Genomic DNA, 71,813 nt, shown 5'->3' with positions numbered 1-71,813 from the left:
AAATCTCACATTTGATGATGGACCACAGGTTCTCAATGGGGTTCAGATCAGGTGAACAAGGTGGCCATGTCATTAGTTTTTCTTCTTTTATACCCTTTCTTGCCAGCCACGCTGTGGAGTACTTGGACGCGTGTGATGGAGCATTGTCCTGCATGAAAATCATGTTTTTCTTGAAGGATGCAGACTTCTTCCTGTACCACTGCTTGAAGATGGTGTCTTCCAGAAACTGGCAGTAGGACTGGGAGTTGAGCTTGACTCCATCCTCAACCTGAAAAGGCCCCACAAGCTCATCTTTGATGATACCAGCCCAAACCAGTACTCCACCTCCACCTTGCTGGCGTCTGAGTCGGACTGGAGCTCTCTGCCCTTTACCAATCCAGCCACGGGCCCATCCATCTGGCCCATCAAGATTCACTCTCATTTCATCAGTCCATAAAACCTTAGAAAAATCCGTCTTGAGATATTTCTTGGCCCAGTCTTGATGTTTCAGCTTGTGTGTCTTGTTCAGTGGTGGTCGTCTTTCAGCCTTTCTTACCTTGGCCATGTCTCTGAGTATTGCACACCTTGTGCTTTTGGGCACTCCAGTGATGTTGCAGCTCTGAAATATGGCCAAACTGGTGGCAAGTGGCATCTTGGCAGCTGCACGCTTGACTTTTCTCAGTTCATGGGCAGTTATTTTGCGCCTTGGTTTTTCCACACGCTTCTTGCGACCCTGTTGACTATTTTGAATGAAACGCTTGATTGTTCGATGATCACGCTTCAGAAGCTTTGCAATTTTGAGACTGCTGCATCCCTCTGCAAGATATCTCACTATTTTTGACTTTTCTGAGCCTGTCAAGTCCTTCTTTTGACCCATTTTGCCAAGGGAAAGGACGTTGCCTAATAATTATGCACACCTGATATAGGGTGTTGATGTCATTAGACCACACCCCTTCTCATTACAGAGATGCACATCACCTAATATGCTTAATTGGTAGTAGGCTTTCGAGCCTATACAGCTTGGAGTAAGACAACATGCATGAAGAGTATGATGTGGACAAAATACTCATTTGCCTAATAATTCTGCACTCCCTGTACAACATGACTGCACATGCACAAACGTAAAGGGGCCTACAGCAGCCGGGCTATGACCCTGTTTTAAATTACTTCTTTGTGATGCAATTACCTCTCTTGCTGGAAACTAATGTTGGCTTTTTGTCTCACCATCTTTTGTTTTGTCAGTGTATCCTCTGGGGACCATCTTCACAAACACTCTGTGACCTTGCCTCCTATTTAGACACCAATACCCAGCCACGCAAAAAAATAAATGTGCTACTCTTAGAGACGTTCGGGATGATGACAACTGTCAAAGGACTCTCAGTGGAAACATGGGGGATAGGATAGGAATAGGAAATGGGATGCTCAATGGTGTGTGGAAAGTGTGTGTGTGTGTGTGTGTGTGTGTGTGTGTGTGTGTGTGTGTGTGTGTGTGTGTGTGTGTGTGTGTGTGTGTGTGTGTGTGTGTGTGTGGTGTGTGTGCCACTGTGTATGTGCATTGATGTGGCAACAATAAACTACAAAAGGAGATGAAGGAAAGCACTGAAGGTTTATCATCTTTAAGTTGTTGTCTCCTGTTTCCTGTGCTGTGTGGTCAATGCAACAATACCAGGTAAGAGAAGAACTGCTGTCTTCAGCACTTGTTCAAGTTACCAAAATAAAATGCAAAACTTTTGTTTACCTCACAACCACTCTCTCAGTGCGTACTCTTTGCCTGCCACTTCACAGGGGCAGAAAAACTTCCACGACTGGAACTTTCTGTTTCCACTTTTGAAGCCTGCAAAACAAGAATACACAAATCATAATTGTGAACTGATCTTTACGAATAATATAAAATGCAATGTGCCAAATGGTTGTCATTTATGAAATTGCATGTGAAGTCACTACCTATTTTTAGCATAAAATCAAAACAGAATTGATGCCAGCATTACTTACAATGTGTTCAATTATCTGCTTTTCGGTGTCATTCATTCCAGTGTGGGCTGTTTGGACCATAAAAATCAATGTGGGCAGATGGCTGAGCAGTAAATTACATATAAAAGTCAGTTAATGCAGAAACCCACAGACAGAAAACAGATAAATGGAGCAAATGCATAAAGTACTGATAGTCATAATCTGAATTAAATACCATGCCGCCACCCTCCCCAGTCAGTGTCCTTACTTCACCCACTCTGTGCATGCAATGTCTCCTGCCTACTAATAATACAATCTAGGTGTGAAATCAACACGGAGCTGTAGCATCTGTTTGCAAACTGAAGTTACTCCAGTAACAATTGAATTTCTTGTCTGGAAGAAAATGCTTTAACTCTGGTGAAATGCTGCCTTTGCACACAGACTTGACTAAATTTACCAAATACAGATCACTGGCTTGTCTACTAATTTGGAGGAAAAATCCAATCCAGCAATATCCTTGTTATAAACCATATTACACATGCCAGCTTAAGTAAATATGATACAAAAAATACATTCTGACAGAGTAACTATGATTTCAGAACTGCTGTTAACTTGTCTTAAGTTAAGAAATATTCAATATGGACTAAGACCACCGGACTAAGACCACCAGGTACCGGAACAGCTTCTTCCCCACAGCTGTCAGACTCCTGAACTCTGCCTCCTGACATCTGACCCACGTTAAACTCATGGACTGAACATACACACACCCACAATGGACAACTGTACCCTCAAACACAATAATAACATGGACTGAACCACCACTCACAACCACTAGCACTTTATATAGCCTCTGTAGAAACTATCTACACCCTCACTTATCTTAACTGCACTACTGTATAGCTCTGTGTAAATAATCATTCTGTACATTCGATAATTTTTAATCCTACAACTGTTTACAACTTGCATAGTTCCCATTTCTGTATAGCTGTATATCTCAGATTTCTGTAAAGTTATTTATTTCATATTCTGTATAGTTTTTCATATTTATATCCTGTTCATATCCTGTACATAGCTTGTACTCACTACAGCCTGTACATACTTATAGTTATAGAATATTCACAACATACTTCATACCGTGTACATTATAACATACCATAATAGACCCATTTCTGTAATATACTCACATATCTATATTATTGCTAATATATATTGTAATATATCTATATCACTAAAGCACTTCTGGATGGATGCAAACTGCATTTCGTTGCCCTGTACCTGTGCATGTGCAATGACAATAAAGTTGAATTCTATTCTATTCTATTCTAATATGATTCTTTGTATAGAAATACTAAACTTTCCTTCCCATTCCCACATATTCCTGCTTCATGAAGTTTACCATCCTTCATTCAAGGCTTAGCAGCTCAAGAACAATGTCATACTACTTAAAGCCACATCTCTGATGAAGAAAAGTCATAACTCACTGATGATATGACAGCCACTGGAGGTCCCTCAATCTTGGGTTGCCAGAAATCTGGACATAAGAGCAATAAAAGGTTGAGGCCTACAAAATTGTGAAGTGATGCAATATATTCTTGAGGTAAAAAACAAAAATGCAGCCTTGTGTTTGTGTGTTAAAAGATCTACAGATTTCAATTAACAGTTCACAACCCAATTTTGAGTTTCTATTGAGCAGTAATATTTTTACCAGACCTTTAAAGAACATTTTTGGTGTCGTGCTGCATTTCTTACCGAGTTTGTTGTATGGGAGTGCAATTTTCTCATTTCCAGCAACTATAATGGAATTTCTATACCATCGGTTAATGTTAGCCATTGCTGTCAGTCACTCTGAATCAAAGAGCCATGGACTTATTCCTAATCTCACAATTCTGCACCAAGATTCAATAATCAAAGAGGGAGAAATCCATCATGGAAGGCGCACAGAGACTAATTTCTCTACCAGCAGTATCCCCAAGAGGCTGATGCAATACAGCCATGTTTCGTGCTGAGAGTAAAAGAAAGACTAACACAATGTCTAAATCTGCTTCAGAAGTCTAGTCATGTTAATTTAACAAAATTGGAGTGTATTTTTACAGTTAATGAATTCTTAGTAATATGGCAGAATGTGATTGGAAAGTAAAGCAAACACTCAACTCTGGAATTATATTACTGCCACAATACAATACTATAGCATTTTGTCATTTACTTAGATATTGCTCAAGCTTTCAGCAGCAAGTGAACCTTGAGTTTTGCTCTATCACAGTAATATAGTGGGGTTTAAAGGATCAGTTCTTCCAATATTGAATGAAGCCTGTGCATTATTAAGAGAAACTAAGTAACAGTTTTTGGAAAGGCATGTTATTGTGGAGATTTTTGTTTCTTGAAATTATTTTTGATTAAGGAAGCTTTTTGATTTGTAGTCTCGAAGCAGGTAAAGGCTTCTAGCAGGTAAAAACGTCCGCGTGGATAGCATTCATCAAATCTCAAAACCATCGACCAGTGTCTGATGATGATGATTTACCCTTCTTACTGTTTTTATGAGTGGGTGGGAAAAGAAAAATTGGCCCGGACAGCTACTACTGTAGCTGCCTTTAGAATGGGTTTCCAGTCTCATTTTGGTAAGTCTTGCTGATAGATACATTAGAACCTGAGCAAAGATTCCCTTCATACTGTGTTACTAGTCGTGTTTTGAACGTCATACAAATGTGTGTGAGATTTTGTGCGTATGCATTGTAAAGTGCACACCTGGACATATATGTATCCCTCAGCGTGTGCATTGTGTAGATACTGTATGTGACCTTTCAAAGTGTGCATGAACCACTTATGTGTTTATGTGGGTGCATAAGGCGGGTGGAATCGGTACACCAAACCACGTTAGAGCTGTCACAAGCAGAGCTGAAATTGGATTAGTGTCACCCGTGATAAGGAGAAGGGGCGGAAGAGGGAAGAAGAGAAAATTGGAAGAAAGGAAGCGGCTATTTCACCACCAATACTTCCCTCTCTACCTCCACCTCCACAATAATTTCATTTCAAATTCTAGGCTCTGAATACAAAACCGCAGAGCCATACCGTTATGGAGCCAGCTGAAGTTAATAGAATATTTATATGCAGACTGCGGAACCCTGAATTCTCTTTCTTTCCGAATAGCACCCCCCCTACGCACTTCCCTTTCTCCTATCTCTAGTTTTAGAATTGCCTTTGTTAGGATTTGACACTATTTTTACACCTCCAAGAGCACTGTATTTCCATTGGTTGCAGTTGAAAGGGCCTGTAGAGAGACTGAGTGAATATGAGCAGCGTTTGGTCAGGTGCTGTTACCTTCACCTCGCAATGGCACACAGAAATAGGCGTAAAAACATCCTCACACCACATGCTTTTAAATGTCAAAGGAAGATTCAGTTAAATTAATGCAGAGTAACGCAGACGGGGGGTTACTAGATATGTTAAACCAAGAAAACACTTAAATAGAGTCTGTCTGATAAATTAAAGTTGGTTAAATGATTTCCAAAAGCAACACATCATACCACAATCTAAAGAAGCAACTGAGAGACAAAGTCATTAACCTCCTTCTAGGTTGGAAGCAGTTAAAAAGCCATTTCTAAGGTTCTGGGACTCCAGCAATCTGCGGTTAGAGCCATTATCGACAAGTGCAGAACAACTGGAACATTGATGAAACTTCCCAGGAATGGCCAGCCTACCAAAATTACTTCAAGAGAGCGTCAACAATTTATCAGTGAAGTCAGAAAAGAACCCAGAATGACATCTAAAGAACTTCAGGCCTCACTTGCATCAATTAAAGTCAGTGTTCATGATTATACAATAAGAAAGAGACTGAGGAAAAATGGCATCAATGAGAGATTTCAAAGGAAAAAACCACTGCTGATCAAAAACAGCGCGAAACCCCAAAACATCCTGATAACCTGAAGACATTTGAGAGAATATTCTATGGATTGACAAGACAATCTGTTAACTTTTTAGAGTTCCGTTAGACCTGGCATAAAAGCAACATAACATTTCATAAAAAGATCATCATACCAACAGTCAAACATGGTGGTGTTAGAGTGATATTCTTAGGCTGCTTTAGGGACCAAAACAAATCCGCAATTCCGCTCTCTAAAAGAAAACCATGAAGGACCCAAGTGTGCTGAAGTTCAAGCACACTTGGGTTATGTAGTAGGACAAACATCTGAAACACACTAGCAAGTCCACCTCTGAATGGCTAAGAAAAACACAAAATAAAGCTTCTGGGGTTACCTAATCAAAGTCTGGACTTAAATCGGACCTTTCATGCTTGAAAACCCTCAAATGTGGTTGAATTAAAATAATTCTGCAGAGAAGACTGGGACAAAAATCACTCACAGTTATATGGAAAAAAAAAAACATTGCCAGTAAAAGCAAATTCTTGATTGTAGTTCTTTGTGCCAAGGGTGAAACAGGTTTGGTGATCTTTTTTTCCTTTAATAAATGAAATCATCTCTTATGAAAGGAAAAAAAGCTACACTTTCCAACCCAACTACATTTCGGATTTCCTTTGGTTATTTTTGTCTAATATTAACATTTGTATGATGATCTGTGTGTGACAAATGTGCAAAAAACTAAGGAATCAAGGAGATGGAAAACACGTTTTCACGGCTCCTTATTTGATGAATCATAGCAATAATCTGGAAACGCTGCCTTAAATGATGGTGGAAAGCTGGAGACAGCTGGTGTTGGAAGAGACTGAGAGTTGGTCTTTGTAGAAATAGTAAAAAAAGAGAGAGAGAGGGAAAAGTATCAGGTGAAGTAAAGAGTACGGGGAAAGATAGAGATGCTGACAGGTGAAACTGAAAAGAGAGGGAGGGAAGACAGGGGGAAGAACTCACAGAGGAGCTATAAATACAGCAAAAGTGAGGACCTTGGTTGCTGCATAAAGTCACAATAAGATGCTTCGACATTGTTAGCATTCAGCTAGCGTCGCTTTATGGAGCAGCTCCTGCTGTGTCTACAGTAAAACCAATAAGAGTGTGGTATCATGGGATTGTGCAGGATAAATATGGAATATTCGTTTGCAGTGGGAGGTGTGTGTGCACGCGCATGTGTGTGTGTGCATGCGGGGGAGAAAGGGGTAGGTGTGGGGGGCATGGTTCAGTGGATTGAGAGATAGGACGGCTGGGATACAGATAGACTCCCATTAAGTATTCCACCACAGGGTCACAGCAGTTACAGCTCCTCCACAGAGGCAGAGATTTCCATTTTGTCACATCGCAGAATTCATACCTGCAGCTTTAGTGCAGTCACAGCCCTGCTACAGCAAAGGGATGTGTAATTTTATCTTGAAGGGCTGCTGGTTATAAAATATAAGCAGCAGTTTATGGTGCGAGTTTGTCACCCGATAACTCCATCGCCCGAGTCTGCTGAAATGCTCCAATAACCTGATTGTGCTTTGTGCTGATGCTTTAATCAATGTCTCTTATTTGAATGGTGAAGTTGTTTCGTGCTTCGATGATATAAAACTTATATAAACCGCTATCTTTTTGCCGTAGCTGAATAAGCCCAACTATGCATGGCTTCCTCCAGTGACCCCGATTCTCTCCAAAGATTGGATCCCCGCTCTGTTAGGGGAGTTATCAGCGTCAGCCAGCCCAGATAACCAGCAAGGACAGAAAAGAAACATATATGAGTAAGAGTGAAAAAGATACGGCCAGTGCATGCGGTGGAGTAATAGGAAAAACAGGGCTGGGTGCCCATTTGTGTAAGTGTGTTGCTGTGTGTGTTTCTGTTGTTCACATCAAACAATAGGAGGGAGGTGTTCCTTGGCTCCCTGTTAGCGTTTGAAAAATGGTATGAATGGACACCTTTTGAAACAGCGGCACTTCTGTCTTTATGAGAACGGAAGGAAGGCGGGGTGTAATATTGGTGAAGCAAAAGAAGATGAGTCATGTCATCTTTAATGAAAGCTCTCGCAGCATCTGTGTGGAGTTGTGGTTGGCACCATCAGCACATTGTTATCTCCCTCTGTTCCCAGGCTAAGAGGCAGCAGCAGACCTCCCAGACCAGAGTGTGGTAAAAGCTGCACTAGAGGCCATTAAAGACAGAAGGCAGCATGTAGAATATGGGGGACAGCTTGGAAGAAAGAGGCAGGGAACGGGGCAGGAAGCCATACAATAAATGGAACAGAGAGTGCCTCATTATCGCTCAGAGCAGGTATTACAGGTTAGCTGTCATCACCCTTTTGGTTGCCTGGTGGAGAGTAGGTGCGGTGGAAAGCGGTGGCTAGATGGCTCAAAGTGTTTTCTTAATTAGACCTCCACATGATAGGAGTAAGTCTCTCAACCTTCCAGGTCAAGATTTAAATATTAAAAAAGTTAAAGTAAAAAACGTATTTCTCTTTGTTCATGACTAAAACCAGTCTTTTCATGGAGTAAAAGGATATTTTGAACTAGGTCTGTATATTTTGCAACAGGCCAAATATAAAAGGCCACAAATGTCAGAAAATGACAGAATGCTTGATCTTCGCTGTCTGGCCTTACCAAAAGGCCACAGCCACACATTTTTTAGTTTTTAATTTCTGCCAGTGGAAGCAGAAGAAGAGCCAGTAATAAATAAAAGATGTTGTAACAGTGCCCCCTTGTGGATATGTTTAAATATTTACCTCATCTTAGAAACTGAGTAAGCCCCAATAGCTGACAGGTTTTTTTTGTTTTCTTTTGTTTTTGTTATTTTAAATAAAGCTTCACTTATCATATGTGCCTGTTCCAGTATGACAAAATACTCTTTTCAAATGCAAAAGTACTTTCTGGTGGTCAAAACAGTCATGATATGAGTCAAAACACAAATGTTTGTCAAATTTTAACCTTCACTGATCAAGGGGTAGATAATAGTAGCCTTAACAGGAGGCCCGAATGTTTTGAATGGATCCATTTAGCTACACTTCACAAAGCAACAAAACCTTTCAAATGCTAATCTCAACACAATGCCTGTCAGTTTAATGTGCACCTGACTGTAATTATGCAAATTTAAAGTAATTAGTCAAACAACCTGTAGCCCTAATGAGTTTTTGCAAAAGAGTACAAGCTAATTTCGGATAATGAGCCTGACACTGTGAACTAACATGGAAACTGAGCTTCTTTTTAAGGGATTCCCATAACCAGTCACAACCAGCCACAGACCTCTTTCTTAACAAATGCCTCACAAATTAAACTTTCTTATTTTTTTATTACCTGCCACAAACATGCCTTGGTGTTACTATGTTGGATGAGGTCATCTATTGACCTGGCATCCAAGAGTCAGGGGAGAGCACACGTCAGCTGCAGGTGGAAACTCTCAGCACTGGGTAATGCTGGCAGGCACAGTCGGAGAGCCTTGGGTAATACAGCACTAAGTGAATGTAGGTAAGGGGCCTTGTCTTTGCACTTTTTCATGCTTTGCAGAGTTTTTTGTCTTCATTTTATGGATTTTATTGTCGATAACTGATGGGTTACAAGCATTACACACTGGTTGATTACCTAGCGATGCATCTTCAGTGCCTTGTATTTTCCATAACAATAAAATTTTACAGTATGTGTAAAACAAAGCAGCAGTGGGTGTGCACAGCTATAGCAGTTTTTTGTTTAATACTTTCCCTGACATTCTTTCCTAGATGTAGCTGGGGTCTGGAGAAGCTGCCCGAGTTTCCATGACTGTTGTGTGTGTCACAGGTAAAAAGGATATTATCTTGTTCTAATCAATGAATACATGTGGACTCAATATGAACTGTATGCCCTGTTTTTTTTATTTTATGGAGACTGAGAGCTGACCCAATCTCAAGTTTCTGAGACATCAGATGTATAAGTCTGTTTTTGTTTTTCATGCCACAGTATATTGTGATGATTGCTTGGTTTAGGAACAATCTTCACAATATCTTGGATTTCTGTACTTAAACAGAAATAATCAAATTCTGAACAGAAACTAATGATGCTGCACAAAAGAGAGAATACCCTTTTTTGGGTATTCTCTCTTTTATACAGTGACAACTTGTTCCTGCAAGGTAATATAGGGGGGGGAAACCTGTATATAAGTACCTTATATAGCAATAGTGGGGTTGAATTGTGATCTTCAACCCCAATGAGGAGTGTGTAGAAACAGCACAGAGTAGGAACAGATTACAAACTACTAAGTTTTGTGGCAACATGAAAAAAAAACCTTTACATTAAATGTTATTTAAATTATACAAACAACATTTTGTTTTACTGCTTATGAATAACCGTGGGACCATTTTTTTAGGTTTTGGGGAGAAATGTGCATGATTTCATCAATAAGTTTGGCAACTTGCTTCCCCAAGCTGCAGCCACCAAGTTTCTGTGTGGAGGAGGACTGTGAGACGAGCCTCATGCTGCACTACCGCAGCACCCGCAAGGGCTTCACCCTGTTTGTCAAAGGTAACAAGAAACATGATGGGGTAAACAGCGGGTGTGCAAAATGGTTTACCAGAGCAACAGGAAATTGGTTTGATCCCAAACCCTAGACCTATCTGTAATGCAATGCTTACATCTCTCCTGTGTTTGTGTGACTTTCTTTTTTATTGCATGCTGGGAAAGGGTCTAGTCTAACAGGTCTAAGTGTGATCAAGTAAGAAAAAGTTCTTTAACAATAAAAGTTGCTTTGAAGTATTTTGGCCAATTTGTGCCAAAAACACAAAATGAGTGTTTTTTAACACTCTACACTAGCTATAGTATACATACAAAGTGTGTACATGTGTATGTACTGTATACTATAGCTGCTGTAGTATATTAACAAAGCTCTGCTTTTAATCTGGCCAAACTACTTCAAAGAGTATATGTATATGTATATGTATATGTATTTTAAGGAAATGGAGAGAAAAACCTTTTGTCAACAAATGAATGAGCACAGTTGTTGAAACGGAAAGGTTTAACCTATTCAGTCCTTCATTTAAAATAAAACTAAATATAAACCTACTACAGACAGCTCATAAATTAAGGTTACGCAAGCCGATTGTAACTTAATTTCCTGTGCACGAAGTTGACCTCTACACATTCATGAGCAGCATGCGCTTGTCTGATTGCAGCAGGGTAGCTCTCCTAAGTGGGACGACAATTCTACAACACAGATATTGAAGTAGAAATCCTATCTTAGGAGGAAACTGAGAAAATGACATATGTGGTAGGTACTCAGACTTTGAACTATCAGTCCAGCTACTGTATGCCTGATCTTGACCCTATGTCAGTTTGTTGAGCATGCAAAAGATATCATCCTCTTCAGTGAGGCACCAGGCAGCGTTTGTGTTTTCACTTGGAGAGCAAGTGGTTACTGCATCTAGATAAGTGTTTATTGGGATGGGACTCTGGGTAAAGACAGGATTCACAACGGAACAAATATGAATTATGCAACCTAGTGAAACCTGCATGATTCTGTCAGTATTGTCTGCAGTTACTTGTACACATTTCTTTTCTTCCATATTTACTTGTGATTTCAGATTGGCTTACATGAAATGGGACTCGCTCTGGTATTTACATGCACAGATGCAATTAAATTGAAACAATGTAACAAGTTTTGAATATGTCATGCATGTTTCTTCCAGAGCGAATAGCTTATTTCATGTGTTTGATTAGCTTCCTGAAGATAAATATCTATCTCCTAGATCTTGTTATTATGTTGCTCTTAATTCGTTAAGAGTCTTAACTCTCTGCAGAGGATCATTTCCTTCTTTTCTTCCCTTTTGGATCACTTTGACACCACACTTAGAATTGGAGTGAGTCAAAGGAACTGGCAGTCTACAGATATTCTTAAACAATACATGAGTGATTTGGTCTTTGCGATGCTTGGCGCTCATATCAACATCACCCCACTCTCAGGGATTACACCTTTTCACCAGTACACCACTCACTGTCTCACTTACACTAGTTTTTAGTTAGCAGTGTCATTTTGAGGGATATCACAGACACTCAGATTCATCCTATCACTATCAACAATCATGCACCGATATCTATCTCTCTGACAGAGAAAAGAGTCACACCACCAATAATGAGCTGGAGATTTAATACATCATTATTGGAAGAACAAGATTTCATTAATTTATTTCAAAAAGGAATGGGCAATGCATTTAAATAATAATGACCTGCCAGGAATATCACCGTGTGTTTTATGGGGAGCAGGAAAAGTAGTAATGGCAGGCAAAATATTATCTTACTGTTCATATAAGAAAAAGAAGGGGAAAAATGCTGGTATTAGAACTAGAACAAAAAATTTAATCACTAGAATCTGCCTATGCTGCCTCACCACAAGAACATGTAATTAATAACCTGAGAAAACTAAAAGTAGTATTAAATGAAATAATTAACAGAAGAACAAACCTTCTGATGCACAGTTTGCTTTGGGAGAACTTTGGAGATGGTAGTAGGTAGTTGGAAAACATTACTCATGATCCACAACAAAGAAACAAATCTTTTAAAGAATTTTATGATGCTTTATACTCATCACAGATTAATCCCTCCAACGCTGATGTCGCAGAATTTCTTAACAATATAAATCTAGCAAAACTAAATGACAAACAGATTGTGGCTCTGGATTCACCTCTTTCAATCTCTGAAATCCATGAAACCCTACAGTATCTCCCAAACAATGAAGCCCCAGATCCAGGTGTTTTTTCAGCAGAGTTTTACAAAGATTTATGGCCTATTAGTCTACTTCTTAAACCAAGCAAGAATCCTGCTTCCCCATCCAGCCCAGTATCTCTTATAAACATAGACCTTAAAATATTTTGCAAAGTCCTTGAGAGAAAATTAGAAAAACAATCACTCCATTCATAACACAACCTGATCAAACAGGTTTGATTAAAGGCAGACACTCATCGAATAATACACAGACTAATATATATAATAGGCTATTGTTCCATCAAGAAATCTGAAACCACAGTTGTCTCCCCAGATGCAGAGGAAGCATTTGACTGGGTAAACTGGAAAACATACATTTGGATTTAGTTCATTCTTCATATACAGGATTAAAACACTGTACAGCACTCCAAATGCTTGTGTTAGAACAAATGATCTTACTTCACAAAGCTTCAACCTACAGAGGGGCACCAGACACTTTCACCTCCCTCTTTGTTATTTTTATCAAACCATTAGCAGCAGTAATCTAAGAAAGTGTAGATATCAAAGAACTGAAAATACCGACCATAAGATAAGCCTATATGCTGATGATGTATTACATTTACTCGGGAACTCACAAACCTCGCTTATAAAGACAATCACTACTCGATCAACTGGAGTAAGTCAATAGTTTTACCTTTGAATTGTAATTTTCAAAACACCACCACTTCACTACAGTCAGGTAACATTAGATATCTAGGTATTAACTTTTCCACCAAGGTCTCAGACCTGGTACAGTTAAATCATATTCCTTTATTAAAAACAGTGGAGGATGATCTCACACGTTGGAGAACTTTACCTATATCACTCATGGGAAGAGCTGAGACCATGAAAATGATGATTCTGCTGAAAATAAACTACTTATTTTCACTGATCCTTAATAAACCCTCTCTTATTTGGTTTAGATCACTAGATTCAAACATTTGGAACTTTTTATGGAAAATCAAACCATCACAGATAAGCCTAAAACCAAAACACAATGGTGGTGTAGAACTACCAAATTTTTATCACCACTTCCTATCCAATAGATTGCTATATCTTTCAAAGTGTTTTAAACCAAGCGTATTCGACAGCTCTTGGCTGGGCCTAGAACAAGCATTCTGTGGAAATGTAAAACTGCCTTTCATTAGCCCCACTATTAAACATTTCTCTGACAGCCTGGTGGGAATTCTAAAAAAATAAATAAATATGTATCACTTATCCATGTAAACTAACACCCATTTGGAACAATCTAGATATTTATCAGAAGAAGAATATAATAAGTTTTTCATTGTGGCAAGAGAAAAGGTTAAAAAAAATCTGGAACATGTTGTACAAGATGGAAAGTTTATGTCATTTGAAGAATTTGTATCAAAATCTAGAATCAGCAAAGGTAAATTTCTTGAATTTCGGCAACTGAAATCCATACTGGGAAAAATAAATCCCTATTATTGCGGCTTCCCACCCTCATTACTCATTACAAGTACATTTGTGACAAAGACACATACACAGGCACTCTGCCTCTCTCACACACACAAACACTCACACTACAAGAAGACTGTTAATTTACATATGAGTGCATTTTCAAATTTTTGTGTTCCAGGTATTGTATGTTTGTTTTTTCGTGAAGGTGAAGCAGTTGGTGATACATTATGCATTCTCCCTAAATCCCCACCCCCTCTTCCTTTTACCCCCCTGCCTTTTCTGCTTTGGACATTGTCATACTATAACATATAATAAATGAAATTACCCAAATAGAAATTACAAAATAAACAGATAAATGATTCACATGAACAAGAGGAGGCTATAAAGATTTTATATAGCTGTTCTTGGAAAAGAAAAATGTGTTTGGCACCACAGTGCATTCAGATCACAACTCTGATTGCAAAAGCTGCCAGACAGAACAGGATTTTTTTTAAACTCTCTGCAGAGGATCATTTCAGTCTAAAGGCCAGCATTTTTGGAAAGAGCAAAAATGGACCCACACATTTACAGCAAAGATGGATGGTTGAATCATTGGCATTATAAATTTTTTTTCCACTGATCAATTTCCAGAAATATTTAACTGGGGCCCCTGAAACTAACTGAAATGTCAATCCATTTGAGGCCATTAATCCTGACAAGGACTTTTTTTGAGAATGTTTATTCTGTTTTAGCTTTTACAACCATAGAACATATAACATGTGAATTGGGATATTATGTTATTTTTATAGCACTGTTCATGATAAATATGACAAAGTGCTTTATAACAAAACATTATCTGAAACCATAAAGATAAAAACTAACCATAAGCAAGTTTAATAAAATGAGTTTTTAGCTGCTTTAAAAAAAAACAACTGATTACCAAGTCCACAGATTTCAGTCTCAGTAGGAGAGCGTTCCAGATTATGGGGGCCACTGTTGCACAAACTCTGTCTCCTTTAGTTCTCAGGCCTGTATACTGCACACCCAGCAGGCCCTGATCACATGACCTTGGGGACCCGCTGGGGATGAATGGATGTAAAAGTTTACTGATGTACACTGGTGTTTGCCCATGCAGAGCTCTAAAAGTCAAAACCAGAATCTTACAGCGGACTCTGAAGTTAATGGTCAGCCACCACAACAATAGTGCAATGCAACAGTGTGAAATGTGAGTAGTTAGAGGCCTCGCAGCAGACGTTCCAACACAAGCGAACACTGAATTACAATAATCCAGATGTGGTGAAATAAAGGCATGAATAATAATTTTGTATTCAGACCGTGACACAGTAGAGCTTAACCTGGCAACATTTCTTGAGTGACAACAAAGAGCAAACCACAGATTTCATGTGAGTATCCAAAGTGAAGGCTGAGTCAAAAGTCCCAGGTTCCTGATAGAAGATTTAGCAACAGTGACAAAGGAATATAAAGTTTCCATTACCTTAGGCACAAATCTGTCAGGGCCACAAACAAGGACTCCTGTTTTCTCAGTTGAAGAAAATTGTCCACCAACTTTTAATAGAGTCTAAGTGCCTATGCAATATCCATTTAGACACATCTTGGGAGTTAAAAGAGGTATATAAGTGAATGTCATATTAGGCTTCACATGGACATTGTCATCCTTATTATTCTAGAACTGTTCCTCGAGCTAATGTTTCTGAAACAGTAAACCAGCACTTTATCCAAATTATTTGCTCACTACTTGGTGTACTGGGAAGAAACAAAATCTTAATATGACCAACATGTACTGGCTTCAAAGAGATCTTCGCCAACCCCCAAGGCAAGAAAGTCAATGAAGAGTTCACTCTGGTCAGACCAATGTGGAGTTCAGCTGGAATAATGTGAGTTTGGCAGGAGTTATTTGTCATAATTCAAATTTAGTTTAAAGTCCCACCTTCCTGTTTTATCGTCACTATTGAATATACTTAACAAAAATGTATCTTCTTACTTGTTTCTACTTGTTGATCTACGCCCATTTGAACAGTGTGTTTGAGCTTTTGTCGAAATCTGTGGTGGAAAGCAAGCAGAAGATAAATATCCTGAAACTCAGTACGGAGGAAGACGAGGAAAGGAAGGAGTTTGACGAAGCAAAAAGAGGAGAAGAAAGGGGTACTGGTCTTGCCATGTCATTTTTTATTTGTTTTTTGCTTGTCGTTTCAATGTCAAATTCATGGTGTATTAAAAACATTTTTAATACGGTAAATGGGATCACAACTTGATGGAAATAAAAGTCCCCATCAAGTTTAAAAATGTAGAAAGAAATAGATAAACTTTCAGTACATAAGAGACCCTTATGCAAACCTTGTAGACCCAGTACAGACTGAGTAATATGTCTCAAATATTCATCACTAGAATAAAAGGGGATTAGAGGAAATGAAATAAGGAAATTAATCTGAAGCACAATACTGTGTATAATTATTTCGAGAGGATATCCCCTTTATTTTATCCTCTTGCCGGCCAGCGTTATTCGGCTATTGCCCAACTGTGTGATTTGGATTTGCATCTTGACACATTGTTAATTTTGCATAGTTAACTTTTCCTGGTTCATTCGGCCACCTATCCTCTCACAATTTCCATTTCTCACCCTCCATCAGAGCCAAAGGCAGTGGAGGAAATGAAGGGTAGAAGAGTACAGCAGTTTTCTCACTCAGTAGAACAGCTCTGCCAACTCCGTAGGCGAGGACATCAAATTGTTGGCATTCCACACTGTAACTGGTCAGAACATTTTACCCTTTTCAAACAGCCTTTGTCTTGAAAAGACAAAAACACAGCATATCTTACTTTCCCTGTGCTTATCAGTAGGATTGTAAATAAATAGCTGTTTTAGGAAAACCAATCTATCACTGTCCCTCCTTAATTATCTTAATGAAAATATTTTTAATTAATTTTATTAAAAAAAAAAAAAACCTCTGTAATTAAAATGCAATTTAAAAAAACTCTCTTAAATGATATTCAGGCAAATGTAGCGAGACCATCTCTGAAGACATGTGGGAGCCTCCTAAGAAGCCTCTACACCTGAAGAGCCAGATTAAGTCCCCTAGTGGGATTCTCATCTTCCTAGGAACACCCATGTAAGACCAAGGCATACTGTGACAATAGTGACTGATGATACTGATTCAGGACTAGACATCTAGGCACATCCTTAATAATAGAGACCTAACACAAGCTGCAAGAAAGACTGGGTATATTCAGTCTAATCATGTCTGACTGGCCATATAGAGGGTCAATCAGACAGTCGTGTTAGTCTGTAGCTTATTGCGCCTAACACCAATATGGATCCACCTACATCATGTTTAATCATTATAGTCGATTTTTTTGTCTTCTAAGTATTAAAAACACATAAATTGAGGCTCTCTTTACCTGAAGGATCACACAGCATCATCAACAAATCAAGACCAGAAATAGAAGATTAGAATGTAGACTTCATACTATGAGATATCCCCGAGTGCTCGAAGAGACTTATCAAAGTGAGGGCGAGTACAAAGTATATTAGCCCTGCTCACAACCACTCCACAAATTAAGGCACAACATAGCAGAGCAACCTCAACAGGACAAGACTCTACTGTACACCTGCACTTCAAAGAGAAAGGATACTCTTTTGAAGAACCCAGCGTTCACATTTTTGACTATCTTACAGATCTTTCACATCTTGGCATCTTGGTGATAGGCCCAAGCAGACTCTCAGTCAGTTTTAGATCCTATGAAGTCTCTTAGATAAGAGGTCAAATGTCTTTTCAAGCTCTCTTAATATCAAATTTACATTCTGATTTCCTCCTATTTGTGGTCTTAATTTGCTGTTGACACTGTTTAACTGTTTAAGATAATTCAAGACAGCATATTCCTTTGATTTCCTTACAGTGAAATGGTTTTATTAATATCAGCTTATTAGAAAAAAGTAATAACATCCAGAACAGAACAGAAAATGGGCTATTTCTGTTGTGCAACAGTGGAAAAAACAGAACTTCCACATTTTAGCCTAATGTGCTGACATTTGATACTAAATTGTGTGCTTCCCAATCACTGCCTCATTTTCTTTCTTTATTCTTGTAGTATAGACTGCGGAGGACATGCTGAAAATGGGTGTTTATGTGAACGATCTGAACCTGCATGATTCTAGCACAGCTGATTTTGGCCTGAACACAGCAATCAGCAGAGCTGCAGCTGGCCCTGGATCAGGTGAAGAAAATACCCAGAATGCCCATTCCTTCGAGAGAGGGAGAGAGAGCACATTATGCCAACAGAGCTGACTTTTCTTCAACAGTGAGAACCGAACAATGCTGCATTTTAAAGGGAGTTTGAGGTAGCTCACATAACCTTATAAAAAGTAAAAGGCTTGTATGGCTTAAAGCATCAGTGATTTTGTAGAATGATACACTAAGTGCACAAAATAATGCCAGCTCTCCATAAAGCAACCTGACCAAGTGAACCCAGGTGAAAAGCTTTGCTACCCTATTGATTTCACCCATTAAATCCACTTCAGTCATGCAGGAAAGATGTGGATTAATAGGATTAGAAAATGCAAAGAGGGATTTTTGAGCTTTAAAAGAGGTGAGACTGTAACTATAGACTCTTGTGTCCCATTTCTCATCCTGTAAAAGCAACAAAAATTTACTCAGCTTTAGGAAATTCTCAAGGAGCTGGACAAAGAGAAGAAGAGACGCGATTTTGGGCTGTACCGTAAAGTCGTTGCTGACCGCCTCAGAAAGGGAATCACTGCTCTGGAGACATGCCAGGTAGAAAAAAATGCTTGGTCTGAACTACATATAAAAACATTATGCTATTTAAAAAATGGTCAAGAGGGAAATTGAGGTCATAGACTTTTCTTGTTATTTGAAAGTCCTGCTGTTCTAGTTATTAAGAAATGATCACCAAAGCACCCAAGTCATGCACAGGGAAAGCACATCTTGCATCTAAAGTAACTTTTATTCATTCACAAAAGAACTCAGGTGTCAGAAGAACACTTTATGAATTAAATGCACTTTTTCCTGGCAAGTGCAACAGTGCAGGTTTGTCATCATTTGAAATACACGTCTTGTGTCCCGGGTCTTCCAAGATGTGATTGTCCTGTCCATGGACAAAGTTAAGTTTAGCGAGATCTGTATCCCCATTACACCCATACAGGTGGTAGACATGTTAATGAGATCTACATTGTCTTTGACATTTTAAACACAATGTCTACAAAGTCAGTCCAAGAAAGTAACACAAACAATTGTATTTGTATATTACTCTGAACCAAATTATCTGACATATGCAGTTTTTAGGGTCTGTCTGAAGCCTATTTTCATATTTCAGAATATGACAAATATATTTTAGCACATTTACTTGATAAGAAAAACAAATAGGAAAGGGAGGGAAACACATCTCAGGTTGCAAACAGAGAAATATATTTATTTGCAGAACATATAAATATTTATTGCGAGTTGAACAGTGTGTAGGAGTCTGGTTGTTATTTCTGGAAAATAAAAGAAAAACTGATGATTGTTACATTTGGCCTTTTCCCTGTTCAGCATGCAATTCTGTGGAAACAGATCCATCCATGTATGCCTATCCCAGCTGACATGGGGCAAAGGTCCAAACACTTCATTTGATAAAGGAAAAGGAAAATATCACTTATGTGAATAAATACATGATTTAAAAAATGATACATTTCTGAGTTATTAAATGAAATTAATATTTAATGAATTAGAAATACTTTAAAATACCTACTGACTTTATTTATACACTGAGTTTTGTTTGTTTGTTTGTTTGTTTGTTTGTTTGTTTGTTTTATTCTGTCTTTCCTCCCCACTGCTGTCAGACTCCATAATAAAGACTTTAACTGATCAAGCACACACATCCATACATATGCAATAATACTAAGTGCAATAATCCTTTCTGTCATCGTTGTATTTTTACTCAGTTGTATATAGTATTTGTATTCTATTTTTATCTTATTGTATATTTATTTTATTCTACTGTATATAGTATTTTATTTTATTCTATTCTGTACAGTTGTGTACTGTATTTATTCTTATTGTATTCTAATTTTTGCCTCATAACTTTTGCACTGTCCACTTCCTGCTGTGACAAAACAAATTTCCCACGTGTGGGACTAATAAAGGTTATCTTATCTTATCTTATCTTATATTTTAGTTTTAAAATAAAGCATAAAACACATTCTGGCATTTGTTGGCCAAGAGAAAGAATTATATTTTCACTTTGAATTTCCACTTTCTGTCCAGGTGGAAACAATAATGATGCTTACATGGTGGTTGCAGGTGCGCCTAACAAGAGCACCTTCCATGCTCACCATATCTGTGATATGGTGAGCATGGAGCTACATCGCATAAATGGAGCTACATTGACCATATTAAAGATCATTCCGCCGGGAATAACATCCAAATCAGAGTTGGTGAAACAGTAAAACTGTCTGGAACTTTGGTGGCTTCAAAGTCATAAGGCACCAAGATTATTTGGATGTTTGTGGTTTAAATATTGCTGTTCATATGTTGGTGATGGTATACAATTAACTATACTTCTTGAAAGGATTCAGCGGATTGATCCTTGCACTTCAAACAGTCTTGGTTTTGGCATTTTATCTACTCAGCTATTCAGCAATGTTCAAGCAACCGTTCAAAAACAGAAATTTTGAGAGACAGAAGTTTAACAGATGCATCTTTTTTCAAATACACAGATCACAAAGGGTCTCTATTTTGATTTTGTCCCTGACATCATTAGAGCAAACGGGGGAAATCTAAATGCTTCGATTTAAAGGAACATTAAACAATGCATGACTAATGTACTATACTACGCAACAGAACAGCTGTTTTATGTGTTTTCCTACCATCTGTAACAAAATGAAAAGTCGTAATGTTGCACTGGGGTGTGACATATACACAAAGCTAAGTTAAAATATCACTGTACTAAACTGTACATCTACTCTGTAAACAGCTTATTCTGATCAGCTTCTCGTGAAGCCTATCCTAGCATGTACTGAGATAGATTATTGTAGATCATTATTGGCTCAATTTTAATATTCTAGATTTTAAACATCTGAAGGAAGCACTGCTATACAGAAAACTTTGTTTTTCAACTGGCAGAAAATTTGCAGGTTGGAGACACTTATTAATTGTGATTAAACATGTATCATGGCTATGTTAACAATAGCAAACATTTAAAATTACTGCACCTTCAAAGAAAGAATGGGTGAGTTTTTTATTAATGTGAATTAGTTCTGAATTAATTGCTTAAACTATGGGTGGAAGCTAGAGAAATAAATGTAAACCTCTTCTCATATGTCAGCAATAACTACACTAAAGGTATTCATTCGAGTATGGGGGTGGCTGGCGTTGCGGGTCTGAAGAAGCCTTGCTACTGTCTGCGTGGTGACACTGTTAACGCAGCCTCAAGGATGAAAAGCAGTGGAGTGGTGACAACAATAACTTTGTTAATAACCAACTGTCCTGCAAAATGTTCCAAATAAGCAACAGCAAAAATATAAAAAAAACGGTAATAATATTCATGACTTCATGCAGTCAAATTTCATATAGTTTAGAATAGAAAACCATTTTCCGTGTAATGATGCCACTATGCGTGTTACTCTTTGGTTGATGCAACATGCTATTCACTTCATTTCCTTTCAATTACTTACAATAATAGAAGTTGATGTCATGTTGTGTATGAAATCTGCTCTTGATGAAAAGAAAAGGAAAAAAAGGAAGCCGCTTGTGCAGACATAATTTCCTCGCTATACATTCCCACAAGGCAAGTAAAAGAACTGTCATTTACGAGTTCAGTAAACTGCACAAAAAAAGATATTTCAGAACAAATAGGCCTTATATCTCAATAGCCAGCTTTAGCTTAGTTTTGTGTTTGTGTGACTGAGCAGGGCATGCAGATCCACATACATTAGACCACCAAAGACCACTTGGAGCATGAGCCCTATATAACTGAGGCCAAGGGCAAAATTGTTGTAAAAGCGAGTAGAAGCCAAGCATACATATCTTTTTGCTGTCGGTCATGCTTCGGACAAAAAAAGCATTCTTATCCTCCCAGAAAGCATCGAGATGAACATTTTGATTACAACTTTACACACTTTCTGTTGTTGTTGTAACTGCAGTTGTAAGCAATTTAATTTACGATGAGATGCAAAATTCAGGGGAACATTGCTGTTATGTATTCCTAAAAAATGCCCCCTATCTTAAGCCACTCTCTGAGATATTGCATGAAATATTCATTCCAAAATGTACACAAGAATTTCTTTTTTTAATCAAATAATATATCTTCCACATTTTTCCAGGGTAAACATGAAAAACTACTGGCTTAAAGGAAAGAAAGATCTATCATTCAAGCCCCCAGCAGAGCTGCACTACAGCAGTGAACAGAAAGACTCTGATGAGCTCTAATGGGTGAGTAGAGAAAAGCAGAGCAGTCAGCACCAAAGAATCACTTATCTTTTTCACACAGTGTGGACTCAGGATGCCCCCTGTTGATTTAGTCAGAGTTGTGCTCATTGCCCCCTGCAGTATGAGACAGAAAGCAAACTGGAAGGCACTTAAGGTGCGTTTGTCTATTGGAAGGAGCAATACTGCCTACGAAGAACACAGCTTAGCCTCACATTGGGCCTGAAACAATGAAAAAAGAAGGGGAAAGATTCATTAACTTTAGCAACATAACTGCACTTTTTACTCAGTGATGTTTCCCTTATTTCCCGAGGTTTATCTTAAAAATAAGCAACAATTTGTTGAAAGAGTGGATTAGAAATGCACACATTTTATTTTTGAGGGAAAATATTCCATTTAATGGAATAGTATTACTTGAAGGAGAGATGCTGTAAGAAAATAAGACTTTTTTTCCCAAACTATTGCCCGTGTGATCAGATGTACCAAAGCCTGCTTTAAGCCGTAGAATTTCTGAACATTTTCTATGTTGTATCTGTGAATTCAACTAATGTATAACTGCACTAGCACCAATCCTAAGCACATGTCCTGTAGTCTGCACATTAATGGCAATGAGGCATATTCAGAAGGTAAACCAAGCCCAAGTGACCTTCCCTGCAACACCTTGCCTACACGAAAAGCTGCTAATGAGCCCCCCACCACTTCAGCAAAACTTCAAGCGAAGGAGGAAGCCAAAAAGGCGAAGAACAAGTGACGAAAGCTCAATAATGTCAGAATCCTCTTCCCTTGCTGATAGGCTGGAGAACCCTGGTCCTTTACTCAATAACAAGAGAAACAGCTTCAAACAGGACTACGCCAAACTGCCCGCCAACCCACTTCTGTTCAGTTTTGCCTGCTGCATCCTATAAGCAGTGTTGTAGTGCGATTAAAACAAATAAAAAAATTATATCTTTTCACGTCAATTAGGGACAAGATAAAAAATTCTTACTAATGAACAGAATTGTAATGACATTGTCTTGTTTTATAGGTTTGTTACTATTCTAAATAATGAGACTGTGCAGGTTTTACAACATGCCTACCTTATGGGTTGGTTTTTTGTTTTGTTTTTTTTTCTCAAAAAAGAGGAAGTCCAATTTCCTCTACATGCGAGAACAGCAGGCATATACAGAAGCAGAGAACCTAAAACTTGTACTACAGGTAGTGACCAGCATGGGAATTGTTCGTGTGCTATTTGCTGCATTTTATATCAGTAAAACATTTATGAAGTCACTGCAAATAGTACAGTGATATTACTTTCCACTTTTCTTAAAAGAGGTGCGGGATTATACAGAAATGGAAGCCTGATTAATCAAGAATAGATACAATCAGAAGTCAACTTGTTTATCCTGTTTTGTCCAAGTATATGAAAAATCTATGATAGACTTTCTTCTTCCTGTTTGTGATTACAATTTTCTTTTGCTGACTGTGTTGTTTTTTTAAACAACTGCATTTACAACCTCAAATAATTCTGTTTTGGAAACGACAGTGACACGGCAGTGACACCTAAGTGATGATTTGATAAAATACTGACCTACAGAAATACACATCTAATGTGTTCTTGACTTGGAATGTTTGTGAACTCTCAATCCTGATTTCTAAGTATGATAATGAGGTGACCTCAATTTACACAGGCATAAATTCCTAAAAATTAGGCAATTTCTTATATCACTTGATAACATTTATATAAAAAAAGAAGAATTTCATTGAAATAAGCAAATATTCATTTATGAATGTTTCATTATAACTATAATGGTCAATCTCTATTAGACAAAGTCTATACTGTGGACAACTAAAAGTTTATCTGAATTACAAAAATACAGCTTAAGTGGTGATAATAAGCTGCTGTTGTAGTTTCCCAAAACTTAGGAGATTCTTGAAATTGTAAGGACATTAAAAAGGTGTGTCTAAAAAAGCACGAGATTGCAAAAGGATGATGATAAACAACTACTGTTCAGGTGTTATCTGTAAACAGATGGCATTAATTTTAACAACCACTAGGAGGTGATGCACTAGACACACAGCAACAAATAAATGAATTAGAGACCATGACCTAGTTATTTTTTGGATCATTGAGGTTCTTCACAGCTAAAAAAAAAAAGCTGAGCTGTAAGGGTTTAAAAACTGATTCTCTGTTACCTTCAGAAAGACCATATCACGCCTCTAGCCTCACCTGAAACAGCATTTGTTCACCGTATAACACAAAGCCAGCATGAGTGCAGAAAGCACCTAAGCTCACCAAATCCTCCATCCAATTCAGACTCCAAATCTTCAGGTCCAATTTTCTGACCTCAGTGGTTATTCTTGTCTTAGTCATCTGGTGATAACACACTGCCATTATGTGAGTGCCTGGATGTGTGTGTGTGTGCAAAGTTGGAGGCTTTGAAGGTTCCTGTGATCTTTTAATGAAACATAACAGGCATAATTTAAGATGCTCACATTATCTCATGACCAAAAGAGGAGCATGCGTCAGATGTGTACAGTATGAAGGTGAGAGAGTTAAGAACTCAATTTCACCGCGTGCACGTTCCTTCACAAAAACACACTCGCTCATATGCACAAACATAGGCAAGGGTGTAAACTCTCACTCACAGATATACAGCTGAGTACTCCCTGCTGATGTTTCCTTGTGAGATGTCATTACATGATAAAGAGGAAGCCATCAGGAAACCGCTTAAGCACTACTTCCTGTCTGTTGCCAAGGCGACAGACCTCATTCTGCAATTGCAGAAAAGTTTACCACGACTTTACTCATGTTAATTTCTTGCAGAAGGGCAGGGTAGGTGGCAAAACAAAGAGGCAGGTGTGCTCGATCGGATACTGGTGGGCTGTATCCTGTCCAGGCACTCCTCTTAGTCCAGCTGGGTCTCAGTGCGACTTGTAACCTCAACATCTGACAACAATTACCTTTTGCAAATGCTTAGTGGATATGTCTTTTTGAATGGCACAGGCCTCGGCCAAAAGTCTTTCAGCACAGCTGGTTGTCATTCAGAAAAAAAAAAAAAAAGATAAACACACAGCTCAAGAGGCAGGGGACACTTCCTGATTCTAAATGAATCGTTGAATCGCAGACATTTGCTGTAACTGCTGAGACTTATTGAGACCTTTATGTGTATTTGCATGCCTCCGATTCAGATAAGACTTTATGAGTTTTATGGCCACTGATTGAACAATAGTTCATTCAGGGGAGCAACACTTTTGGACTTTAGTTTTTATTGTAATCTGATAACAACAGAAACATTTCAGCGACAATGCGCTAAGTTAGCTTGTAATTAAAATGTTAGTGTAAAGATTTAAAAAAAATTTAAAATGGACAACTTACTACAACATTATTAAACAACTAAAGAAAAGAACTAATATAAAGCTTTAACTTTGTTAATTATCACATTGGTGCTGTGTTTCTACACAATCTTTAAACATAAAAAAAAAGCTGTAGAACAGTTAGTGATCTCTGACTGTTTGTGTACGTCAGACACACTCCTGGCTACTCATTGTTTTGATTCTACCTTCAAAAAGAGACATGCGGGGAGGGACATGGCGCGCAGCAGAACTGACAGGAGCCACATTCCAGCGAAGGTGAACAGCAGTAAAAAAAAGAGTTAAGCCTCTCCCCTTTCAATGGGCTGCATCACTGGATTATTCGTAAATTCTTTCTGGGTTTTTCACTAGTCAGAACAAGCAGAGGCACAGCGTCAGCAATACAGAGAAGAGCAGGGAAAGAGACAAGCCGATTCAGAGTGCCAAATTGTGAAGAGCGAGGCTAAGAGAGAAATACAGTGGTTTGGAAGAGTTTGAATTTGAATTTCAGAGGGAAACACATGATAGCGTATAGAGAGAGAAAAGGCAAGAGAGAGAGAGGAAGAGAGAGCGAGGGAGAGAGAGACATACACACACACTAAGGGGTGTGTCACAGCAATTTAGTTCCTCAAGGAAGTACAACTCAACATTATCTTAAGAAAAGGGTGGCAAGCACTGACAGAAGCGCTGCAGGAGGGCTCTTTTTAGGTTTTGGTTCTGTTCGTAGTTAAGATGAAGGGATCCCGTTAAATTGACCAGCCTGTGCTGTCAACTTGATACACAGAGCAGAGGCAGACATCTGACACAGACAAGGAGGGAGGGGGACTCAGCACGCACACACAGGTAAGAAACTTCTGCTGTGTTCATATGCCAGTAAAAAAAACAACCTCTGGGACTAGATATCTGTGGTCTCTCCATTTCTTTAATCTCCTAAAAATTAAGAGTATTAATTAAGGGTTTCCAACAGAGGTTAGCTAAGAAGAGGGATGACTGGAAACTGTGTGACTTTGCTTCACTTCCCCATCTTGAACACGAGTTGGAAGATATGCATGTATGCTCACAGTCATGCTGGGACAAGTACAGTGACAGGCACAGATGTAGAGCTCTCATTTTTTTGTTTGCACAGGCTGAGAGTTGCTCAACTCAAATCTCAAGGCAGTGAACTTTAGTTCTTCTTTGGCCTACTTTGATTTGAAGCATGTTAAGCCCAAGCCAAAGACAGTGAAAGCTTGCAACATAGCTCTCATGGCCGCACACATTCAAGGGACAAATACAACGCTGAGGGCCTTTGGTAATGACTCCTCGCCAGTGCGCCAACGGCTCTGTTTCGCTTCCCTTTTGAGGCAGTACAGATGTGTGGCAGGCTTGAACAACTCTGCTAAGTTGTGCAATGTTGAAAGAGAAACTGCAATATCTGCTTTAAGAGGATTTCAAAACGCTTCCTCGTTTAACCTAAACCTATAAAGCAGTCATCTTTACTGAAACAAAAGTATTACTTGGTTAATAACAATAACATAAAGCAAAATTAATTCTTAGAAACCTGTATAAAACACTTTATATACTTATATATTTATATAATTGAAAAACAGGATCACAAACTACAACAATTACCCACAGTTCAAAACATACAACGGAAGTGACATTTTATTCAGCAAGATACTGATCTATTACAAAAACCTGCTGAGTAAGGACACAGAAACTTCTCCTATTTTTTATGCTGTTATTGTCTCAGGTTGTCCAGAATATCATCAGGTACTAATGCAACTACCGCCAATCAATGATGACCTTTCTAAAAAATGGCATGACAGACTCGTGTCTCTGAGCTGTTCCCAGAATATTCTCAGTGTTCAGTATGAAAAAAGGCAACTAAAGGGAACATACATTCCTTTAGGTCCCAGAAGCTACAATCCAGTATAGAAATCTCAGGGCTGGTATGAGAAACAGTGAGGATTTCATAGATAATGCTCAGCTGCACTCTAGGAACATTACAAAGAATATTTAGATTGGCTCAGTCAAAGGGGGCGTGCGAGCAGATCTATTTTCATAACACAAAAACAGTAGAATAAACAAAGATGCAAGCACGTAAGTACACACGAAACATCAAACAAATCTTTTATTGCTAAAAAGTTGCAGACAAAAACTGCAGGAAAATGACTTTTGCTTGGCCATACACTCTGTCATCCTTGCAACTAAAAACATGTAGAAACACGAACAAACACAAAAACACTCAGGCTTAATGCTTGAGTCATCTGAGGAATGCTAAATATTTACCTCTCCTGCCTGCCTGGATGACTCCACCAATAAGGACAACTCTCTTTGACTGTCCATTAACCTACCATTTAAAGATTCTGCACTGCCTGGATGTTACAGCAGCTCTGAAACTGATTAAGGCCATCTCTGCTCTGATAGTTCTACTTCTGCATTTTTGTGCTTTTCCTTCCAGCATTAGATTTCACACAGCATGCAGTTTCAGGCATTTGGGAGGGAAACAAACACTTGAACATATAATGGAGTCACTCCCTGTGGATGTCAACAACAAACTGATAAATGCTCAAAGGCCCTCTTCTATCCATTTGTACCAGAAAATTGCTGCTCAACATTGAGCGCATCCTCGACATGATCGACTGAATGATGTCCATTACAAAACACTGGTTTTATGGCAATATGCTGCTGTAGCATCGAAATGTTCCAGTGTTACCCAAACAGCCTCAACCCCCTGACAGCGCTGCATAAAATAAACAATGCTGATGCACAAAAGGCCAAACAGCGACCTGTCTCGTGCTGTGGGAGTTTCACTGTGTGGAATACTGGCTGATGACTGCGCACAGTGCACATCCTTCCGATCCCAGTAGTCTTTTTAGCAAATAAATGAGACTGAAGTATGAAACTGAAATAGCTGTCACACTGCTCTACTTTCATTATCACTGTTAAGGGAAATTAATCTTATGAATGTTTTTGAATTCCCCACAGGGACCCCAAAGCTTTTGTAACAAAGGGAGCTATTAGAAATGTGACACTTGTTTGAAATTAATGGTTGTGCATGTAAAATAAACCCTACTAGAGATATGCTATAAAAGTGACTGTTTGCTTATAATGAATTTTGGAGCTGGGAGTGGGATGCATAACAGTGATGGGGAGAATCACAGCGAGTGCTACTTATTTGCATGATATGATCGTTAATGTGACTCGATCACTTTTTCATTCATGAGTGAATGGTGGAGTCATTTGCTCACACTGCTGACTGTGCATTGCTGGCACTGGGCGACTTGAACATCATATTTTAAATGATGTTGCTAATAACAATAAACAGGGAGGAAAGAAATGCATCACAGGAGTTACAGTTGTTGATAGCTGACAGCTTACAGAAAATATGCGCTTAATAAATAGTGTTTACATCCTGTTTCGACGTTCCACTCAAAGGTAGACCCAGTTAGAAAAATTGAGGTAGCGTGTGGATTCAGGGTGCTCACTTCCTGTTCTTGTTCTAGCACTGATGCAATGTGAAAAAAGCAGGCGCGGACATGCTTGAGCTATGCAGCCTCCCTGCACCCCTCATATACTTGTCCATACAGGCCACAAGTCAGGTTTAGTGCAGAAAATGACTCAGAAAGAGGTTCAGAAACAGTCTTATTAACTGGAGACCTGTTTAGACTTTGAGATTCTGCACATGTGACAATACTAAGTGACACAGGAAGTAGGAGAGAATGCACAGCTGCCTCGGTGGCACTGATGTTTGCTAAAGATACTGCATATCTGTTGATTCTGTGTTACTCATAAAACATGGATTAATATGAAGCAGAAGCTAAGCATTTAGGCTCATGCTTAAGCTGCCGTGTTTCTGGAACTGGAGATATAAGGCTAGCGCTTATCTACTTAGCATTAATATTCTACAAACACACTTGTTTGCTTCATCCATTGTAAGAGTCTTATTGCTGTGATACTTTCAATCTTTGTTCTTTTGGTGATGTGGGAATTAAATCTTATTTTGCTTGCCCACTCTTTGCAACACTCTAACAAGAACATCAGAGAAATCAAATTCAAATGTAGTTTTCCTCTGAGAGTGATCCACTTCATATCTGCTTGCTTCCATGTTAGAGATTAGAGGGAAATTAGATGGAATTAAAAAAGAATTAATTCAAACTGTGTTGACAATCAAAGATAAAACTGTGGATTTTGTAGTTCTGTCATAGTGTGCTGTATGCATGCTGATGACTTCCCGAGGGGGGGGTTCTGTGATGGATGTTAGGTGTGGTTAGAATCCCAGGAGTGAAAATTAAGTGCCTCTGTGGAGGCTCCTCCATGGTAGTTTTCCCTTTTGGCAATGTAAGTACATGTCAGATATCAAAACAAACACTGTAACTAACATAAGATGAAGGCATTGCTTCAGAATTTAACACACTACATGTTCAGTGTTTGTGTCGATGTATGTTTCTAATTTAAAGATGACAAATAAAAGGCTTGAACTGTTACTAATATTGACACTAAGATGGAGTTTTATGATGTGTAAGAAGGGTCAGTGGATGATAATCTGAAAGTTAAAAAGTAATGAGGGAAGACTCGCCACTTTGCTGTAAAACATGTTTCTCCTCCCTTTCCAACAGTTAAACCTTGTAGTCAGCAATCGTTCTCCAACTACTCAACTGGAACTGCTGTTTTAAATCGAGGGCAGAAAGAAAAACTGTTTTCTTTTAAGAGTGTACTTGTGTGTCTTCTCCTTTCAGGTTTAAACAGGACCTCTTTAGCACTTCCATGCTAATTCATTCAGCCAAAAAAAGTTGTGCAATCTAGTCTTTACTTGCCTACCAACAGGATTTGCTGTCGATTTACTGTGATGGGTATGGGTAGTGACAGGAAATCTGCCTGAAGAGACAAATTCAAACTTTCAAACTGAAAATGGTTACCAATCAGTTTAATCACAGGAAGCTGAAACTGTAAATGTTGAACATTCTGCCTCTATAGCTGAGAGAACTACACACTGTGTAATGATATCCTGTTGGGCTATTTATGAGCATAAAGTATGAATATTTTATTTCTTTTCACTGCTTTCTTTCTGCAGGTATAATTATGAAATTTTTTTGTCTATACACAAATTTAATTGCGCTCAAACTGAGCTGTAAAATGTTTATGTGGATATTAAAACAGTTGAATAGTTGTATAATAACTTTATCAGGACAGACATTAAAATGAAATATTAAATTAATTGTCTTCATAATTCAGGCAACAATGGATGCGTTCAATGCCAAGGACATGGCCATGAAGGCACAGAAGAAAATCCTCAGCAGCATGGCCACAAAAAGCTCTGTACAAATGTTCATTGATGACACCACCAGTGAGATCCTAGATGAACTGTACCGGGTCTCCAGAGACTACTTGGGAAATAAATCAGAGGCTCAGAAAGTCATCAAAGACCTCATCAAGATTGCAGTCAAGATTGGCGTCCTTTTCAGGAACAACCGCTTCAGCACAGAAGAGCTGGCAGTGGCCCAAGACTTTAAGAAGAAGCTCCACCAGGGAGCAATGACAGCTATCAGTTTCTATGAGGTACACTTCCCAACTTTAATTTTTTAATCCATGATGTATGAGTAAGCATACATCACCTGAAAGAAATTTGTGCCAATGCACTTGTTTTCTAGCTCCAATTGCAAAAGAATGCCAATTACTCTCAAATGGGGAAAATGTTTTGTGCGCAGCATGAACTTCAAGGCTGGAAAATCAGGCAACTTCAAGAGGTTTCTGACCTTAGTTTTTCCACAATAAATGCAATTTGCAGTTGTGTTAATATTTCCAATTAAAACAGATAAATAAATATATTAATCACATGGCATCAAAACGTCCAGGTTAATTCACTGTTGAATAGGATTCTCTTATGCATCAACGCGTGGCTCAGACCTTGCTTTAAAGGGTCGCTTGTTTTATTTCAGTTCCACATAATCAAGTGCTTGTTTCTCTGCTTTGGTAATGTGAGAGAACAATACGTTGATATTGAAACTTCTGTATTGGGATTAAAACTGAATATGCAGGAAGATTAATGATGCAAAATAACAAAAATATGCAATCTCTAAGAAGTCTTTAAACCTGGTAGAATATTCATACATCATATCCTGCTACTTCACATTAAGATATTATACAATTTGACTTGTATGAAATACGTAACATGAATGCATGTCTTGTCTGACGCAGGTGGACTTTACCTTTGAAAAAACAGTGATGGCAGACATCCTGACCAGCTGCAGGGATCTGCTGCTGAAACTGGTCAACACCCACCTCACCACTAAATCTCATGGTCGCATCAACCATGTCTTCAACCATTACTCCGACCCACAGCTCCTGACCCAACTGTACAACCCTGATGGGCCCTTCAGACCCAACCTCACCAAGATCTGTAAAGGACTGAATAAACTAGTGGAGGATGGGACAATATGACATCAGAACTAAATTTCAAACAGACACTGGGAGATCAACAGACAGACTCAACTAGGACTCCGAACTGCTTGTTTTTCTGTTACTGAGGACTGGCAACATAAAACAAGTCATTTGAGAACCAACCTGCTTTCCCATAGTTCTCAAAGAACATGAGGGATACAAAAAAAGCTTTGTGGAGTCATTCAAGTTTTTGATATTTTGGGTCCATAAATATATATTATGTAAGTGATGCTAATCTTCTATTCAGACAGTGTCCAGAGAAAACAAACTTGAAATTAAACAGATATATTCTGCATTGATTATTTTACTAGGACACAAAGTATCATCTAATATTTGTGACTTTGAACTGTATTATTCAGAACTACTGATATTATGCATTATAATCACTGATATGAATCAGGTGGACCGATGCATAAGCAAGTTAGGCCTGGGAACAATACCACTATAGTACAGCACTGCCATCTGGTGGTTAAGATGATGCTTCTGCAGCAACAAACTGTATTTACTGAGGTGTCCAGACAACAATCAAGCCAAAAATAAAGATAATGACCCCAGAGTGCACAATTACTGCGACCATGACTGTATTTTAAAAACATGTTTAGCTCAACAAAAAGACAGACTCTTTACTCATGACTGCTTGGACATCCAATCTATAATTCATGATTTTTGGATCGCAGTAGGGCTTAAAAAATGTTTAAATTCATTGGCCTACTGACTATTCGTTGGTCTTATATGGCAGTTAAAACAGATAAAAATCAACTCCAATTGGACATTAAATCTCCCAAAACAGCTAAATCTACATGTTATACTAAAAGAAATATTTGTTAGCAGTAATGTGAACAAATGTCATTTAACATGGGATAAAAATATGTATTTTAAAACAAACAATACAAAATTGAAAAGACATTAGAAATATAACCTTAACAATACAATCATTGCTATCAAATATTCTAAAGCCTACAACATTTTTTCTTGCATTTTCAGCATTAATAGAAAAACCATCATTCTAACCAGTTCATTGTCATCATCATTATTACAGTAAACACGACTTGTGTTTTAGATTCCATTTCCTAACGTTACAAGTCTGAAAATATGAGGCAGTTACACACAAACCCTTTTTGTGTTGACCATATGATCATCTGACTATAAATATGATTGATTTTTAATTCTTCAAATTTCAAGTTTCCAACTTCCCAGATGTGAATAGTCATATGAAGCTTTTCACAACCTACAGCATGTCTCACCAAATAAATAACAAGTCTACAATTGTGCAATATAAATTTTTAAATGGAAGTGTGAAAACACTTTTATACTTTAAGCAGCAGCGGGATCACCGGGGATTCCTTTTCATTCCTTTATCCGTAACGCTCCATTATTCTGGAGATCAAACAGCGCATCACGGCTCCCTGGGAAAGCTCCATTAACGTTCTGAGTGACAGACATGTCACAGTTCAAAGATCTCATCTTCCTTGTCTCTCAGTTTCCTGGTCAGTTTGGTGACAGTGAGCGGTACTGTCCCCTGTACTGCCATCCTGGAAGATGAAATGACACTCTGTGACCTCGTAAGCGGCCGGCAATCTGATGTCCTGTTGTTGCAAGTTGCTTCTAGTGCAGCAAACCTGGCAAATAAAATAAATATATAACAGAGCAAGTCGTTCAGAGTGTACTGACTTTAGGCTAAATTGATTGGTATTCTTAAAAAAAAAATATCGCTGTTGCACTGGTACTATCACCAGGCCATTAGAAACTGCATTTAAAGCAGCTATTAAGCATTGGGAATCTTTTGAACAGCCACATTGTGAGTGGCTGATGAAATACTAAGAAGGCCAGAAAGGTGGATGACTATACTTGACATGACAATCTAGGCTAATCTGACTATCAGATACTATCCATGCATATCTATGCTTAGCATCAAAATGCATTATATTTGACCATGACCTCAACATTACTTACACATCAGTGAAGGTACAATATTTGCAAATTACACTGCCACTGACCATTTCTCATGCAGTAATATGTTCCAATATTAACCTGGAGGAAAAAATGTTAATCTGAGTAACATAATATTTCCACTGAACTGTGTTTAGGAATACGAATGGCATGAGTATAATGGCCCAGGGATTATGACTAAAAACATATGCATAAGCAGGACCAACTGATCTAACTATTAGTGACTTAAATACGAAGAGAGTAAGTCTCTGTAATGCTACAAATGACCCTGACTGGACAACAACTGTGCAAAGAAAAGAGCAACCAGCGACAGGCACAGTTATACCTTTTCTCTGCTTCCTGGCATCCTTTGACTGCAGCCTGCTTGGACTGGCTTATCAAGTCATCCAACCTTTTCAAAAAATCCCCTGGAGTGAGATCTTTTCTGTCTTCTTGCTTTTTCTCAGAGGAACTCCCTATGTGTCCATTGTGAAGTGAAGCAGAGTTACCACTGCCTTTGTTGCCATCCTCCTCCGCCACATCCAACCCATTACTGCAGTCATCCACGTCTGATATCACAGGGATTGTCAAAGACTTCTTCAGGAATATTGAGTCATTGGTGTAAAGCCTGTTTGCTCTTTTGATTTGCTCCATCTGAAAGAGAAGATGTCCTTGTGAACCTTTTGTTAATTAGTATTAGACTTGGCTAAATCAAGTCTCACTTTTACCGAGATCAGTAGGCAGACAGGAAACCAAATAAATACATGCCATTTTAAGGCAAACACTTTTTCATAGTATGCCCTAACAGCTGAATAAACAACTTAATTATGTAGTTGAACGTTTTGTTGAACCACTGAGATAACCTACCTCAATAAATATGAAAATAAAACAACGACTATAAGAAAAGTGAATATTCACCCACATTTACATTTCAGTATTGGCAAATCAAGTATTCAGTTAGAAGACATCATATCGCAACAAGTAAATTTCAATATAAGCTTAATATGAACTGTTAAAGGCGCAAAATATGAATACTTGAACTAATTCAGTCTCAGAGTCAAATCAACACAGTCATACTCACAGACACTCCATACTTCAGCGCCAGGCCTTGCAGTGTCTCTCCCGGCTGAATTATATGTTCAATGCGTCTCTGGTGCACCGGGGACAGCGGAGATCGGATCAAACTGCCGTAAGATCTTGTGCGGTTCCCTCGGAGTAGGCCGTCCCCTCCGGCTGGTAGTGGAGCTCGCTCCCCTGACATTGTCGTAAAACACTTATATTGTTCTTTTTTCGTGTGGTGGTAAACAACCATGTGGGCCTAAAATGCGCTTACCAGCGAACTTCACTGCTGATAACATCTTTACAATAATGGCTTCCGCTTTAGCCCATAACTATCAAACTAGCAGCTTAGTTAGCCTGCTAGCTAAGGCTATCAACTTAATTAATGTCGTCGCGCGTTATTTTTCCAAGCGTTCAATATTTTCTCCAAATGACAGCCGTTTAAACTCTATAGAAAATTTCTTGGATTACAAATATAACGTACCTTATCTGTCAAATACACACCTAAAAGTCGCTGAAAAACTTGTTTTCAAAACTCTTGCAGTCAGCTGTCTACAACCATATGTTGCCATGGCTGCCGTGTTCACTGACTAGTCCGATGATTCGCCACAACGTGTTGCATTAAAGACTGTAGGGGAAAATTGTGCGTTTTATATTAAGTTGACAGAGTTTGGGTTTTTTTTTCGCAAATTTAGTAAATATGAACTATAGCCACAAATCGAGCTTTCAAATGACTATGCGGACTTTATGTTATAAAAACAAGCAGATATCGTTGTAGTTCCGATAGCCGAAACAATTATCCACCTCAAAGCTGAGCACATAGGGGGGAGTTGTCTATATTTCCCATCTTCCGTTTGTCCATGAATGCAGCATTGCTATTAGCTTATATATTATAGCCAAGAAGCTATACGCTGCTATTCAGATTAGTTTTTAGATTGTCGATCATAACAGTTATGTCTTTTAAAAGAGAAGGTGATGATAAAAGCCAGCTGAATCTCCTTAAGGTATGGATCAATTTGCAGCATTTTATGTTGGCTTAATAACAGAGACTTCAGCTAAGAGCACACATGCGGCTAGTGTTAGCATCTTTAAGCTAACAACATATTGTAGTTATTTCTTTGGAGAAAAAAAAAAGTAGTAATACTTACATACTATCTAACGTTATTCACTTCGTTTTACAGAAACGTCGTGTGGCAGACCTTTTGTCTAATTTTATTCCAGAAGATGAGGCTGCTCTTATGAAAAACGGAAGGTGAAGTGAACTTCAAAACATTGATATGTTTGGGAAAGAAAAACTTGTGTAGCTAATGGCATTAAATGTAATTTATCCCCTTATCTTATAGGTACACTTGCCTTGTGTGTTCCTACCGTCCTGTGTTTGATACAGTCGACATGTTGGCAGTCCACAGAAAAGGAAAGAGGCATCTAGACGGTGAGCACCTTGAACCTGTAAAGTTATTTAAAGCAATTTGGGGACCCAGGGGACCTGAAGTTTCGCTCCCAGTCTTATTAAGAAGCACTGTATCAAGGGTTAGCCATCTGCACAGCATTTCTATCCCTTGTCTTTCGCTCTATTAATTGAGACAGTGCCCCATATTTTAAATGGCTCTGCATTTCAAAGTCAATGCTGCAGGAGGGGCACTTGTATGAGGTCGTGCTATCATCTGAGGTGCTGTGAAGTGCAGGTTAATATGCCATCCTTGCTACATATGCTACACAAAATCAGAGGAATACAGATACATAAACTATGCATATTTAATACAATCTGCTCAAAAATAAAATACAACACTGAAGACTGAAAAGCTACTTGTGAGAGGGAGAAGCTACATAACTAACTGAGGATCAAAGAAAGATAAGATAAGATAACCTTTATTAGTCCCACACGTGGGAAATTTGTTTTGTCACAGCAGGAAGTGGACAGTGCAAAAGTTATGACGCAAAAATTAGAATACAATAAGAATAAATACAGTACACAGCTGTACAGAATAGAATAAAATAATATACTATATACAGTAGAATAAAAATATACAATAAGATAAAAATAGAATACGAATGCTATATACAACTGAGTAAAAATACAACGATGCCAGAAAAGATTATTGTACTTAGTGTTATTGCACATGTGTGGATGTGTGTGTTTGTTCAGTTAAAGTCTTTGTTGTGGAGTCTGACAGCAGTGGGGAGGAAAGACCTGCGAAATCTCTCCGTCCCACACCGTGGGTGCCGCAGTCTCCCACTGAAGGAGCTGTGCTGGTCAGTAGTTGTGTCCTCAGTAAAATGCCAATGTAGTCATCAGGCAAAACAACAGTCAAAACAAGACCTGTATTGTAATTTGATGCAGCAGTTGAGAACCCAACAGAGTAAATGAATACACTCAATAAAACTCAAAAGCAGCAGCCAGGGGGGAATTTTGTATTGGATTTGTAGATATTCAAGTCAAGATAATCAAGATAACAAAGAGTTGAAATATTGGAAAGTTCAGTAGTTTTTGGATTGCGTCATTGGTAAGCTGTTTTTGTGTGTCTTTTCTAATGCTGCGTCACAGAGAGTAGTTTTTCTTTTCAAATTATCTGGATTTGATATCCCCTCATTATTTGGAAGAATTAAAAACCCAAACAATTATACATTGTCGCACTTTTTTACGCTAAAACTGTATATTTACAAGTACATAGGGATAAGTAAAAATTCCATGCTTTTGAATTTATGTTAGTTTTTCCATCACTTTAAATGGCTGTCAAACAAATTGTACTCTTTAAGTATCAGAGTCTTGTACAACTATCTAATTTTTCTTCACCTCATTTTTTTTTTTTTTTTTAAATATCCAACTTTTCTCATTCGGAAAAGCAAAACTCTGTCTGTTGTCTCTTACACAAACAGTCAAAGACAAGCATGTGTACCCTGGAGGTTTTCTTTATTTTCTGATGAAAAAATGCCGGAAAGTGTATTTTGAATAAGGGTATCACCGTATAACATGTATGTTAGATAAATTACAGCATATAAAAAATGTTGTTTTTACCTACATTTCGATACGAGTTTAATTTCTACAGTATGAAGGTAAAGTTTTGCATGTCTTCATGATATCTACCAAACTTGCTGTACTTCAAAGGGAAACGAGTATGACTTTTTTTTTTTTTCAGGTTTGGTTCATTTTACATTGACTTTTTAGTAAACCCAATTGTTTGTTGTGTGTTCTACTCAGGGCTAAAAGCATTTTATGGCAAGAAAGCACGGCTGAAGACTGAAATAACAAAACGGCAACATGAAAACTATGTCCAGGCTGAAGAAAAAAGGCAGGTCAGTAACTGTTAATCATGCGTTCTCTGTCAAGGTTACAAGTCTCTCATAGCCAACAGAAAAAAGCTGTGTTTAACAAAGCAACAACAGATGAGAACCAGCTGGGTCATTCTGCCAGCAGACGGTCAATGAATCATCACAGGAAAAACATCACAAGCTCGACAGATGTAATCTTTCATTACTGCATGACATTGTTATTCCATGCTGTCTCCTGTTAAATTACTTATGTGGTGCCCGTGTGACTACCATATGACCCTAACAAATTACACCTTACTAAACAATTCAGTGTAGTTGTGTAATGGTGGAAAATATGAGCTACTCTTGTTGTGATTTCAGGAGCCCTCCAGTTCAGCCCCATTACTAGCACAAACACGGAAGCTCACCCATCATGCTTTGCTGAAAACGGTACCATATAACAGCTGCCATAGAAAAACCAGGTGAGTGATTACTTGGTATGAGAGTTGTTGTCTGTATTTAAAGCCATACAATAAAAAACACAATTTAAATTATTTGTCATTCTTTTTAAGTACAAAATCTGAAAAAGTGACAGCAAGCACCAGCTCAAACCCCAGTGACAACATGACATCTGCATGCTGGGAGTCTGGCATTTCAGTGAACACGTCACAAAGCAACTCTACTGTCTGTTCAACAGGTAAGATCTGCTAGAGAAAATGTTTTATTGTCAGCTTTTATTTTGAGCAAACCTCGGTCATGATTTTGCTTCAAATCCTTTTGTAGCCAATAACGAGCCACATCCATCAAAAGATACTGCCGAATGTCAGGCTGCAGAGAGACAGGAGGCTGAACCCATTACTGCTCAGAGGAAGAGGGAGCTGGAGCACTATCTCAAACTGAAAAGGTGCCTAAATGTTGTGGGACTTTCACTTTCTAATGTCCTACATTTTCACTACTTTTATCACATCTGCATGTAGGTCACTATTAGATTTTCAGTGCATTTCATCTATTTTTTTTGTTGTTGTTGTTTTATCATAGTGACGGGTGGCTGCAAGACCACAGCGGCAAGTGGGTTAAAGACGAGAATGTCGAGTTTGATTCAGATGAGGAAGAGCCGCTCACGCTTGCCCCAGCGCCTGCAAATAAATGAGAGCACCAGAATGGTGTGGACACACAGATAAAACCTGTACCACAGTGGTACGTTCACGAGGCACAGTGCTGCATAAAACAGACAGCTCAATGTGAAAACAAAAATTTAACAGATTTATTCTGTTCATCAGCCTTTTTATGTTTTGTTTTTTTTGTTGTTTTTTTGTTTGTTTGTTTGTTTTTTAAAGCTACTGAGTGTTCAGCATCGAACTATTTCTTCCATCCAGGATGTGATCAATAGAGGTTGCTACAGAGTCAGTCTTTATTCAAGTGACAACTTTTCATATCCAGTTATATTTTATGCTTAAGGCTGAACCTTTGTTGGCTTATCATAGTCCACCCTGAAAAGCATTGAGTTGCAGGAAAGTGACAAGAATTAACCAATGGTCTCTGAATTTGAGTACTTATATTCTCTAACAGCTTACTTATCAGGGAGGAAATCCCTCTACACCCATAAAGAGTCCTGAATGGAAGAGTCTGAAATCGTTTACACCTGTGACAGAGACAAACCACTCAGTTACCGGCACTTTTCCTTAAAATGTTCTGTGAATATTTTTTGTTACATTAAAATCCAACACCGCTCCTCCAATCTGTTGAAAAGATTTGTGTAATGTGACCTCTGCTTGTGACCCTCCCCCCCGACAGGTTGTGCTTCTTCATGCGGGAAGAGCAAGTTTGTCCCAAAGATGTGTTAAGATTTGGCTCTTTTGTCTGCTGCATGTTTGATTCCCTACTTGCACAAGCAGATTAAGGTAACATCAGAATTCTGGGAAAGGTGATTTTGGAAATATTCATATTCAATACGACTGACCAAACTCTTCATGTTATTAAGAAGTTGGAAAATACTCAAATTGGCATTTGCCTGATTATCTGGCAGAAATTCAGAACATTTTTAAAATCTGTATAGAATTTATACATTAAAACATCTGCCTTAGCTTTAAAGACATAAAGATTAAGACTGAAAAAGTCATCCTGGACTGTTGAACAACTTTCTTCTTTTGTGGTGGATCACTCACAAAACATTGTCCCAACATATGTGATAGCTCTGTTTTTTAAAACTTGTTATTGTGATGTAGTTGGGGGTTTGTGTTCATTAAATGAAATTAGTTTTATAAGAAAATCATTCTCATTTTTGATCACCAGGATGTTCTTTTGCCAAAACATCCCGCCTGAACATGAAACATCTTAGAAGTCTGGAAAGACTGGATAAACTGTGCCATCCTCAGTGACATTAGCCTTACATCTTTTTCATGGCTCCTCTAGAATGAAAGAAGCAGGTTTAAAAGCTCGGGCAACAATTTTCAGCTGAACTTCTGACCTTTATAATTATTGTGACTATTTTCATTACCCTTTTCTTGTTCATCGTGTCCTTTCCATTTGAGTTCAGTGAGCTCTGTCTGATACGATCAATTCTCAGCCAGCTTTCCTATAAATCAGCAGCAGATTGGCTGTATTGGTGCTAATCTGTGCGTTCGTTTAAAGCTCCTCTCAGCACAGTTGGTATAAATTGGATAACATCAGGGTCAGTGGAAGAGGGCAAAGGGACTTAACATGGGTTAGTTTCTGATGACATGGCTAATATGTTTCAGAAGCTCACTCACTTCATTAGTTTGGAGTTAAGAGCGTCACCACGGTCTTAAAACGTCTTTGTAGGGATTTGGAAGTATGTTAGAGCGTTTTAAGACAAATTCAAATCTGATATTTCAGTATTACTGTTTACGAAACAGTAGAAGCATAAATACAATGTGGTGAATACATTTGTGACAGGGTTACAGTCCAAAAATACATCCGTGTTTTACTGGAAACTAAGAAGTGGAAGAGAAACTCTCAGAATAGATGTGGTAAGGCAACACTGACTTGAAAGTTTTACACAAAGCCAAATGTCAGTGAAGCTTGCAGTTTTAAAATGTGACCTTTGAGAAATCTAAAAAGCATATGTGGTCTTGTCAAACTTGACATTAGGTGAGAAGTCTTTCAAGAAATGGATTAATGAAACGAGAGGTGGAAGGCAGGGATGCAAGCAATGCTGTGAAAATCCTGAGAGGTTAGCAGCTGTTTCTGCTCATAAATTTCTGTGGGTGCATTAGGGTGCAACCCTCTTAAAGTTAGTTCTTATATTTGGAACAAGGTAACTCAAGCTCAGTGGGCTAGGATCCGTTTCACATTTGTGTTGGGCCGGGTGGGATGTAAAAATAGCTCAGGTGCCTGGAGGAAGTCTAAAGATCAGAAGAAACTGTAAGCGATTAAAGGGCTGTGATTTATTAAATCAAGAGGTTTTTTTGAGGGGGGGGGTACCTAAAATGCTGAATGTGTTAGTTTTAGGAAATAATTTCATATAATATTTACCACAGAAAATGAGATTATGATTATAACAGTTCCGATTATGTATAGTGCTGTGAAAAACTATTTGCACCCCTTCTGATTTCTTAAATGTTTCAGATCATCAAGTAAATTTTAATATTAGACGAAGATAACCTGTAGAATGCAGTTTTTAAAAATCATTTCATTTATTAAGGGGAAAAGAGTTATCCAAACCTACTTGCCCCCTAAACCTTATAACTGGTTGTGCCACCCATGACGGCAAAAACTGCAACCAAGCTTTTGTAAGGAATTTTGAATTGAAGGGATGAAGAATTTTGGTCTGCTGTTCTTTGCAGAATAGTTTTCATGCAGTCACACTGGAGAGTTTTCCTGCATGAACCTGTTTAACGACTCAGTTTTGCCGCCTAAGTGGGCTTGATGCTTCAGGTCATGAAATGATGGCCGGACATTCTGATATTCTGATTCACGGTTCCATCAGTTACCGATCCTGAAGCACTAAAGTGCAAGCCCCAAACCATCACACTGCCACCACCAGGTTTGACTGTTGGTTTGCTGTTGTTTTTTATGAAATGCTGTTAGCTTTGTGCCAGATTTACCCCACTCAAGCCTTCCAGAAAGTTCAGCTTTGTCTCATCAGTCCCCCAACATTTTCACCAAAGTCTTGGAGATCATCAAGATGTTTTTTGGGGGGAAATATGAGATGAGCCTTTGTGTTCTTTTTGGTCAGCTGTGATTTCTCTCTTTGGAACTCTCCAATGGATACCATTTTTGCCCACTCTCTTTGTTATTGTTCAATCATAAGGGAGGCTTTTGGTTCTTTAGATGTTATGCTGGGTTCCTTCGTGACCTCCAGGATGAGTTCTTGATGTCCTCTTGGAGTCATTTTGGTAGGTTGGCAATTTCTGGTACGGTTCACCATTGTTCTAAGTTTGGTCCATTTGGGGATAATGGCTCTCACCGTGGTTCGTTGGAGTCCCAAAGCCTTCCCATATAGATGTCAAGGACTTTGTTTTTCTTCTGTTCTTGAGTCTAAATCTTTTAGCCGACTTCACTTTGTCAGTCAGGTTTTATTTAAGTAATTTCTTGATTCAGGTTTACAAGATGGCAATTATTTGATGGACACAATTTTGAAAAGAAAATGCTGTCACTTTTGTAAATAGCAGTTTATCCAGTATCAGTGGCTCAAATACAGATTACTCACAACCTGTAGATAGTCTGCTTAAATGTACCAAAGTATGATTTTTTTTTTCTTGGTGCATTTAAAACAATATTTGTTGAGTATAATATTTATGTGTGCAATAAGAATTAGAAACAATAAAATTAAACTTACCAAACAATTACAAAAAATAATCGAATATATATTTTTATTTAAAGTATTTACAGATTTTTTCCCCCCTCTCCCACATATGATATAGCACCACATTGAGTTAGTGAATGAAAATAGTTAACTATTTGTTTGGGTTGATGTTGGTGACGCATAAACTAAAAGCACAAAAAAGACACTTCAGGTTGTGCTTGTGATCTCTACATGCCTTTATGAGAAATTCAGCAACCTACAAAACTCTTGCTGCAGTAAATGAAATGAATGGTTGAACATGGATGTTAGACATGGTTTCCCCCAGGCACAGTGACCAGAATTAATTTGGAAGAATTCATTCAGCTCTGCTGCACCACAGTGAGCTGGCACAAGAGTCATCCGTTTTTGCAGGCTTCGAGGGGCTAATGGTTGCTCTTCTGCTCACTCCTTGTCGTGTTCATCTTAATCTTTGCTGACGAACTATGTAAAAGAGAGAAGATGCCGATTTCATATTCTGTTGCACAATCCAATAACACTTTAAATGATTCCTTGTATTATACATGAATATTTCAAGACTATCTGACCATGGATTCAGGTTTCTTACTCATGTCATTGTTTCGTGTGATGGCCATGGCGGCTCTGGCTCGGGGACCCTGCTGGGTGAAGTGGTAGCCAAATCTCAGGATACTGGAGTTGTTCTCCAACATGGAGGCAATCTCCATCTCAACCGAGTCTCCAAGTTTTTGTCGCTATATGATACATGAAAGGATAACACAATCAAGCACTGAGTCCTTTTTTCCATTGTGAATTAAATTTGAAAGCAGTAAGAAAAGCATGTCATTGGGTATGAGTATTAACTCAGTTATTTCATACTTGGACAATAAAAATTAGGATGTCTTGTTTTGGTTGCTGTGCATAAGTCTTTTTTTATATGTTACCATGAAAATTGGAAATGCATGCATTGATGGAAATGGCAAAGTCTGCACAGTTCTAATGAGCTTGAAAATTAATAGTTGGTGTTACCACCATTTTTCTTCTTTTAGGCAGACTTATAATTTTTTTTTTAAATAGTCTTCAGGAACAGTTCTCCAGGCTTCTTGAAGGACATTTAAAGCTTCTCTGCCAAGACGATCCCACACTGCTTCAGTAATGTTCAGGTCCAGCCTCTGGGGAGGTCATTCCATGTTTCATTGTGTTTTTCAATTTAATTTCTTTCTTTTTTTTTTAGATTACACTGCACATCATGCTGAAATATGCCAAGTCTTCGGTTAATAGCTCTTTTGGAATCACTTTGTTGGTACAAAATTACAATTTAATGTCTGTAAAACTGTAGATGTTGGCATTGTTTTGCACACAAATGGTACGTTTGTGTGCCAGGCTTAAATTATTCTACAGGTGAGTATCAAAGTGGCTTGCAAATTATCAGCTGTAGATGCACAGCATGTCCAATAATTTGTTTCTAACCTGGTTGTCAATCTTGAGCTCCATCAGTGTGGCGTTATTAGCCATTGCTTTGATGATCGCCATCATGCCGTCTGCAGTGATGAAGTTAGACTCGATGTTAAGACTCTGTAAGCTGGTGTTCTCCTGCAGCATCTCAGCGCATGCCTAGAAACACAGACAGAAACGCACATTGAAACTATATTTTTCTTCCACATTTTAAAAGCTCTTAAGGACTTAAAAATATTTTTTATAGTCAGGTGGCAGACACATTCGGATATAAACTATAGTTTACCACAGTGCATCTGAAGAGCAGGTGACAAAGAAAAGGAGATCTTTATAGAATCTGAAGGAAAACTTCAGTCATTGCAATTAATCTCTTTTTATGTGAAACAATATTACACAGTAGAGGTACAACAGTACCTTAAGTTGATATTTTACACTACAAATAAATATCCTCTAATACCCTCAATCAAGAGTCATTCAGTAAACAAACAGATCTGTAGCTAGAACGAGATATAAACTGTAAGACATTTCTAAGATTTTTATATCAAAGAAATAAATACCATAAAAATTGATTTAAACTTTGAGGAAATTTGCTGTCATTGGCAAGCAGTTGATAATTACAGTGGGTAATTTACTCACATATGCCACAGGGTCGTTGCTTCGGGTTGCAGCGATGCTCAGAAACTCCACGTGAGAGTTTCCTTTCATCGCTTCAAAGATCTCTTTTAGTGTTGGGATGGGAATGTCCTGCAAGGAAAATACGGAGATGTTCAGTTCGCAAACAAGGAATACTTGATAAGCTTGCAGATCCGGGTTTTGCAGCCAAGGATCAGTATAGCATATGACATGAGCTGGTTCACTGAAACGATTGTGTAATATTTGTTGTCATATGGGAAATTAATCTTGTTTGGGCGTTTAAGGACTCTGAGTCCAGCTTCAAGCTCCCTTTGACAAACATTTTTTTTTTATCTGTGCATAATTTTTTCATAATTGTGACGTTCCAATGAGCTGACCTTGATGTTGTTAAGGTTGACTTCAGTCAGACTGCTATCATTGTTGTGAATTCTCTCCAGGGTTTCCTCCACATTGGTGGGGTTTGGAGGCTCCTCAGGGAAGACCTTGAAAGGATCTGGTTTCACAACGCCTGAAGGAGATAAATGATCACAACTTTGGCTACAGTGTAAACGGTACACAATAAAACATACAGTACTGTCACATGTCTGTCTGCATTTCATTTTAACGTCTGTCTGTGTGAGTATAAGCAATAGCTCATAAATGTCTTTGGCTTTCAGACATACTGTTGATGCCCTCGGTGTTGGCGATGGTGCCTGTGGTGCCCAGAGCATCGTAGTACTGCTTGTTACTCATCAGCGTGTACATTCCAAGGATAGCTGTAAATACAGGAAAACAATCACCATGAATACATTCAGATAAAAATATCTATACTATTTGAATAAAATCAGAGAGTTGTGCCCCTGTTATACTTATTTTTTTTAGCTAGTTTTAATGGTGTGTCCTGTGTCCCTGTACTGATATACCAAAGGCAAGTTTGTTAATATTGCTTTGCTAGGAAAAAATGTTTCTGTGGCGAGGACAAAACCTAAAGTGCCACAGTTAGTTTTTCCTTTTCCTTCATCTCCTGTGTGTGTCTATGTGTGTGTGCACAGGTGTTTGATGAGATAAGGAAACTGTTGTCTGAGTTCAGTGGGGACTTCTAATCTTACACTTTCGAGGGGCCCCCAAGGAAGTAAAGATACCTTGCACAATACACAACTTTCAGGGTCAATCTGCGGGCCTCTAGAATTCTTAGTGTTATTATAGCTGACATTGAGACAGTGTTAATTTGTGACAACACAAAGTTAAAAGAAGAAAAGACTCTGTTTAGGGGCACCTAAAGTATTTGTCAGGTCAAACTAATCCTAAAAATACATCAATAGCAAGTATTTAGAAAAGGTGAAGGAAGTACTGCTTTTCTTAAGTAACACTAACTATATCTTTGCATCATTCCTGTTGCATTAAGTTGAAGTTATAGTTCAGTGTTCACTGGCTTTTTTGTTTTCCTGTTTTTAGGTTTGTTATGGAGGTTGCCAGTGGTCACAATCAGCAATACGCTGACCCATGTCTGTCAGCTGTTTGATGTGGTAGTGCAGGACGGGCGTATCGCATTTAGATTTTCTTAAACAGCTGACACCTCAGCAAAACAAAAACAATAACACTGCAGGACAATAAAACCAAGACATTCACGTGATGCACAATAATTGTGTTCAGCGTTAGATGTTAAAAATAATTATTTATACCTTTTTTGTTTTACAGTAACTGCTAACATATGCTAAAATTGTGATGTAAAAAGATATTCTCCTGCTTTTACATGTTATACCTCTAAGCTTAACTGTATAGCAATATGAGCTGATCATAAATGCTATAAAGACCATTTCAAAATACAAAGTATACCTGTCATATTAGAGTAGTAATGTCAAAGTAGCATTTACTGCTGAAATGTAGCAAAGAGGAACCCAAACTGGAAATAATAAAATATTAAATAAGAACCTCACAATCTGCATATTAGTGCAGGAGTTAGTATTGTGTTATTTTATTGTGTTTAATATGCACTGTAATATTATAGTATCATAATATTCACGGTAGTTTTAGTAGTTTGAAGATTAGGTGACAATATACTGTGATAATTTTTTTCCCAATTTCTGCAGTTTATCATTGGATAAAATTACTGTTGTCTTCATTATTATATTCATGTGAACTAGAAAAAAACATAGAACTCACGCAAAAAAATAGAACTTACACTTATATAAAATATTTACTAATGAATACCTTCTACAGCTGTTGAATCGGGGCTTCTTTTTCTATTGCTGTTACTCTTTACAACCAGGAGGAGGCAGACTTCAAGTTGTTTTGTGTTTTTTTTTGCTCTTGTCGAAACCTGCCAGGTCCAAAGTCTCTGACAAACCAACTGCTGTGACAGCAACACCTCCCTGCATAGCACCTTCCCACCAACCTCCTCATTCAACGTCGGAGTATTTCTAACCATGGGAAGGTCCTTGTGTGTGTGTGTGTGTGTGTGTGTGTGTGTGTGTGTGTGTGTGTGTGTGTGTGTGTGTGTGTGTGTGTGTGTGTGTGTGTGTGTGTGTGTGTGTATGCCATCCTAAAGTGGCTAAATACACTAACAGCAACCTAAAAAAAAATTAATGCTGGAATTCTTTTAAATAAACTGAGATAAATCTAAATAAATCAAGACAAGATCAATTTAAACCAATTCAAATAAACTGCTATTGTCTTATATAAATCAAAATCCTTAAGTGATTTGTTGGACATGCCAGCCAGGCTATTCACTCCCTTCAGTCTGTTTACCAGAAAGCCCCAACAATAGACTGACAGAGGCTAACCGAGGTTTAATCCCCATCTGGACTCTATCCAAGCTTAAAACGGCGGTCTCTCTGTCAGACTCATGGTGCTGGACAAACATGTTCCCCTACTATGCCTTTCCGGATGCCTGCCTGCCTGTTTGGCACATCAGGGTTTCACACTCAATAAAGCATGTTTTATGCTTCAGTTTGACTTTGCCTAAAATACCATCCGGCATTTAGGATTAATGGTGTGTAGAGGATTTTAGAAAATCTAAGGTTTTCCGTTTTCATTTTTTCTGCATTTGTAAAATAGCTCCCCCAAATAGGTCTTGTCCAATTACTGATGAGCAACGTAACTCACTGAGGAAGGCTGTAAGGGTTTTGATTTCTCTCTAACATTTAAGAAACCCAGAAAGGGCATTGCACAGGATACTGTTAACTTTGACAAAGCTGCAGTGGTCATACTGTCACTACATTTTCTTTAGTTTGGCTGTTTACCATTACTACTAACCTAAGATGCATTAGTACATTAAAAAATGTCAAAATCACCTCTTAAATGATTTTATTATTCAAGAACAAAGCAATCCAACAAGTGTGAACTTTTTTTTTAATTTCAAGTTTCTGGAAACATGGAAAACTGAGGCTTTATCTGCAAACACAGTATGTTTTAAACAGATACAATATCTTTGCCTCCACCATCCCCATGTCCACTCCACCCTTCCTTCGGTGGCCTGGAGCCAGACCTATTTATTTTTGTGTTGCTGAGCGTGGGGAATTGGACCCCGTCACATGTTTGGCCATGTCATTAACCGAGCTGTCTCAGTGTTGAGGGAAACAATATAAAGCTAGCAGTAGAAAGAGAATGGATCTGTATAATAGAACTATGTGGGTCAAAGCCGCTGTGATGAAAACACTGAGGTCACAGTATGCTGTGCATGTCATTGTTGGTTAATAAGCACCGACTGATGGGAAATTGCATGAGGACAAACAGATGACATCACACATAAAAAAGATGTAATTACAGACATTTTTACATGTCATAGGTGAGTCGGGGTCTTGGTGTTATGAATGCCGGCTCATTAGTACGGCTTACTGGGACAGAACCGTTGCTAATATTCGCATTTAACACTTTATTTTACCCATTTCATCCCTCACAAAAGTACAAGAGGGCAATGGCTCTGGTTTCAAAAAGATGTTTGGTTATGTAGAAGTCTATGAGAAAATGACCCTCCAGCTCCTTTGCCTGTGATCTCAGTAAACATTTCCCTAACAAGTTTACGGTCTCGGTCTCTAGTTCCAAATCTTATCAAATAAAAACAATGTTCATTTTATAAATTAATGGTCCTCATTACAGTTGGAATGAATGATAAAGCAACGTATGCTTTACTTCACAAGTTGCTGAGCATGCACTGTTCCTTGATTTCTCAGTCAGATCTGTTCACTGGAAACGATGAGCAGATCTGACTGAGAAATCTGTCTCCTATTGTATGTATGTGATTCATGAAGGCAACACTGGTTCCCCTCATTACAGTATTAGGGAGAGAACAAACTAAAGGACTATTCCTTAAATATGAGATTGCTGTTATGTTTTGTCTTTTGTGCATCCTGGGATAAACTGCCACCCTGTCCAGTATGCACCCAACCTCTCCAACTTCCCTGCAAGCCTCCACTGGATAAGGGGATGGATGGATGGATACATAGTTTTTTTTTTTCTAAGAACTTGTGGTCAGAGTAGTAGTTGCAGTTCCCTTTTACCTGTGATTACCTGTAGGATCGTTAGATGTTTAGCTCCTGAAATACAGACTAAATATAGATTTTGGAATTATCTGCAGCCTGATAAAGCCTGTCATAAAAGCGCCCTGTTTACTAAGTTGCACTTGTAAAAAACCAATGTGTATATAGTATATATACTACATAAGTATAGTGCTGCCAAACAATTAGTAGTAATAGTAAACAGTAGCAATAGTAAATCTTACCTGCAATATCGCACATCTCTGCATCAGTGGCATTTTTCAAGGCCTCCTCTAGCTCTGGTTCCAGGATCACCTGCTCATGCAGGGGGATCTCTGGTGCTTTCTTGGCCACAAAAGGCTTTCCTAGATACAGAAAGAAAAAGATGATAAATAAGAAGACAAAAGCAGGCAAAAGGGTAGCAAAGGCCAAAAAAGGTAGTTAAAAAAAACTACAAAATATCTGATGTTTGTTTATATATATATTTCTTAATGAAGTTATCTATCTAATAATTTCACTTCTCATGAAAGCTTTATTTGTATGATTTTTCCCAAAACATATCACAAATGGAGCTTTAATAAACTCAGGTTTCACTTAATCCTACACGGTGCTTTCTCAGCTCTTTTTTGTGCTCATTTATCTTCACAATTTCAGTGGTGAATCCCAAGAACATCTGCTTTTCGCATCACTAGTTTCCATTTATTGCAAATTCCATTGTTGATATTAGTGACTAACTATTCCCAATTGAAAGGGGAGATATTGAAAGTGCTTAGATAGATTTTTACTGTATGTTCAAACTTTAGCCTGAAAACAAAATTAAATGACTTGCTGCATATTATGTAACAGGACACCTACATAAATCCTCAGACAAAGAATCTGCTTTCCCACCTTTCTTTTCACCGGTGAAGGGCACCAGGTCCTCCCTGTCCTCGTGCTCCATGGCCTGCTTCTCCAGGTGCTTCATCAGGGCGTCACGGTCAAATGGCCCCGTCGGGGTCTTCTTTGTCTGATCTCGTTGCCGAAAGCCAGCCGGCAGCATGGCATTCTGGGAGAACATCGGATCATATTATGTTGATGGGAAAATAAGACTAAATTAGTAGAAAGTTTTAGGTATATCAAATGATCTGAACAGAGAAGCAGCAGAATTTATTACCCAAAAGATAGCTGAGAAGGTTCCTTGTTGTCTTCCTTCCTTGTTATCTTACTTTCCTTCTAAGAATTATATAAAACGTCTAGACTCACTCTTCTTGCAGGTAATGTTCTACCCTGCACTGAAAGTGCATCAAATGAACATTTTCTGCAAATGGATGCTATTTTTTTTTTTTTTTACATCTAATGTGAAAAGTGAGAGACCCATTAAAAAAATTTTCTTTTATGAAAGAAGTCACTAAAATGAAATGTAATTTGTAACCCATGCACTTTCTGCATTGTAGAACCATGTTATTTTATCTTTATAATTGGGTAATGTTTGATATGGCAACACTACAGTTTACTGACTGAGAGGTATGCTTTAAAACTTCATCATTTGCTTTTACTCTCCTACTAGTAAAAAATTTACAAGTAACAAAGGGTACAAAAAATGTAGTTCTTGCTTTAGATGTCACATACTTCCCACATGTCTGATGGTTAACAAGCTACTCCTGATGTCGGGTAGATTTTCGGCACAAAGGTAAGACTTGTGAATGTCAGGAACCAGCTATTAAAGCCCCATGACACTGGAAAAGCAGGTTTTAGGTCAAATCATCCATACCTCAGGGTCCATCTCCTGCAGCTCATACTCCAGCTGATCCAGCTCCGCGGCACTAAGGCCTTTGAGGATGGCATCCTCATCAATGTCCCTGGGGTCTGACATGGTTCCTGAGGCTGTGACTCACATATATACACACACACTCATACACACTGCTGCGCACCCCTGGGTAAGAGGGCACTGCCAGTAAAAAAGGGGGGAAAAGAAGAGAGGACAATCAATCTTTATACTCTTTTATCTAAAATCTTTTTTCTGTCATACCTTGGCTTCTTTTACTGTGTCCTATTTCCAACCCTCTTTTACTTATCTTGTGCTGTCACTTATTATGTTAGAAACTCTTACAATAATATCAGTTTCATTGTAAAAAGCTTAGCTTTGACTGTTAATCATGCAAGACAAAGGAGTGACTGAGTACTGTTTTAGCATTACTATAGCCTACATTAAACATGTTGCAGTGTAAACACAGGCTTTTGAAATCCTCAGCCAGATGCTAACAGAGGATGTTACAGCTCATGGTCAGAAAGCTTAATCCGCAGATCTACTGACTATATAAGTAAATGATAAACCACCCAGCTCTTATTTTATCTGGGATCCTCTTGGAAACCTGTCAAGGACCACAAGGGGTCCCCTTCTTTGTATTTTGTCAACCACTGTCCTTGGCAAGTAGCATCGTGATCTCCTATCAGCTGCCCTATCCAGAGTGCTTCAATAATGCTATTATGATAATAATAGATGCGCTTCCAATAATACATCTGCAATACTCAGGAAAGCAGTGTCTGTGGAAATATGCTACAGCAGCCCCCAGATCACATTCTTGCATAGTCTTTATTTTCACCTTAAAGCAAACTGCAGCAGAAGAGCCCACTGATGCTTTGCAGTTTTAACAGAAGAGAGTCAGTGACACGAAGAAGTGTAAGCAACGAAAGACTGAGAGCGAGAATGAGGTCTTTGTAACTTTAAACCCTCAGCTTACCACACAGTGACTAAGAATAGTCAAATGGAGAGAAGAGAGGAGTGGAAAGTGCAATCCCTTATTTATCATTGACAGACACTCGCTGATACAGTTGTGGACCCACCCGAAACATATCTGCACCCAGGGATGAAAACTCAGTGACACAGTTATGCTTTTGACACATTAAAACGTTGCAGTTAATTCACACCAGCCTCAAATAACAAAGAGTGTGGTCTACATACAACACCACAGGGCTCCCCAAACATGAAAATACCACAGTGACAGAACATGTATACATCTGGGTCAAAGTATGAGTAATGCAGCTATCAGGTTAAAGGGCCAGTGTTTTCATTTTTACTCCAAATTTTTTCCCAACTTGGTAACAGAGCGAAAACCATTGCAGATCAGGTCATACAATATTGTATCTTGCAGGCAGTCTGCTAGCGTGATGTCAGAAACCACTCACATCTATAACTCCGAGTGTTTTATAGCAGGCAGTTCTTTTGCATGACAACATAATCACGTGCTCAAGGATGGATTAGGACAGCATAATTCAGAGTAACTTTCCACTATCCAAAGTGATCTGAAAAGTGTACTTTTCCAGCACTCAAATAACTCTATTGTGGTTGCGGGGTTTTGTGTTTCAGGGAGCCCTTGCTCTTTATTTTCATTTATACTGAAACAAAGTTTGTCGAAACACATTCAAGATGGTCCAAATTAGTGACTGCATATGTGCAGCAGATGTCAAGTTTCTCATTTCCATTTTTAAATGAATTGAAAATAAAAGCTGTGTATCAAGATATAAATTATTTATAACAATGGTTTACAACATACAAATGAGCCACATCCCCTTTTAGGATTTTCACTTGTTTTCTTGATCATTGTTTTTTCAAAACAAAAGCACAAACACATGAAAAAGCTGAAACATTTAACACACAAAATTTCTGATATGAAAAGTTGAATAAGGACATCGGCCTGAGGTGGAAAGGCACACCTTGTGTTTGTTTGTAAGGCCCTGTGAGTTTGTTGTGTCACCAGAGTTTCTCTAGAAAATCAGTAAAAAATAATGTCGTGATACAACACAACCAAATGAGTTGGTTTCCCTGACGACGCCATGGGAACTTGGTTACCATGGAAATAGAACTGAACTGCACTGTTCTGCATTATTCCAGAAGCTCTAAATAACTTTGCGATTAATGGGCATTCTATTCTATTCTATTCTATTCTATTCTATTCTATTCTATTCTATTCTAATCTGTTCTATTCCATTCTATTCTATTCTACTCTATTCTATTCTATTCTATTCTGTTCTGTTCTGTTCTATTCTATTCTATTCTATTCTTCATAAAACGTCTGAGACTGAAAGCTTGTTTGTGTTCTTAGAGTCACCGATCAGGTTACATTTTATTAGAAAGGGCAGACAGACACACACAAACACACAAATACGCATACACATACAGGACAAAACAATGACATACATCAATTTCACAGACCTAACCTAACCAAAAGCCATGTTTCTACCCATAAAATTTCAAATCTTTATTGTGGGGATTTCTTTTCATGCCCACAGTAAAGTCTAGTCCCCACACATAATGTGACTGTGTAATACTGAGTACTGTGTATACACATATGTGTGAAAACTCTGAATTCAGAGTTTTTTAAACAAAATATAGGCCATTAAATTATATTGTACCCCACAAAATAACATGTACTAAAGTATATCTTTATTTTCATCAACACTGCGTGCCTCTAATGTGTAAAGCCAGGGACGCAAACACTGGATCGCATAAACCAGTGTTGAGGAAGATAGAGGAGATTTAAAAGATGCAGCTTACAGGTCAAGGTGAGGCATCAATCTACTTAGACTCACTTTTTACCACGGATGAAAGGTTTTACCAGTCTCTTGACAGTAAAGCTCCCCCAGCTCTTTAAAGTAGACTCATAGCTATAAAAAAAACCCCACTAAATATCAGTCAGCTACAGAGTCATTCATCTTTTGCTGGACCATCATGTCACAGATGCAGACAAAAATGCTTTAATGTGACTTCAGATCAATAAAAGTCATTACAGTGAACTCCTTTTTTAAAATGCCTTTTTTTTCACAGAACACTATCTGGTAATCTGTCAAATCAAATCAATAAATTGGTAAATTTAAAGATGCATTGTGGGGCTTTTTTCTATGATCAAAAGAAAACTAATGATGTAATCTGCAATGCCTGATAAATGTCATTTTTTACCTATTCATATATATTTATGTTAGTCTGACTCATGCATTTGAAGCAGACAGTGTAATAAATCCAAAACATTGTGACATGAAAAAAAATGAGGCTAACTAGATCATTCATTTTTCCCTTTTTTTAAAGTGGTTTCTGGCCAAACTCAGCTCATGTGATTTGCCTGCTGTCAAGCCTTTGAGCCTTACTTATTGATGAGCTAAATACATGGCTGTTCTGACCAGCTGAGAGTGAGGGCTCAGACAACTGGATACCAACAGCCTGCCAGCGCCGAAGAACATATTTTCTTAACTTATAGAGGCTTGAAGGGTCACATAATCACAAAGGGAAGATAGATTAGGGGGAAAATGACAAATCAGAAAGCTAACCTTCAAAGTATCAAAAGGCAAAACTACCACTGAGACATGAAAACTACAAAACAGAGTCAAAACTTTACAATTTTGAGGGAATTGCTTGCTGTCAGCTTTGGTAGACTATAGAAAATAGCACTCTGGTAAACTAACAGTCTGATCAAATGATGTGTTTTGACACATTCCAGGAAGCCCCTGTCCACATTGGAAACAGATGGTGTATTTGTGCATGTGCATCTGTCTCCAGCAGTCCCAGCAGGGTTTCTGCATGATAGAAAGCAAAGTGGGTGTGGAGCAGTGCAACGACCGTCACCTGCCGCTGCCAGCTGGCTCTGGACCGTTCTTTTTCCAGTTAAAATCTCAACCACGTCCTGCACCTGCAGCTGCTCTAGTTATAGGAGTCGTGATCTCAGCTAAGCCTGGCTATAAATGTACAGCTACATGTTATTGATGTTTCATTGAAATACAGTTTTGTTTTTAACCTTTAGTGAGATCACAAAAGTCCAATGGGTCATATTTTTTCTGTTTTGATCTGAAAAAGTTTTTTTTTTTCAAATTCAGATAAATTTGATTCTTTGTTTCAGATAAGACTGTGTCATTTTACGTAAACCTTAAACCGTCTCTTGAGATAAGTACTGCTTTTGTAAGCAGCATTCAATCCAGGTCCCTTTTAACCCATTGCTTTGACTCATTTGTATAAACTGTTTTGCATCAAGTAATTCTACCTCCTAAAAATTAAAACTAGAAACTAAATGTTATTTTAGCTGTAAATCAAAGACTGTCGCTATTGACGTATCCCCCACTCTCCTTTGATTAGATCACACCTATGCAGGCCAACTTCATATAACTTGCTCAAAGGGAGCAAAAGTCCAGTCAGTCAGAATAACTGAGCTCACAGGGCAAATTTCAGCTAAGACTGATAAGCACACGGAGTTTTCCTCAACAGGAACAGACGCCTGGTCTCCACTCCCCTTGATGACTGCACCTATTAAACCAGTGTTAAGCCAGTGTTACAGTTTCTGCATCTACAACTATGCCCGCTTGGGTCCAAGTGACATAAATTTGTTTTGATCACACAAACTTGTTTTAGCAGACACTACACTACACTGTGCACTGCTCAGGCACAATGTAGTGTCTCCAGGCATATGCCAAGAAGGCCTGAAAAAAGTGGAATAAGAACAACTGCTCATCCATGGTGTCTGCAGCTGTCAGTGTGTGTGTCTGCAACAGTTAAAATCCTGCCCTTACAAACCTTCCATCTCAAGCCATCTATTGAGTTTCTACAAGCATTTTCACAACTATGTTGTCTACAGCAGCTCCAGTATTGAGAGATTTCAATGCTTGAACTTCTGTGAAGTTATTTGAAGAAAAAAATGGGTGCAGCTTCATTTTGGAGCAACGATTGTTAGAGGTCTGAAGGATAGAAGCACTTATTGTGAATGCATTAAAACCATGACTCACTATAAGGTAACTTTTATCATCGTATAACTTTTATCATATTTAATTTAAATGCAAGGAGTTCTAATGAATACATGTCAAAGTACTGCATTTAAGCAGGCAGCAGGGATGAGTTACAGTGCATTTTACAAGTAAAAGACCATTACAAGCGTCTAGATTTCATAGTGACAAAGGTTACGCACTCATAAATGCTCCAAGATGATTTACACTCTGCTTCTGTGTCAGTGCATTATCTTTCCTGGAACATAAATAAACTTTAAAGGGATTCCAAATACTGTACTGCACTGTTTCCCTTGCTCTTTTGGTAGATCCAATTTTCTGTAACGTTAGCAGAAAAAGTTTTTTTTTCTTTTTGCTCGTGAGCAGGCTAAGGCCTCGTTCTGCCACCGAGAGCTCAGAAGATTTGTCACCAACAGCGAGCCATCTTCTCCACGTCTTACCGACCAAGTGTAACATTCCAAATCACCCTTCAGCTTAATTTTAGCTTCACAAGTCAGCTACTTACAGCTGTGTGAATCCTCCCCAGCTTGGGTTGCTCCGTGAGACCAAGTCAGAGCACCATTTTGAGCACCCTAAGAACCACTTTGCTGGGGGGTTCCATTGAAGAAATTCATTTTTAAGACATACTGTGGCTTTCACTAACATTGTACCTGAGCCAAAAAACCCAAAAGGTCCCATCTACATAAAATGAAAGGTCCCTGCTTTTAATATAATTACACCATTCAATCCCAAAAAGACAATCTGACCTGGTGATAATAGTAAAACATCAGGCACTAATGGATGTTAAATGGAGAGGACGAGCAGGCCACATGTAAACTTTAGCCTTTTCTGGTTTCCAAACTTTGCAGACTCCTGAGACAACATCTCCAAATCCCCGGTGACAAATTACTTACACAGTGATGGGCAGCCTACAAATACCATACTGATAGATTCATTTAAGTGAATGTCTTTTAGATGCTATATCTGGGAGAAAACCCCCCAAAAAACTCATTTCTGATTTATAGTTAAATCAACCACAAAAGCACAGAACTTTACAGAAACACCATATTTTTGGACAATACCATTTGTCTAGCACCTTTCTCCTATTTTACAAACACCTCATAGTGACACAACAGAGTGTGGATGAAGGAAAGCCCCACAAAGAGGCAAAGAGATGCCATTAAAACATGCCAGTAAAAACTCACTGAAACAGACACAGAGAGCAGCCTCACACCTACCTTCACAGAAGTGCAGTGCTGAAGCCCCTGGGCAAGGCAGAGCCTGCTGTCAGAGAAACTTGTTTCTCTTTTTTCCCTCCTCTCACTCTCTCGACCCCCTATTTCTCTCCCCACCCCCCACCCCTCTCTCCTGTGTGTCAAGCTTCAGGGCTGCTATGCTGAGACCGGCATACTGACAGCACTTTGAGAAGTCAGCATTTTATTATTTTGGCTGTGTGACGGAGATGGTAGAGAGTCGTGTAGAAAGGGGGGCGAGAGAGAGAAAGAGAGAGACTGAAGTGGGGAATCAACCACATTCATCCTTCAATTAAAACTTAGCGGCGGGCAGAAGGAGGATGGCTGACATCTAGTGGTCAGAGCTGAGATGTACATCAAAACGGTAAAACTTCAAACCTTTTTTATTTCAGTAGGTGTTTTGGTTTTGTTTGATTATATTTTATTGTTTTTTACTTCATTTGGCAATTCATGTTCTTGAAGTTAAGTTTGCTTTTAATGAAATGTGGTATATAAATAAAACTGCCATTTCAATCAGAAATGAGATGACACACTCACATTAACAGCACCTTTATCACACTTTTGTCTGTTTTATCATTGCTTCATTGTAAATTTTTTGCTTTGATAAAGTGAAGAATTGTACTTTTACACTACAATCAGATAGACCTTGAAAGTAGCAGGACCCTCTTTTGTCTACGGAAGTGCTTTAATTCTTCATAGCACAGATTCAACAGGTTGCTGTCTAAATCTATGACCTTGGTTCATATATACATATTGACATAATATAAAACATTTTTTCATGTTTTATTTTAATGTTTCACCAAATTCTGAATGTCACAGCAGAAATGTTCAGTTTTGTGTTCTTTATTAACAGGAGTGGTATCCTGTATTATTACTATTTATTATTATAATATATTGCTGCTGCAGTCCATTTGTTTTAAGGTACAGTTTGTGTGTTCAGATTTGCTCCTTACCTTAACTGTAACCAGTGGTTATCTGAGTCACTGTTGAGCACTGTCCTGTTGACTTGAAGCAGTGTGGTCGTTCTCAGGTTGTCTTGACCATATCTACATGCATTGAGCTGTTTCCGTATGACTGTTTAGATTAACTGCATTTCCCAATAACTGTGTAACAGTGACCTTTGACTGCAGAATGGATTAAAGTGTTTTTTACTTTAGAATCAGTAGATGTGACGTATATATCTTTCAACCATTTAAGGGTTTTATCTTACACAGTTTTTGTTGTTGTTGTTGCTGTTGTTGTTGTTTTTATGTACAGCTAATATGTTCCATAAAAGCACAATGACTATGACGAGACTGTTGTTTGGTTACTTTTTAATCCAGTTTATGTTTTTTTTCATTGTCTTGTCAATATGAAAAATGAATAATTATTGAAATAAAATGAAAATAATAATAATTCTTGGGACTGTCAAAAGAGTTTTTACTCCAGTGGCCCACAAATGTAATGCAACTTAAGAGAACAGCAGCCAATGTTCAGATTAAAGGGCTCCAGAAGGGCCTGCCTGGCGACACTGTCCCAGGCAGAGTAAATTGGACCCTTGATTTTTTACTAATAGGAGCTGCCAAATTTGCTCTTGGTCTGGCCTCTCACCCAGGATCAATTAGACTTGAGAGACCCTACCAGGGGTGAATTGCCCCCAACAACATACATTATATTGCCAAAAGTATTCACTGATCTAGCACCTTGGCATGCAAAATGCTTCCACAAACATTTGTGAAAGATTGAGTCACTCTCAGGAGCTCAGTGAATTCCAGTGTGGTACCATGATAGGATGCTTCCTGTCTAACAAATATAATCATAAAATGTCCTCACTACTAAATATTCCACAGTGAGCTGGTTTGTAACAAAGTATTATAACAAAATGGAAGTGATAAGGGAACAACGGAAAGTTCGCCATGAAATGGTATTACCATGTAAAATTACAGAGTGGGATCAGCAGATGCTCAAGTGAACTTTCTGAAGCATCTGTCACTACAGACCTCCAACTTCATGTGACCTTCAGATTAGCTCAAGAATAGAGTGTAGAAAGCTTCATGAAAAAAGGTTCCCATGGCTCAAAAGCTGCATCCTAGTCTTGTCTCACCAATCAAAATGCAAAGTGTCAGATGCAGTGGTGTAAAACACGATGTCACTGGACTCTAAAGCAGTGGAGACACGTTCTCTAGAGTGATGAATCAGACTTTTCCATCTGGCAATCTGATAGACAAGTCTGGGTTTGTCGGTTGCAGGAGAGCGGTACTTGTCTGACTGCATTGTGCCAAGTGAAACATTTCGTGGAAGGGAGATTATAGTATGGAGTTGTTTGTCAGGAGTTAGACTGGGCCCCTTAGTGTCAGTGGAAGGAACCCCTAATGCCATTTCATACAAAGGCATTTTGAATAATTTCATGCTCCCAGCTTTGTACGAACAGCTTGGGGATGGCTCCTTCCTCTTCCAACATGACTGCGCACCAGTGCACAAAGCAAGGTCCATAAAGACGTGGCTGAGGGAGTCTGGTGTGGAAGAACTTGACTGGTCAGCACAGAGTCCTGACCTCAACCTAGTAGAAAAGCTATGAGATGAATTAGAGCGGAGACTGCGAACCAGGCCTTTTCACCCAACATCAGTGTCTGACCTCACAAATGCACTTCTGGAAGAATGGTAAAAGAAAAAAAAAATCCCATAAACACACTTTGGCAATATAGCGTAGCTCCTCAGATCACTGGAACACACAAATCCCTGAAACACAACAAGGCTTGGAACTTTATAAAAGAATAGAATGGAGTAAACAATGGATTCAATTCCAGTTTCATTTCAATAGTATTAATATAGCACCAAATCAAAAGTTGCCTCAAGGTGCTTTATATTGTAAGGTAAAGACCCTCCAATAATACACAGAACACAGATAAAACACTGGCAATCATATAAACTCCGCTGAGCAACTGCTTTGGTCACAGTTGGAAAGAAAAACCTCCAGTAGAACCAGGCTCAGGGCAGCCATCTGACGAAACCTGTTGGGGTGAAGGGAGGAAGACAGGCTAAAGAGCCAGAGATTAATAATAATAATAAACAAATGTGTGGGAAAAAAGTGACATCATGGGAATCCCCAAAGCAGGGGGTGATACGGTAACAGTACTATGACGTAATTAAGATAACTAAGACCCGATTGCTGCACATCATAACATCATTATTTACAATAATGCTTTGGATTTGTCATTTATGTAAAAACAACATGATAAAAACTCTCCCCTGGAGGGGAAATCACCAAAACCACTGTGATCTCCCTGTTTTCCCTGAAAAAACAAAACAAAAAAACCCTTTGGGAATTCCATTAAAAGAAGCTCGTGGTTTCACTCCTTTACTATTTTTTTCTTAGTATTTTTGCTTTAATTTAGAGTCCATCATCTTACATCTGCAAGCTACAGATGTAAATTGTGCTCTTCACTGTAGATACATTTCACACCCCTTCTCTTTCACCACTAGATGGCATTGCAAATACAGCCCAGCACCTTTCGAGGGCTTGTGAAAAAGTCTTTAACACTTTTTTGTGTTTCTCTCTGTGATGCCTGCCAGGACTCGGCTTTTGGTGTTTAGGCAATAGCCTGTAATATGTGTCGATATATGAGAACAAACACTGTTTTAAAAAGTGTCACGCAAAGAGCAGTTGTGAAGATACATGACTTTGTTATAAAGTTCTGCATTATGGTCAAGTACTTTGCAAAGTCATGATGGTAACTTTTTTCTGCACATCCATGCAGAGTCATCCCTATGACCAATCCTTAGTCGTTATAAAAGGAGTAACTCCAAGTTCTCTGTATTCCAAAGATGTCAGAAATTCCAACTGACTGCATTGCGCTCGCTTTAAAGATACCAATCATAGCAACAACAAGCACAGCATTAACTCAGCATCATCTATGACTGCAAACAAAAAAACACCTGAGTTCTCAAACTGTTTGTGTTCTGTTTTTTACCTTCAGTGTGCAGGTGTCTGTTTGATCTCGTGGTGTGATCTATTGCACCTGCAGCCTGTGTAAGCAAATAAAATGTGCTTGTGTCAAAAGGGTAAATTCACTCAAAACACAAAACTAGATGGGCTCCAGGTTACACTCAAAATATTATCCCTGGTTATTATTCTGACATGCCCTTTCAGGTTGTCTTGGTGTATAGCACAGGTTTGGACTTAACTGCATCAACACCAAACCAACACCAGTGGATGTGTTGCACTGGTCTGCTGTCCCAAACCTGATACTGGGCTTTTCTTTTTCATCTCATCCTTTTTATAGGGACTACATTCTGCAAAGAAATAGTCCCTTTGACCTGCCAACAATCATGAATAGGGATTATCCACACTAACCACAACAAGGAATAACAAGAAGACATACTTTTGTGTTCCCCTGTTCCCCTTGTTAGCATACAGTGTGTGTGTGTGTGTGTGTGTGTGTGTGTGTGTGTGTGTGTGTGTGTGTGTGTGTGTGTGTGTGTGTGTGTGTGTGTGTGTGTGTGTGTGTGTGTGTTTTACTTGGCTAAATACCAACCTGACCTGACTTATCGGTTTCGCATTAGATTTCCACTGAAGTCTGATGAAACACCACAACAACATTATCTTTAGCTTGTTGCAACATTTGACTGCAGTTCAATGATAAATGATCAAACATTAGCATTCACATTCACGTGGCGCTGAAAATGTTTTGAGCTTTATAGTCCATACACACAGTAGTAATCAACAATGTTTTACTGCTGCAGTATAATCAAAGTGTTATACGTTCTTCCCCCTCAAGGTCTGCTTCCTTCTTGTTGTCATTTTCAACTTGACACTTTTTTTTAAATGTTATGCGCTCTCTGGTTTATAGATTCCCCCTCGCCCACACAATCAAAACAACGCATCGCTTCTGAAAGTTTCCTTCCAGATGTTTAGGTCAGTGGAATTCTTTCAAACAAAAGGTTTTTCTTCTGTGTGTGTGTCATACGTGTGGTGTGGGGGTGTTTCCAGTTAATGGCACTTGGTTGCAACCACAAGAAAAGAGGAAGTGCATACTAACTTAGAAAACTTTTTTTTTTTTTTTTAAAAAAAAGAAAGAAAGAAAGAAAAAAAGCCAGCCTGAACGAGATCCCCCGGAGATGGCCCAATCACATTTTGGCAGAAGTCAAAAATTTACCATCTGGGGTTTTACCAGGAAAAGTGAAATTAGGTGTGAGACGCTGGAATTTGACTGGGCTCTGAGTAACAGGAAGTGCAGCTCACGTGGATTAGCCAAATCAGCCTTGGTGTTGTTTGTTCTTCCAAAATCAAACATGACTCATTTCGTGACACCTCAGTTCAAGTTTGTGTGAAATTTTGATATTACCCCACTTTAAGGTTTATGCTCTCAGTTAATAATACTAAGCTTTACGTGTGCCAACAAATGCAGTGATGCTTGCTGCTACTTTGAGCTAAAAATGTTTCTATATTTTGGGAAATAAGCTTTTTATGCTTCTAAAATACTTTAACCTTGTCCTTTAAGTGAATGTGCGCCTTTTACTTCACAATAAATGACACGAGTGAGACACTTCTTCATGAATTATACATTTTACATAGACTTTTTGAAGCCTGCTATTGATACACTGTATTTGCATCCTGTCACTAAATCTGAATTTAATTTGAATTTTTCGGAGATGTGAAAGAGGCGGGGATTGCCCCGCGTTGACAGGAAGAGGCGGGGGCTCCCCCTTGACAGTCACTTTCAACAACAAAGGGGTTTTTTCTTTCATTTTTACTTTCTTCCTTCTTTCTGCCACAGCTCCCAACTCTTGCAAATATCCGTCGCTCTGTTATTTCCCTGTGTGTGCGCTCTGCTCTCAATCACACGTCTAAATGATTTCTTCTCATAGCCAACCGGGTAGTGGAAACAGGACGAGAACTACAGTATGCCTCGTTCCTCTTTTACTTAAAAGAGGATACGCGTACCTCAGATTCCTGCAAATACAGTGTTTTTCACCACTAGATGGCGTAATGACACGTGTGCAGTGAAACAAAGAGGCTCTTCTGTGTTGTCGCCCCGCCTCCAGTCTCTCTTGTGTGTGTGCTACGTGCAGAGCATGCTCACAAGAGCTGTTAAGGTACATTGGCTGTTGACAACAATGTTGCATGCTTTTCACGTAGGCAACGCCAAACTGCACGAGGATCTCTAGAACATCTACCAAGACTGATTCAATCTCAGCCATACCAGACCTGCTGTTTTGTTGTGCAGAAAAAAAATTGTTATGCAATAGTATCTGTGCATCTGCTTAAAAGCTACCTAAATAATGTAAAAGAGTTAATGGTTAAACTCTATTATAATATAAGTTGGAAAAAGATTAGATAAAGCATTTGGGTGAGGCCGAGCACTGCACATGACTGAAAGGGACTCAGGATTGTATAGTAATTATGTGGAATGTGAAAGCCTAGCCCACACTGGGTTGTTTAACTTTAGTTTTCTTTTTGTCTTTAGCTCTTCTCAGCTTTTAAATGCTTTTCAAATGTACTTTTGGTTCTCTTCTTATTTCCAAAACATCCCATCTTCGCCTTCGTTATCCCTTTTACAGCAATATACAATATATACACAGTATAGGATCTATATGTAGACCTGGGGCCCGTTCTTCGTACCTCGCTAAGTAGGTTAGCCGGATTAGATTGTTGACGATTTCGCGTGATCCTGGATCAGTCGGTTCCCCGAAGCTCATCCGGGACTTGCTGTCATAGCAACAGAGCCGTAAGCGTAAACCTGCTCGGGAGCAGGTTTACTTTATGTAAACAGGATTAGATCGCGGCCACGCAGGTATGTCCGCGTCATTTATACGAAAGCAACAGCGATATTCCACCACTGTTTCACCATAAATAAATAACATCAATGTAACTAAAGATAATGCAGCACCTGATCCTTTTATTGATGTCACACAGATACATACAGGTCATTTCCTAAAAAAGGGAAATGTACTATTAACATTCTATTACATGTATGTGATTATTATAGATGTAAGTCATATTTCAGAGTAGCAATTGTAAATTACTTCGTGTAATCAAGATGAGAGACCACGGCTATAAAAGCGAAGGTGGATTTGGGAAGTCTGTCGCAGCCATGTCCTGTCCGTATACGCGAGCCACCCATTGCGGAAGGTGCAAGATTGATAAGGAGAGTTTTCAGAATTCAGCGTATATTGCGGGATAGACAGGATCCTTTAGCTCAGCGCGACAGTGTGCTCATTGAGAGATATCGATATTCCCGTGAGGGTATTATTTACTTAACCAACTTGTTGACGAGGGGGTGCAGGACCACCACCTGTCTTTTTTTCCTCTGCCCTTTTCTTGGTTGCTGTTATGAACAAACTAACAGAGTATTACAGGCCAGTATTACCTTGCCAAGAGACGAAAAGCAATCTAAGAGATAAATATTACCATTCTGTAGAATACTCCTGTATTCCACTTTTACTTGTTCCCATGTTCTTGTGGGTCCTGTTGTGGCTCTAATGTGAAAGGGGATATAATATAACATATTATAATATAATATAATGCCATATGATATTGGACAATATAGTGTCATATGATAGATCTACCCTACCGCCTACTGGTGTTGGCCAGAGGGGCCGATGGCGCGATATGGCAGCCTGGCTACAACCGTAGCTGCCTCCACCAGTGTGTGAATGTGGGAGTGAATGAATAGTGGTATCGTACAGCGCTTTGGGTGCCTTGGAAAGCGCTATATAAACCGAATCCATTATTATTATTATTATTATTAAATTACCTACGAGTTTGATTTGTCAGCAACTTTCTGCCAGCCCTCTCTCCTTGCTTTTGCAGCCTTTGCAGTGTTCTCTTGCGTTTTAATTAAACTCTGAAACTCCTGAAATCCCTCACTCATGAGTTCTTGCTCTGCTGCCGGAAAATACCGAGCACGCCCCTTCGACATTTTCGTGAGGGATTTCAGGAGTTTCAGAGTTTAATCAGAACGCAAGGGAACACTGCAAAGGCTGCAAAAGCAAGGAGAGAGGGCTGGCAGGAAGTTGCTGACAAATTAAACTCGTAAGTAATTTAATAATAATAATAATAATAATAATATATTGGATTTATATAGCGCTTTTCAAGGCACCCAAAGCGCTTTACAATGCCACTATTCATTCACTCTCACATTCACACACTGGTGGAGGCAGCTACAGGTGTAGCCACAGCTGCCCTGGGGCAGACTGACAGAAGCGAGGCTGCCATATTGCGCCATCGGCCCCTCTGGCCAACACCAGTAGGCGGTAGGGTAGATTTATTATATTACACTATATTATCCAATATTATATTACATTATATTATATTGTTATATTATATCCTCTTTCACATTAGAGCCACAACAGGACCCACTAGAACATGGGAACAAGTAAAAGTGAAATATAAGAATATCCTACAGAATGGTAAGATTTATCACTTATATTGCTTTTAGTCTCTTGGAAAGAGAGCCTGAAATAATCTGTTTGTTTGTTTATAACAGCAACCAAGAAAAGGGCAGAGCAAAAAAAGACAGGTGGTGGTCCTGCACCCCCTCGTCAACAAGTTGGTTAAGTAAATAATATCCTCACGGGAAAATCGATATCTCTCAATGAGCACACTGTCGCGCTGAGCTAAAGGATCCTGTCTATCCCGCAATATACGCTGAATTCTGAGGACTCTCCTTATCAATCTTGCACCTTCCGCAATGGGTGGCTCGCGTAAACGGACAGGACATGGCTGCGACAGGCTTCCCAAATCCACCTTGGCTTTTATAGCCGTGGTCTCTCATCTTGATTACACGAAGTAATTTACAATTACTACTCTGAAATATGAATTACATCTGTAATAATCACATACATGTAATAGAATGTTAATAGTACATTTCCCTTTTTTAGGAAATGACCTGTATGTATCTGTGTGACATCAATAAAAGGATCAAGTGCTGCATTATCTTCAGTTACATTGATGTTATTTATTTATCGCTGTTGCTTTCGTATAAATGACGCGGACATACCTGCGTGGCCGCGATCTAATCCTGTTTACATAAAGTAAACCTGCTCCCGAGCAGGTTTACGCTTACGGCTCTGTTGCTATGACAGCAAGTCCCGGATGAGCTTCGGGGAACCGACTGATCCAGGATCACGCGAAATCGTCAACAATCTAATCCGGCTAACCTACTTAGCGAGGTACGAAGAACGGGCCCCTGTAGTCATCATGTTTGTACTGTTGCTGTTTGAGTTTCAGAGTAGACTATATCTACCAGCTTTATGATCAGTAATGTTCTGTATTGATCACTCTATTGTCTAATCTACAATAATCTACAAAGAGATTGTAGATTATTGCATCTCGTTACAAAATTTATTTATACATCAACTGTTGGGAACAAGTTGAAATTTCCGGAACTTCCAAATAAGGGCAAGGAAACTGATAAGGAAAACTGACCAGAGCCGGAAATGCCTCTTCTACAATAGCGTGAACTCGGGAAGTCTTTGAATAATTTGGTCCTTTTTTTTTCTTTTCTTTTTTTCACTTTGACTCAAGGCAAACATTTGCTGTTAGTGTTTTTTATATTGGCTTTTATCATTGTTCTTTTTAAAAGCAAAACAGGAACTTTCTGTCATGCATGACATGACTTTTACGAAAGTACACCATTAATAAATGTTACTCAGACTAGGCCATCTCTTAATATTTGGTATCCCAAGTGTCTGTTTTCCAAGAATCGTCATACAGTTGAGGAGCTGTTACTGATTAAGTTTGGGTATTTTCTTTCAGTTACATTTGGGTCCGGAGAAACAACACAGACTTAAGGGGTTAAACAGAGAACATGCTGTTATTACACCTACCACCCACAAGGTGTGGTCAGACTGTGTCATTTGAGGTGTGGCAGTTATGACCCACAGGGTTCAAAGGATGCAGTCCGGATGTTCTTTATCACACTTTGCGTAAATACAGGTGACATATTAAGCAAACATAAAGATTGTTCAAGCGCCGCTGACACAACAAAATACACACATAGGTGTTGAGTTTTTCAGATCCCTATACAATTTTCGGTCTTAGTCGACTTTTCAGTAAAAGGTTCACCACTGTGGAAATAGTTACCATAAAAGCGAAATAGATTTAATGTTTTTGCAGTCGTTTCTAATAAACTCACATCATTGCATGTCATGAATCCTTTCCATTCCTGATGGTACTTGCTCTTTGCAACAGTTTATGAGTCAGATTTTTCTTCATTTTTAAATGAAATGCAATTATTTATATTGTCGTTTTGCAAATGCAGTTGCTCACCAGCACTTTATTATGTGCTGTTTTGGAAGGAATGATCTGCAGGAGAGCACACCAAACTAACATCCAGACATTAGACAAGGAGGAACAAATTCCTGTATTACTCAAGCACCTGTGAACATGTTAACAATACCTCAGGTAAGGGCGTGAGCCTGTACTCTAAAGGTAAAGTGGCTTTTAAGAATGCAGTCAGCTGGATGACATGTCATACAAGACATGCTGAAACAAATGAAGTTCTGATGTTTGACTTTGTCATACCCCCCACCCATAAGCCGATACTGATCTTAACTGAAGCCAAGGTATCTGTATTAGAACAAAACTAGAAAAGCTGGACTGATTACGACATGTATGTGTTAATACAAAATCATAAGAACATTTAGCAGGGAATGCTGTAGTTGTTGAATTGAGAGACTACAGCATGAAAAGCTGAAAATCTTTAGCAGAAAGCATTGAGTAGATTTATGAATATGGATGAAAGTAAATTGTTATGAAATGTGTAGCAGTGCTTACACACTTGTAGTTTTCTTTTGTGGTAGTTGTAAGTAATTATTGTTCAAGTTTACTAACACGTGCTTAAAAACATGAAAAAAGACATGCTTTAATCATGCCAACCTGAAACAAATAATTAAACATAAACTTCAATTTTATGTAACGAGGCTTGCTTTCCCCCCTCCCCCCAAAAAGGGTGGGAAGCCCCCACGGTGTCAGTGTAAACAAATATGCTTCTACATGAGTAACAATGAAAGCAAAAGTAGTAGCCACATCAAACAAAAGAACCTCACAAGATATAAAAAAAAGAGGCACCCAAGCTCTCGCTAAAAAAAACAACAAAAAACAAAACAAAAGAAAGAAACATGCAAACCACAACATTACTCTAAAGGTTAATTTAGTTTGTTCCAAATGCTCGCTGTGGTGGTGGGGCCTGATAAAGTTGAATGAGTGAAAAGCTGAATGGAGCCAGACTGGGGGAGGCATGCATGGCGTTCACAGTCACATGGCAGATCGCGTTTCCTTTGTCTCCAAACCCCATGGCCTGCTTTGTTGAAAGAGGGGATCCGATTTCCCGAGGCTTTGATGTCTCCTCCTCCCAAGCTTCCACCCTCCTTTCTGTTGAGGCACCCACTTGTTCACCCACACACATGAACATGAACACACACTCACTCACTCACATGCTTGTGCCTTATGCTTGTGTGAAACCCGACACAAGGCTGCATCTGGTGGGCGAAGCTGGCCGTGAGCCCGAAAACCTCATCGAATGACTTCATGTATGAAGCAGTCGAGATGAAATATAGCAGACAGGAAACTTGAAACTGACGACGCCATTGGCTTTGAGTCCAGAAATAAATAACAGAACTGAAAGCATTCTGCGCCCGATTACAGAATGCTTTTACATTTCCTGTCCTCATATAAAACATTATGTGTGCTGAAAACCGTGTACTGAAAAAACTTTGGCACAATAAACCGATTCTTTTTTTAAACATGACTTTGTTTTTCATACAGTTTGGTTCTGGAGTTAATATGTCATTCTCAGTGTACTGTGGAACAAAATAACCATTATCCAAACTAAACCCATCTGAGCCATTTTGTGAGCTCATGGAAAATACCTCGAGTAAATCTAAATCCTTCCATTTTCCAGAGTATACTGGCTCTAGGAAATAACTACCACAAACTGGTATGAGCAGGTTCGAGGGGGGAGTGTAATTTGATCACTAAATGTCTCTGGACAGGAAGACACAAACGCCTTTTAATGTTTTACCTGAGCCTGTGTTTTTATGTGCTCAGCTATAAACGGCTGATCCGGTGTTGTCGTCACAAGGCTGGGCAGGTGGACATGCATGATTATGAATGTGATCATTTGAGAATGAGGTGATGTAGGATTTTGAAACTGATACCGTAGTAGGGCTGCCACAAACGATTATTTTGATAGTCGACTAGTCACCGATTATTTTTGCGATTAGTCGACTAATCAGATCGCGCATCCATTGGATGTAAAACGTACAGCTTATTGCACCAGCAGCATCTGCTCTTATATAACTATCATTAGCTTACAGCTGTAAGTGTTTAAGGTATGTGCTAACTAAAAATAAAGACAAGATGATAGTTTATTAAATTTTAATGAAATTTGCAGATTGTTTCGGGGAAGTTTAATAAACTCCTTGCTATCTAAAATATAACGGGACACCGGAGTATATTCTCGAGCATCTCACACTTCTGATAATCAGCTGTCTGCTTGACGTTTATTCAGCTGTGTAAAAACTATAACTTTAATCTCAGCCAAACCGATTTACTCAGGAACAAATAAAATACTGAAAAAAGCCAAACAATAACAAGACAAGAGACAGAGAGAAGTAAATACCGGAAGGATAGGTCAAAATGACTGTTTAATTAAATAATGGTCATTCAACAAATCTTATGCTAAAGTAATCTCGCATTTCTGTAAATACATTCCAAATAAAAGCTTAAACTCCATCAAGTAATGCAGAAATACAAAAAAATACTCCTTTGGTGAAAAAGGGGACAAAGAGCATCATTCTTTGTCTCCTCTGAAGAGGCCTCTAGCAGCTAACTCGAGTTTAAATCAGCCAATGAGATGCTAACAACCCCACAGGTGAAGATCATTCATTGGATACACAAAAAAGGGGCAGGATTACGAGGAGAAGAACAACAGCTGAGAAAACAAACTGATATATTACAGTATGCATGCATATTTGTTGACATTAAAAGAAACTCAGACACTGATAGAGTGGCAATAGTATCTACCCAAGAAAACTATTGCCAAAACTACCAAAAACTAAAACACAAAAAAAGCCACGAGTTTTCAGTTAGTTTGATATTTCATTTTAGTGAAGCATAATATTTACATTCAGCATGTGTCCTAAATTTCCATATGGCAGTCTAAGGGGGGATAATCCATCTTAACGATCACTGGCTACCCATCTAACTTCTGCTGCAAAACAACATGTGGTATGTAAAGCATCCCTTTGATTGCATTGTTGTGGGGGCTTTGGCTGGGATGGTAGGGGCCTCCACCAAACCAGGGTACGCTAGCCAGACTGCAGAGGTCAAGGGGGCCTCTTCCCGCACACAGTCATTTCAGCGTCCTTCCTGGAACTGGGCTGATGTCAGGGCTGAGGAATGTGAAAAACAGAACACACAGGGGGCCCTTGTTCCTGTGCTCTGTATAGGCCTTGGGCAGGAATCCAAAACACATGCCACACACGCTGCCTGAGTCGGACTGAGGGGGCAGGGAGGCCTGAGACACATGGCTGTGGATAACACACAGTGAAAACATACTGGCGACATGAGAGCAGTCTGAGGTAGTACAGACGTACTTTGCCTGATGGTCTGAGGAGATATGTCTGAAATATATACGAGATGATCTGTCATGTTTCGAAAAGAAACGGCTGTAAAAAATCACGTGTAAATGGATATCATTTTAATTAAATATTTTTATTTATTTTTTTTCAAATTCAAATTTTGAGACAAAAAGTACACTCTTTGGAAGTTCAGTTTTTTTTTAAATATTCAAAGCAGAGTCATCCAAATTAATAGTTTTACACATTTTCACATTAAATAAAAGTAAAAAATAAAAGTAAAAATATGTGAAAAGTTTATTTTATGTTTGATTCACAATGAAAATGAAATGAAAAAAATGTGCTTGCTAATTGAAGACTGCAAGAGCTTTGACTAATTATGAAGAACAGCCTGCTTACACAGTTCCCAATTTTTGGGCGTTCCACAGGGCTCATGACTTGATCCCATTCTTTTCCTCATATATGTACATCAATTAAGAAGTCATACTTTTGAAAACTACATTTTTAAGCTTTATTAATATGGTGATGGGACTGACATTTATTTATACTTTTAACAGACCCAAGTTTTTGTTTTTAAAAAAAAACTGTACTTTAATCTTAATAACTGTACAGTA

The 71,813-nt window shown here is 38.6% G+C and overlaps 4 protein-coding genes and 1 long non-coding RNA gene across 7 annotated transcripts; 3 read left to right on the top strand and 2 right to left on the bottom strand.

Annotated features, from left to right (window-relative positions):
* Positions 1-26,060: 26,060 nt before the first annotated feature.
* Positions 26,061-32,839, top strand: tnfaip8l2b (tumor necrosis factor, alpha-induced protein 8-like 2b). The gene is made up of 3 exons (XM_080897621.1): positions 26,061-26,542; positions 30,917-31,240; positions 31,880-32,839. The coding sequence occupies exons 2-3, from the start codon at positions 30,923-30,925 to the stop codon at positions 32,120-32,122; spliced, it is 561 nt and encodes a 186-aa protein (XP_080753747.1). The 5' UTR covers positions 26,061-26,542; positions 30,917-30,922; the 3' UTR covers positions 32,123-32,839.
* Positions 32,840-32,978: 139 nt separating this feature from the next.
* lysmd1 (LysM, putative peptidoglycan-binding, domain containing 1) lies at positions 32,979-35,686 on the bottom strand. The gene is made up of 3 exons (XM_080897620.1): positions 35,133-35,686; positions 34,398-34,705; positions 32,979-33,741 (listed from the first exon to the last, which is right to left on the bottom strand). Exons 1-3 carry the CDS (start codon positions 35,361-35,363, stop codon positions 33,567-33,569), a joined length of 714 nt encoding a protein of 237 aa, XP_080753746.1. The 5' UTR covers positions 35,364-35,686; the 3' UTR covers positions 32,979-33,566.
* A 238-nt stretch (positions 35,687-35,924) lies between these two features.
* On the top strand, positions 35,925-40,608 carry scnm1 (sodium channel modifier 1). The gene is made up of 8 exons (XM_080897619.1): positions 35,925-36,114; positions 36,292-36,362; positions 36,454-36,542; positions 38,310-38,404; positions 38,741-38,841; positions 38,932-39,056; positions 39,143-39,263; positions 39,398-40,608. Exons 1-8 carry the CDS (start codon positions 36,064-36,066, stop codon positions 39,507-39,509), a joined length of 765 nt encoding a protein of 254 aa, XP_080753745.1. The 5' UTR covers positions 35,925-36,063; the 3' UTR covers positions 39,510-40,608.
* A 2,567-nt stretch (positions 40,609-43,175) lies between these two features.
* Positions 43,176-57,743, bottom strand: tmod4 (tropomodulin 4 (muscle)). The gene is made up of 10 exons (XM_080897513.1): positions 57,622-57,743; positions 51,414-51,590; positions 50,552-50,708; positions 49,909-50,028; positions 45,872-45,964; positions 45,587-45,717; positions 45,213-45,320; positions 44,592-44,735; positions 43,732-43,876; positions 43,176-43,607 (listed from the first exon to the last, which is right to left on the bottom strand). Exons 2-10 carry the CDS (start codon positions 51,513-51,515, stop codon positions 43,585-43,587), a joined length of 1,023 nt encoding a protein of 340 aa, XP_080753639.1. The 5' UTR covers positions 51,516-51,590; positions 57,622-57,743; the 3' UTR covers positions 43,176-43,584.
* Positions 57,744-65,547: 7,804 nt separating this feature from the next.
* LOC308405792 lies at positions 65,548-66,768 on the top strand. Of its 3 annotated transcripts, none has more exons than XR_013973394.1 (4): positions 65,548-65,650; positions 65,779-65,871; positions 65,960-66,027; positions 66,105-66,763. It is a non-coding gene; the product is annotated as an uncharacterized lncRNA (long non-coding RNA). The 3 variants fall into 3 exon arrangements; XR_013973393.1 differs by having other exon boundaries at positions 65,551-65,650; positions 65,775-65,871; positions 66,105-66,764; XR_013973392.1 differs by lacking the exon at positions 65,548-65,650 and having other exon boundaries at positions 65,669-65,871; positions 66,105-66,768.
* The last annotated feature ends 5,045 nt before the right edge of the window (positions 66,769-71,813 follow it).

The sequence above is a fragment of the Rhamphochromis sp. 'chilingali' genome (assembly GCF_963969265.1).
Source record: "Rhamphochromis sp. 'chilingali' genome assembly, chromosome: 11".
NCBI classification, from domain to species: Eukaryota; Metazoa; Chordata; class Actinopteri; order Cichliformes; family Cichlidae; genus Rhamphochromis; species Rhamphochromis sp. 'chilingali'.
The sequence above is the reverse complement of the archived record's forward strand: the minus strand, read 5'-3'. Positions and strand labels throughout refer to the sequence as shown.

What these genes read in the sequence shown, in the direction of transcription:
- scnm1 (XM_080897619.1), top strand. Translation starts at nt 36,064, where the DNA reads ATGTCTTTTAAAAGAGAAGGTGATGATAAAAGCCAGCTGAATCTCCTT. An exon ending in GCTCTTATGAAAAACGGAAG is followed by an intron (nt 36,363 to 36,453) that starts GTGAAGTGAACT and finishes CTTATCTTATAG; the next exon opens with GTACACTTGCCTTGTGTGTT. An exon ending in CTCTACTGTCTGTTCAACAG is followed by an intron (nt 39,057 to 39,142) that starts GTAAGATCTGCT and finishes ATCCTTTTGTAG; the next exon opens with CCAATAACGAGCCACATCCA.
- tnfaip8l2b (XM_080897621.1), top strand. Translation starts at nt 30,923, where the DNA reads ATGGATGCGTTCAATGCCAAGGACATGGCCATGAAGGCACAGAAGAAA. An exon ending in CAGCTATCAGTTTCTATGAG is followed by an intron (nt 31,241 to 31,879) that starts GTACACTTCCCA and finishes TGTCTGACGCAG; the next exon opens with GTGGACTTTACCTTTGAAAA.
- tmod4 (XM_080897513.1), bottom strand. Translation starts at nt 51,515, where the DNA reads ATGTCAGACCCCAGGGACATTGATGAGGATGCCATCCTCAAAGGCCTT. An exon ending in AGCTCAAGATTGACAACCAG is followed by an intron (nt 43,877 to 44,591) that starts GTTAGAAACAAA and finishes TGTATCATATAG; the next exon opens with CGACAAAAACTTGGAGACTC. An exon ending in CACACGAAACAATGACATGA is followed by an intron (nt 43,608 to 43,731) that starts GTAAGAAACCTG and finishes TCTTTTACATAG; the next exon opens with TTCGTCAGCAAAGATTAAGA.
- lysmd1 (XM_080897620.1), bottom strand. Translation starts at nt 35,363, where the DNA reads ATGGTTGTTTACCACCACACGAAAAAAGAACAATATAAGTGTTTTACG. An exon ending in CGCTGAAGTATGGAGTGTCT is followed by an intron (nt 34,706 to 35,132) that starts GTGAGTATGACT and finishes CTTCTCTTTCAG; the next exon opens with ATGGAGCAAATCAAAAGAGC. An exon ending in TGCCAGGAAGCAGAGAAAAG is followed by an intron (nt 33,742 to 34,397) that starts GTATAACTGTGC and finishes TTTATTTGCCAG; the next exon opens with GTTTGCTGCACTAGAAGCAA.